Raw genomic sequence first — 72,089 nt, forward strand, 5'->3', positions numbered from 1 at the left:
AAAGAAGTGTTCATTCCTGTGTTTTCAGTGGCAACCCAGATCTTTGAAAGAAGTGCTAGGTGTCTGCTGGTAGATTCACATTAAGAAAAAGTCTCTATTAAAAGAAGAAGACGAAAACCGCCAAGGCTAGGTAACTGAATCGTTTCAATAGATCAGCCACGAAAACAAAAACTCAGACCACCAAGTCATTGATGGTTTTCTTCTAACATTAGAGCAGAGTTCTAATCACCACAGACACAGACACACACACACACACACACATACACTTTCATATGGATAATCTTGGACAATCATCAAAACACAAGCCACAGCACGCAGACTTAACAGCGCACTCCTTGTCCTGTTCGGAAATGCTGACTTCATTCTAAAGTGGCCCCTTTAGGGTTCTTCATTCAACAATTGCCTGGTCTGGCCTGTTTAACAGTTCCTTCTCTGAATTATCCTCTTTGATGAAGCCTTGTTCTGTGTTCAGTGACATGAAAGAGATACTGACACTGATTATCAAAGGCTTGTGCTCTATACCACCAAGCTGACAATGCCCAGGGGGAGTAATATTATCCCACTGAGGATGAATTGGCAGTTATCCACCATATCTCTTTTTGCTCCTAATTTCCTCTCAGATATTAGTACAAAAGAAGCTGGATTATATCTTAAAACAAGCAGGTCACGCTAAGGTAAACCATATTTCTGGCTGGAAAACTGTTCTAATGCAGTTAGACTCTGGTAGCAGTCCCTAAATCTACAGATGATCGACAATAAGATGTGTTGTCTGACTATGTTAGAAAAACCTTTATAGCCCTATCAGCCAATTAAACTGCTTTGTCTCCTCCTGATTACCCAGCTACCTCTCCCTTTTCCACTAACAGAATACCATACATGTGCAAAGCACAGACAAATGCATATCAATAACAAAGGCATGAAGACAAAACCCTAACTGAAACTCTCAAGAAATCAAACTCTGCTTGTATAGTAATACTAGAGAAACAGAGATGTGCATTTCCCACAGCTGACTTATTCCAATAAATAAATTCAAAATGAAATATATTTCTCTACCTTTGTTGTCAGAGCATTTTACTTTTCCATAAATACTTAATCCTTCTTTTCTTTCATCTCCAAAATGAAAAAGAAAGAAAGGACAGGATCTTTGATATCCTTGAAAATTCCCTCGTCCTGGACTCCGTGCCATCCAGTGTCTGCTGTCCAGTATGGCTTTAGGGTGATAGTCCATAGCAGGGACCATCAAGTCATCCAGACCCTTGCCAAATAGCATCTGCCCCTGAAAGGGAAGCCGACTCAGTGTGACTTTAGAGGCTGAATCTCCTGCCCACTGTTTGATCCAGATCATCTGCCTGATGGAGATAGCACAGGTAGACACCTTGCTCATGACTCTGATGATGCCATACAGAGCATCTGCTATATAAGTCACCCCAGATTTGATACAGTTGGGTGTGCCACAAAGGAAGCCGTGGGGTAGGAAGGCCTGATGGGTCCATCCCTACTGATTTTAAGTAAAATTGAGAGGTTTTGAGGAAGATGGAGGCTTTAGGAAAAAAAAGATCGGTTAAAATCCAAGATGGCCACCGCCAGCAAAATTATACCATAATCGGCCCATGGAGACTCCACAAAGTACAAAAAAATGCAGGGAAAGGGGGTTTTAGAGGTGGGGGAACCTTGGCTCTGGCTGCAGAAACTTTCAAATTTCACTTTTGGAGACCCTCACCACCACTAATTTTTCCCATAGGCTATACATGCCTTTCTCACTGTGCCATATGCCTGCCTTCTTCAGCTTAGGAGTGCTGCTGGGACAAATGGAGAAGAACTCTGCCTCGCAGGTTTGCAGGATGAATTTGATCTTCGGGCTGCCAGTTGCATCGATGTCAGAATGAGCCTCAACCCCCAGAAAACCTTGTGCTGTGAAGGGGGAGAGGCCACACAGCCAGCCCACTATTAAGTCTGGCCAAGCCAGAATGGTGCCAAACAGCCAGTGCTCAAGGTCCTGATAAATCATGGACTTTCAGCAGCTATGCACCTGGATCCCAAAAAATACAAAAGCAGGTTGGGCTAGCTAAGTGTCCCCAAGAGCTGATCCTTCTTGCAGCAGACTTCCACAGGGCAAAGTTTGGGTCTTCTCCCAGGCAGAGGTCCCAGCAAGTGGGAACCTCTGGGCACCGAGTCTCCAACCGAACACTATGAAAAAATACCCAAAAATAAAATTGCAGAGTAGAGCAGAAACACTTGTGAGCAACTTGCTTACACACACACACACAAAAAAAAAAAATAATAAATCTGAGATAGCAGGAACAGTTTCTTGGGAAGGAGGCAGAGTTCAAAGATGGCAACAAATAGATTTGATATCCTATATGGTTTTTATAGTTATTTTACAAAAAGTTCTGCATTCTGAATTGTTTGTAAAATACAAGCTCAACCTGGACATTTGAATTCCTATCTCTACATTCTGTATTAAATGCATCCTCCTCCCCCCCCCCCCCCCCCACACACACACACTTTTGGGATTATTTAATTACTTATTTACCACCTTTCAAATTAATGTATCAAAGCAGTTTACAAACAGGTTCAATTGACTAATGTGCTGACAAATATATCTATGAGATGCTTTATAAGTATTATGTCTTCCTTTTAGTATGTATTTTATCTCTCTTATTTGAATGTCAGTGCTGTTAATAAGTCTATTTTTGAAACAGTTTCATTGTGGTTTCAGTTTACTGATTTTGACTTTACTTTCATACATTGTATTTATGTTTATATCTGGTCTTTTCACTACTGCTATGCTGTTAGCAAAATTGTATTTTATGTTGAATTATACCCGCTGTACACTGCCTTGGGTTAATCTCTTCATAAAAGCGGTTAATAAATCCTAATAAATAAACAAAATCTAGCGATCTTACAGGAATAGATACAACACGAGGGAGATATGAATTGCACAGCAACTTATCTTCTGATAGACATTGAAAGAGTAACTGTAGACTTTAGGGACAGAATTAGAAACCTGGACATCCATCAACCAAATCCACCCCTATTTTGGGTCCTTTAGTTTCATATGAAAAGTGCTAATTATTTATAGTAAAGGTTTAATTAAACAGCCATGCCTTTAGGCTTATTTTGAATCTGAAATAGAAACTTTTGCAACTAGGGGAAGAGAGTTCCAAAGTTGAAGTGTGATACAGCTAAACACTGCAGAGTGAGAAGAGTCCAACCACTGGCTGTTATGAAGAGACAGTATTATCAAATAATTTGCTTGTGAGGATCTCAAACTTCACACATGTAAGATGGTACCCCCATATAAAAGACCCTGTGGACCAGTATAAGGATCTTAAATTTAATCCTTGAAAGTACAGTTATCCAATGCTGCTCAGTAGTATAATGGGTGCACCTCATGTCAAAATGATTGACAGCTGTCAAGATAAGGATCAACCAATCAGCGTTCACTTCCAGGTTAAACCCCGTCCACTCTCTGCCCATATCACATCCACTATCTGTTCAAACCCAACCCACTCTCCGCCCACACCATGCTCATATTCATCAAAGCCACGCCCATACCACACCCATATTCACACAAGCCCCGCACATGACCTGCCCAAACCACACCCACTCCTACCCAGACCCCACCCATTCCCCGCCTGTGCCCCACTCCTTCCCATAGGAATGAATGGTGGTAGTTCTGCCCATGTGTCGCCAGTAGTATAATGAGTACACTTCATGTCAAAATGATTGACAGCTGTCAAGATAAGGATCGACCAATCAGCATTCACTTCCAGGTTATACCCTGCCCACTCTCTGCCCACACCATGCCCCACTTTCACCCAAGCCATGCCTATGGCCCATCAATACCACACACACTCCCATCCAGGCCCCGCCTGTGCCCACCCACTCCCATAGGAATGAATGATGGTAGCTCTGCCCATGTCCCACCCCCTGCAGCAGGCAGCTATTGAGGCATTAACACTCTACTTCAAGATGCTAAAAAGCACAATAAAACAATCAGCAGAAAAGAAGTGGTCGATTGGATTGCCAGTCAAAATGCATACAATTTATACAGACCTGCTGGAATCCATTTTAAAAGAAATAAAACAATTGTGTCAGAAATTGACAGCCAGTGGCAAAGCGACTTAGTGGACATGTTAGCCTTGGCCCGTTATAACAGTGGTTACAAATACATCTTAACAGTAATAGATATCCTGTCAAAATATGCATGGGCCGTGAGTTTAAAAACAAAAACCAGTCATGAAGTTACCAAAGCCATTGAAATAATATTTAATTTAGGGTGTACACCTGAAAAACTACAAACAGGTAAGGATAAATAATTTTTAAATAAGTCTCTGAATAATTTATTACAACAAAAAGGTGTTCGCCATTTTGTGACCCATAACGCTGTTAAAGCAGCTGTAGTGGAAAGGTTTAACAGAACTTTAAAATCCAAAATGTGGTGCTATTTTACATCTCACACCACCTTTACTTATCAAGATGTGCTGCAGGCTAATGTGCACAGCTATAATTATAGTTTTCACAGAATGATACAGAGCAGTAACCTTTCCACAAACATTAACCAAGGTTTAGCCATGGCCCCTTCTGAAGTGCCTCTTAAAAAAAAAGTCTGTAACTGCTTGTCTTTTCTCTTTTGTGTACTGAAAAACCCAAAATCTTATCAATCCTTCACTGCTCTAACAATTAGGCTTTAAAACCTCTGTCTTTTAACTAAAAGGCTGTTAAAAATAAAAGGCACATTTTCTTTTTTTCTGGCTACATCATTTCCGGGGTTTGACTAAATCTGTTTCCGCTAACATCATCAGAAAATGCATTTCTGTCTCATCAGAAAAGTGCATTTCTGGCACTTCATTTACCCTGTTTATGCCGACGTCATCAGAATGTGCATTTCCAGTATGTCAGTCACACCCATTTCAGCTGACATCATCAGAAAGCACATTTCCGGGGTCAGACATGCCCATTTTTGGTGATGTCATCAGAAAGTGCATTTCCAGTGATGTAGGCAGGAGCTGTGGCATAGGCGGAGCTACCACCATTCATTCCTATGGGAAGGGGTGTGGCACTGGCAGGGGAGGGGGCAGGGCATGGGTGGGAGTGGGTGTGGTGTGGGCTGAGAATGGATGGGTTTTAACCCAGAAGTGAATGCTGATTGGTCAATCCTTATCTTGACAGCTGTCAATCATTTTGACATGAGGTGTGCACATTATACTACTCTGCTCAGAATAAAAGGATGTCACATGAGCTGTGTTTTGTATCCGTTGTAGGAGCTTTATTTGATATTAAGAACAACTTTCTAACAAGTGGGGAGTGGGATAGACCATGTCAACCTTGGGGTAGACAATCTTTCTTTGTAGAAATCAACTTACAAATATAATACATATAAAATCATATGGATCGCTGGCATCGCAATCTTGCTGCAGGCTGCTTCGCTACGGTAAATGGTGCAGGGAGGCCAGGGGGATGAGCAGTCCTTCGGGGTGGGGTGGGGGGTGAGCGGTCTCTCGGGGTGGGGGGGCGAGCGGTCCTTTGGGGGGGCATCAGGCCTTCAGGGGGGAGACAGGCCTCCAGGGGGGATGCAGGCCTTCAAGGGGGTGGACAAGCCTTTAAGGGGGGGATAGGCCTTCAAGGGGGGGACAGGCCTTCAAGGGGGGGACAAGCCTTCATGGGGGAGACAGGCTTTCGGGGGGACATGCCTTCAAGGGGACAGGCAGGCAGGCCTTCAAGGGAGGGACAGGCCTTCAAAGGGGGGACAAGCCTTCATGGGAGAGACAGGCTTTTGGGGGGACATGCCTTCAAGGGGGACAGGAAGGCAGGCCTTTAAGGGGAGGACAAACCTTCAAGAGGGGACAGGCAGGCAGGCCTTAAAGGGGGGGACAGGCCTTCAGGAGTGGGATGCAGACCTTTAAGGGGGGGACAGGCCTTCAGGGGAGGGGGGGCCCTGGTGTAGAAGTACACGGAGGGAAGGGGGGTTCAAAGAGACCTGCATATGCCGGACTTTGGGGGGGAAGAAATAATGGGTCTGAAAATAGAGGAGAGGGAGAGTGATGATGGACCATGGGATTTAGGGAGGGAAGGAACAGAAAGGGATAGAAGTTGGACACAAGGGATGGTGTGGAGTGGGGGATAGAGATACTGGATAGGAGGGTAGTTGGAAAAAGAAAGGGAGAGATGGTGGACCCTGGGGTGGTGGGGAAGGAGGGAGAGATGCCGGATGAAAAGGTAGTTAAAAAAAAGTGGATCTGTGGAGGGAGATGAAAAAAAGGAAAGATGCCAGACCTCCTGGGGAGGGAAGGGAAACGGAAGGGGAGGACAGAGATGGCAGATGGATGGTTAGCATGCAGAAAGAAGAAAGAAGGAGACCCTGGTAAGCAAGTTATCAGAAGACAACCAGAGCCTTGGACCAACAAGATTTGAAAAATAACCAGACAACAAAAGGTAGAAAAACTAATTTTATTTTCTGTTTTGAGATTACAATATGTCAGATTTGAAATGTGTATCCTGCCAGAGCTGGTGTTAGATTGCAAACGTGAGCTAGGATTTAATAGAGAGAGGAAAAGTTATTTTTATTTCTTTATTTTATTTACATCACAGCGTCAGTGTGGTTAGGAGAAGCCAAAGGAGGTGAAAAAGCTATAAAATAAACCCACCAGGATGTTTGAAAAAAACAAAACAAAACACCTAATTGGGCAGGAAAATCGAATCGAAAAACCAATTCAATAGGCTGAATCAAAATTTTTTTTCCTGAATCGGGCATCACTAGTTTGCACTACTGTCTTAGACTTTAGGACCTGGGATTGGGGAGAGATGGCATCCTCAGTACTTTATAATGCAAGTGAAACGAGGATTTGGTCAGACTTTTGAAAGATCTGCAGAAAAAAAATATTGTATAGGCCGGGGACATGAAACAGCAGGAAATTGGAACTTTTCTTCCTTCTATTTTTGTGAATGGCAAGACTGAGGATGTCAGAGAGTTCAGTTAAAATATGTGCTTTATAAGAAAATATAATAATAATATATAATAATAAAGGTTTCACTAACAAATTTTTTAAACAATTCCGAAACATTTTAGCTCCTTATCTCCTTACATACTATGATTTCCTCCATTCCACTCCAGATAAACAATTTAATTTCACTGAAGCCACCATTGTAGTAATTCCTAAGCCTGACAGAGACGCCACTTTGGTCAAAAACTTCCGTCCTATCTCTCTCCTTAATTTAGATTACAAAATAATGGCAAAATTACTTGCATTAAGACTTACCAAAGTGATTCCACATCTTATACATAAGGATCAAACAGGGTTTATCAAACAAAGATATATAGGAGATAACCTACGCCTCTTTCACCATATTAATGCTCACGCTAAAACTTTGACAGACCCAATAATAGGCCTAGCTATAGACGCTGAAAAAGCCTTTGATCGAGTGGAGTGGCCTTTTCTTTTCTGTGTCTTGAAATGGTATAACTTTGGCTCATTTTTCACGAAATGGATAGAAACATTATATCACTGTCCCACCGCTCGTATTCTAATTAACAATTCTCTATCCAATAAATTTCCCCTTCACAGAGGCACTAGACAGGGATGTCCTCTCTCACCACTACTGTTCAATTTAGTGTTGGAGCCTCATCTCTCTGCTATTCGACAAAATCCCTTAATTAATGGTATTCCCTCCTCTGATCGAAACTTTAAATTAGCAGCCTATGCTGATGATGTCTTAATTTTTCTTAGGAACCCTCAATCTTCTCTTCCTCATCTTATACATATCATCAAACAATACTCCCGACTTTCCGGATATTCTGTCATTTGGGAGAAATCAGAAATCTTTCCTCTGAATAATAACATTCTTCAATCAGATTTGGCTAACTTTCCATTCACATGGTCTAATGAAGCTGTGAAATACTTGGGGATTTTAATACACAAGGATCCGGTCCTCGCTCAAGATCTTAATATATCTAAAATCAAAAATTTAATTCTTAACACTACATCTCGGTGGTCTCCACTTTATTTGTCTTGGTGGGGTAGAATAGCATCCATCAAAATGACCCTAGCACCTCAAATTAATTACATTCTCTCTATGCTTCCTCTTTTATGCCAGAAATCATTTTTCCATTGGCTAAATAGGAAGCTATCTGAATTTATATGGAACAAGAAAAAACCTCGAATTGCTCTAGCCAAGCTGAAGGCCTCTAAAATTAACGGTGGTCTTAACTTCCCGGATTTCTATCATTATTATATTGCTTCATTAGCTAAATATGGAGCCTACTGGGTTAATGACTCCTTTTCTCAAGACCCTCCTACTTGGTTTGAAATGGAGTGTTTTCTATGCAAACCTCTACACATCTCCTGCTTACTAATGATATCAGACATTTGAGAAAGTATTCTCTGTTGAATTCAACGCAGCATGCTCTCCATCATTTAGATAATATAGCTGAGATCTCAATTAGTGTAAGCCCACTCATGTCTCTTTGGAATAATCCCAAAATCCAAAACCATGGCAAATCCCTTTCATGGAAACGGTGGCAGCGAGCAGGTATATGGTTTGCTCATCAATTGTCTACTCTCACTACGTCAATTCCTTTTGATATACTCTGCTCCACATACCTGTTGCCTTCCTCTGCCTATTCACAGTGGATCTCACTTATTGAAGTGCTGTCTTCTGTGCATATACGGTATGACTTCATGTCTTCCAAAAACACTATCTACCATTGGTCTTTATGGTCTCTATCAAAAGGAAAAGCTATATCTTTTTTCTATAATATTCTGAGAGATCATTTATTCACTTTTTCATATCAATCTATGAAACACTGGGATAATATACTCACCATTCCGCTATCTGACATTGATTGGGAACTCTTTTGGTCTTCAACAAACCGCCCACTTCTATCTTCTAGAGTTTCACAATCAATGTTCTTTATTATGTGGAATGCAATATGGACCCCATTTCGCATGTGGAAAGCCAACTTAAAACTTGACTCTATTTGCTGGAATTGCTTGAAAGAGGAGGGAACTCTTGATCATATGTTTTTTCATTGTACTTTAGTCCGCTCTTTTTGGACCCAAATTTGGAATACCATACAATCTATCACTAACTGCTCAGAAGAAATTTCTATGGACATTATAATCCTTCGATCTCAACATCCCTGCTTCGCGCACTCAAAATGTCCTCCTAAACTCATTGATACCATGATTGTGACTGCTCTCATGCACATTCTGAAAAATTGGAAATCATTTTCGTTATTAGATTATACATTTTGGTGGAACTCACTATGTATGTATCATAGACTTGAATCATATGCATATGAGAGTAAAATCACACTCCGAATCTCCATGAATTTAAAAAGCAAGAAATCACCCTGGTCATTTTTAGATTCATATGTACGCTCTGCTTTGTAGACACTCCTGTCTTCCCTTCCTTTTCTCCACCTTTCCTTTCTCTTTTTATTTTTACTCTGTCTTCTTTCATCTTTTTCTCATACAGTCTTTACAAACAACTCCATTACTCTGAGCTTTTCTTAATACTATGGTCCTTTATAATTAATTTTATATTTATAGATCATATATATACAAAACGTTATCTTATTCTTATGTATTTGAATTGCTCCTTGTATTTTTCAAAATACTCAATAAAAATTTATTGAACTTGAAAAAAAAAAAAAATGAAAATATAATAATGTGTTTTATAAAATTTATAAGCATTGCTGGCCTACCCAGTGAGGTGTTCCTAGTGGTGGTGGTGGTGGCAGCAGCGTGTCAATGTGTTGAGAGGAAGTGGTGGTCTGGGAAATTGGACCTCGGGTCTGACCCAGTGGAGGCATTGCTTATGTTCTTATGTTCTTATGTTCTGCTGAGCAAACTCCGGGCCCATTTCCACCCTCCAGTTAGTCCACTCCACTCAACTGGTTCACACACTGAGTGGGTCTTTGGGTGTTGTGCCTGGGTAGTTGTTTTGGGATCTCTTCCAGTGGTTTGTCAGTATCTCCTTGTGGTCCAAGGAAGGAAACTTTGTTAACCTTAGCATTGACCTTCAGAATATGTTTGTAACTTGTGTGGCATTAGGCTATGTAGTGATCGAAAGAAAAAAACCAGACCTTTGCACATTTTTGCACTATATGGTGGGTGTATGAGGAGATTCACATTTCCTGCACAGCTAAGTCCGTGTGAAGTTACCTTGTGCTGTATTTGGCATCTAGCAAGATCTCTGGAAGGAAAGATCTAAGCTTAAAAATGAAGTGGCCAGAAGTTATGGTAAAAGCAGATAGCATAGCTGGTTTTAAGAAAGATTTGGACAAATTCCTAGAGGAAAAGTCCATAGTCTGTTATTAAGACATGGGGGAAGTGTCTGCTTGCCCTGGATCGGTAGCATGGAATGTTGCTACTCTTTGGGTTTTGACAAGGTACTAGTGACCTGGATTGGCTAGCATGAGAATGGGCTACTGGGCATGATGGACCATTGGTCTGACCCAGTTAGGTTATTCTTATGTTATGTTCTCATCTGTAGGGCCTTTGTTTTCACTTATTTTAATGTATTTTTTTTCTGGGAACTTATCAGTGTTTTTTATAATGGGAACAAAAATGGAAGAGAATTAATGTGTGTGGAATGGGGGGCAACTAATTTATTCAGCTAAATAATTCAATCCACCTCAACCAGACATAGGAGAACTCACGCACCATTCACACACCCTCCAACCAAAAATGTCAAAAGAAAAAAACTGTTTGACAACCTCCTAGCCATTCGAGCTGCAACACTCGACCCCCAACTCTACAGCCTATTAACCTCGACCATAGACTACAAAACCTTCAAAAAAGAAATAAAACCTCTTCTATTCAAAAAACACATAAAACCAAACTAACACAATCAGAACTGTCCCAAGTATCACCTGCAACTACTCCATATGTACTTCTGATGTCATGACAATTCAGACATAATTTATGTTATGTTATGGTATGTTATGGTATGTTTGGAATAATGGTTACATATATGAGGTTCAATAAAAGAAAATTTTCACTGCCTGTTTCTATTCTGACCATTTATTCCGTTTCATGGTTATTACAAAAAAATATTTATTTACATGGGGGGGGGGTCAAAAAATGATGGGCCCCGGGTGCCACATACCCTAGGTACGCCACTGCTACCATAGATTCAGTTTCAGGAAATACACATTTCTTTCTGAGAAACAGCCATCCTCTGTTCGGCTCTAGCAGCAGGAGCTGGTTAATTTATAAAGCAGTCCTAGACTGTCCCCTCTCTCTGGGGGGTTTTTTGCACCAGGTGTGAAGCCCAGAAATTCATGCTGTAAATACTAAGGGGGAAAAAAATTCTCTTAACCATAAATGATCCAGGACAAGTTTTGTCTGTTCAGTTACAGTAGAGCATTCATGGCAAAATCTGTTAAGGATGATGCATTAAAAAAATGAGATGACAGTAATGAAAATCTAACAGGCATGCATAATCCCATTAGGATACCTAGACCCAGGGCTAACCACAGATCAAGTGCCATAAAAATCATTTACAGCTTCTGAAGTGGGAAAGGTACATTGTACTGCCACATGCTAGTATGTTTTTGTGGTCATTTAAGATATCCGCAACATACCATTTCAAAATTCATTATCCACCATGGATGCATTGCCTAGTGAGCTGGGTTTCTTTTTTATTTCTTTTTTCCTTTATTTTTATAATTATCGCAATTTATTCTCACAAGTTCTAACTTGCCACAAAAGTAGGTTCCCATCAGATGTAAAAAATTCAAAATAAACCAGAAGTCATCTGAAAACATGAAAACAAAATCTAGAGAGGCTCAAATAGGCCACAAAACATGGAGGGAACTATACAGCACATATTCAAAGGGAGGAAAGGGAGTTTAAAAAAATACGCTAAAGCAGGGGTGTCCAACTTTTGGCTTCCCTGGGCCGCATTGGCCGAAAAAAATGTTTCTGGGGTCGCACAAATGCGCAAACGCTGCAGCAAAACAGAGGAGGGAGCCAGCAAGACGGTAAACATCCGGGGGCAGCAGAAGAAAACACTGCATCGCCCTTGACCAGGGCTGCACAAAATACTTCATGGGGCCACAGGTTGAACACCCCTGTCCTAAAGGAAAGGGTGCCAGAACAGATATTCAGTCACGGGGTGGGAAGCCATATAGCTATAAAACTGCAATGATGAAAATTTACTATCAGGGAAAATATGTATGTAGAACCAGCAGATTTTGTCAAAGATTTAAGGAAACACTGCACAACAAAGTTTTTGCTTCCTGAACACTGCTGGGTGTTTCTTATAGAATTTTGGGTGCTGATCATGAATATTACATCAAAAATTACCCATCACGTACCATTTCAGAGAAATCTTCAATTTTGTCGTGATTTTTTCTTATATTTGGATGCAAACAATTTTTTCTCCCATAAGTGTCTTATCAACAACGGTTTGTGCCGCCTGGGTATGTCCATGCATAAAATCTAGCCAGGTTGGAAGCTGTTTTATGGAAGATGACATCCTGGGCATGTCTGGGCAGGTCTGAACGAGCTTGCGCTGTCTCACCATGCTATAATGGTGGCTTCCATACACCGATCCTGCTCATTTGGTTAATATAGATAGTCCGTGTGTGTATATAGTATCAGTATAGTAAAGTATAGTAGTATAGTAGCTGTAGCAATATAACAGTAAGTAAGCTTGATGCTATAGACGTTTTGGTGTCGGGCAATATGTCTCGTCGGTGTCGTAACAGCCGCGACACATTCTGCTATATCTGTGGGGAATATACACTTACGCCTCAGAGACGTTCGATGACTGCCCTTGTAAAGAAAGCCTATCATCTGTATTTTGGCTGCAAAATAGGTGATCAAGACAAGCAATGGGCGCCTCACATTTGCTGTGCGACATGTGCTGTTAGTCTGAGAGCCTGGCTCAGAGGTACTCGAAAGACGATGCCATTTGCTGTTCCGATGATATGGCGAGAACAGAAAGACCATGTGACGGACTGTTATTTCTGTTTGACTAATGTGTCTGGTTTCTCTGCCAAAAACAAGAAGTCAATTGAATATCCTAATCTGCCTTCAGCAATGAGACCCATGCCACATGATGACAGTCTTCCAGTTCCGAAACCACCAGAGGATTGGACCTTAGACGAACCAGATGAAGAAACTGCAGTGCAGGGTTCTAACAGTGACATTGACCCGGATTTTGAACCATCCTCATCAGGCAATCCACATCTGATAACACAGTCCGAATTGAACGATTTGGTCAGAGATTTGGGTCTGTCAAAAGCAAAAGCTGAGCTGCTAGGTTCGAGACTGCAGGAATGGTGTTTGCTATCACCAGGTACGAAAATTTCTGTGTTTCGAGACCGGCATCATGATATAACCAAATTTTTTGCACAAGTCGACAGTCTCTGTTTCTGTTGTGACATTGAAGGATTGTTCTCGGTCTTTGGTTGTGATCACAACCTGGAAGAGTGGCGTCTTTTCATTGATTCGTCAATGTTAAGCCTGAAAGCTGTTCTGTTGCACAATGGCAACGTTTATCCTTCAGTACCTGTTGGCTATGCAGCACATATGAAAGAAACATATGAGAATATGGAAATGTTACTAAAGTATGTCCAGTATACCAGGTATAACTGGAATATCTGTGGAGACCTCAAAGTCGTTGCTCTGTTACTAGGACTGCAGCTTGGCTATACAAAGTACTGCTGTTTCATCTGCGAATGGGACAGCCGAGACAGAGAGTCGCACTATTCTAGAAAGAACTGGCCACTCCGTAAAAAGTTAGTTCCAGGACAGAAAAATGTAGCACATGAATCGCTTGTTGACCCGACAAAGATATTTTTGCCTCCTCTTCACATTAAACTGGGACTCATGAAGAATTTTGTGAAAGCAATGAACAAGGAAGGGGAAGGTTTTCGTTATTTAAGACAGATGTTCCCAAGAATAACTGATGCCAAGATCAAAGAGGGTATTTTTGTTGGCCCCCAGATCAGACATGTTATGAGTGACAAGCGATTTGAAGATCTGTTAGTTGGGCCGGAAAAAATTGGCTGGAAAGCCTTGAAAGACGTTGTTGACAATTTTCTGGGCAATTACAGAGCCCCAAACTACATTCAGCTGGTAGACAAACTTCTCAAAGCATACAAGAGAATGAAGTGCAATATGTCACTCAAGATTCATTTCCTCCATTCACACTTGGACTTCTTCCCCGCAAATCTCGGTGCTGTGAGTGACGAGCACGGTGAAAGGTTTCATCAAGACATAGCTACGATGGAGAAACGATACCAGGGCAATTGGAATCCGTCAATGCTTGCCGACTATTGTTGGATGCTACAACGTGATGCACCAGACACTGAATATAAAAGAAACTCGGGAGCAAAACACTTTTAATTCTGTTTCATTTAGTCGCTTGTGCGAAACGTAAACTTGACTATATATTTTATTGTCAGTAAACATAAAAATGTCTATTTCTCATAGTTCTTACGTGATGCAGTAAAACCAAAACCATATTTGAGCATACCAAGTTGGTACCTGTCATAATCACCAAAAACTTTTCAGGAATCAAGACTTAACCAAAAAATTGTTGTGCAGTGAAATTTAAGAAAATATTTCACACACAAATTCATAACTTCCTGCTTCATCTGCAGAAATAGCTTTTGCCAATTTTGAGTTTGCTTACAGGACTCAGATAATATCTAAAGTCATGAACCATAAACAAAGTATTCCTAAATCTAAAGAAAAATCACATTATAGAGTGTTCATCCAATTCAAAGGCAAAGGAGACAAGGAAGGTGACCCACTGGGTTACTATATCTCCTAATTGCTCCAACATTGCAGGAAACTCAAGCTTATATATTTAGACATGATAAATACTGTGCAATGATGGAGACTCCACCTTCCTGGAAAGTATGCAGGAGCATTCAAAGCTGGCAACACACCCTATGTGACATGGTCTCTAGCACTCCCAGCCACCCATTGTGTCATAGCCAATCAGCAGAGGCAATAAACAGGTGCAAATTTGCCCCCCCCCTACCTCCCTTATGCTCTTTGTGACTATACCACCCATACATTGCTCACTATCCCCCTCCTTTACAAAGCCGCACTAGCGTTTTTAGCATCAGCCACTGCGGTAACAGCTCCAACGCTCTTAGAATTCCTATGAGCGTCTGAGCTGTTACTGCCATGACCGGCACTAAAAACGCTAGCACAGCTTTATAAAGGAGGGGGGTATGACTGGTAATATATAACTTAAAAAGCAGATAACACGGGGGGGGGGGGGGGGGAGAGGAAGTGTTTGTTATACTGACTGGGATAACATTATACAGTTCCTTAAGGTTCGATCTTGGAAATGCCATTCTACTGGCTGTACTCTTTGATACTGTTTTCAACTGTATATTAATGGAACTGAATAAAGATATGAAAAAAAGCAGATAACACATCTTGTGCAAGTTTGAGATAACCTCTAATACTTCCTTAAATGTTTGGATCAAATATTGCTTAAATATCTGTCTTAGAGATATTGCTGGCTGATAGTCATAGGGGAATTTACTTGTCTTCATATTCAACTGTCAGCCTATTTTCCACAAACTCCAGCTTCCTATGTATAAGTTCATTATCCTGTATCCAAACTACAATACAATTTCAACAATTTTATCAGTCTGGGACTAAATCTTCCCCTTCAGCTTATTCACTGATTTTGCACTGTTCCCACAATCCCCTATACTGACCATAATCTTTAACTAATAGTATTCTCCAGAGCATATTGATTCTGATCCATAGAGTTTCATAGTGAAGATTTTATGGGGTAGATCACCGGGTCTTTCCCCAACCCTTAGCCATTCATTCACCGCAGTTGGTATATCATGTGTTGCCACCCTACTGGCACTTTAAGCTGATTATGAGGAGAGACCTATTTTGGACATGTGATGAGGGTGAATTCACTAGAAAAGGAGGTGTTACTAGGAATGGTCAGTGGTAAAAGGCAGCAGGGGAGACCAAAGGCCCATTGACTGGATGCCATCAAGAATGACATGGGAATGAACATCAAGCATAAGAACATAAGAACATAAGCAGTGCCTCCGCTGGGTCAGACCATAGGTCCATCCCGCCCAGCAGTCCGCTCCCGCGGCGGCCCGAACAGGTCACGGCCTGTCTGAGTCACCAGAAGGGGCCCCCTTGCCACCTTGGTTTCCCATTGAGTCCTATCCTCCCATCGAAGTCCTAACCCTCCGGTCTTGCACATGCACAACCTGGTTGGATTTCTATACTTATTACCTGGTTAGCTTTCTATACCCGTGTTACATCCCAGAACCTCTCTCAGTATCCCACGATCCCCCTATCCCTCAGGAATCCATCCAATCCCTGTTTGAATCCTTGTACCGTACTCTGCCTGATCACTTCCTCCGGTAGCGCATTCCAAGTGTCCACGACCCTTTGGGTGAAAAAAAACTTCCTTGCATTTGTTCTGAACCTATCTCCCTTCAGTTTCTCCGAATGCCCCCTCGTGCCTGTTGACCCCTTCAGCCTGAAGAATCTGTCCCTATCCACCTTCTCTATGCCCCTCATGATCTTGAAGGTCTCTATCATATCTCCCCTGAGCCTCCTTTTTTCCAGAGAGAAGAGCCCCAGCCTATCCAACCTCTCGGCGTATGGGCAGTGTTCCAGCCCTCTTACCAGTTTCGTTGCTCTCCTTTGAACTCTCTCAAGTACCGCCATGTCCTTCTTGAGGTACGGCGACCAATATTGAACGCAGTATTCCAGATGTGGACGCACCATCGCTCGATACAATGGCATGATGACTTCCCGCGTCCTGGTTGTTATGCCCCTCTTTATGATGCCCAGCATCCTGTTGGCTTTTTTTGAGGCTGCTGCGCACTGTGCAGATGGCTTCAGTGATGCATCCACCAGCACACCCAAGTCTCTCTCAAGACTGCTGTCTCCCAACAATGCCCCCCCCCCAATTTGTAGTTGAACAATGGGTTCTTTTTCCCTATATGCATGACCTTGCATTTTTCCACGTTAAAGCGCATTTGCCATTTGTTTGCCCAGTCTTCCAGCTTGTCCAGGTCCCTTTGCAGGTCCTCACACTCCTCCCTGGACCTAACTCTGCCGCACAGTTTGGTATCGTCTGCAAATTTTATAACCTCGCACTTTGCCTCCTTTTCCAGGTCATTGATAAATATGTTGAAGAGTAACGGCCCCAGCACCGATCCCTGTGGCACACCGCTCGTGACTCCCCGCCAGTCAGAGTATTGTCCCTTTACTCCGACTCTCTGCAGTCTACCCGACAACCAGTGCTCGATCCATCTGTGCACATCCCCTCCCACCCCGTGGTTCCACAGCTTCCTAAGCAGCCTTTCATGTGGCACCTTGTCGAAAGCCTTTTGAAAATCAAGGTAAATGATGTCTATAGGTTCCCCATTGTCCACCCGACTGCTTATTCCCTCAAAGAAGTACAGAAGGTTCGTTAAGCATGACCTTCCCTTACAGAATCCATGCTGGCTTGTTCTCAGTAGGCCATATCTCTCGATGTGCTCGCAAATACCGTCCTTGATCATAGCTTCCACCATCTTCCCTATAATTGAAGTCAGGCTCACCGGCCTGTAGTTCCCGGGGTCACCCCTCGATCCCTTCTTGAAGATAGGTGTGACATTCGCCAATTTCCAGTCCTCTGGTACCTCTCCAGTTTTCAAGGATAGGTTGCAAACATGCTGGATTGTGCCCGCTATTTCTTGTCTTAGTTCTTTCAGAACCCTTGGGTAGATCCCGTCCGAGCCCGGCGATTTGCCGCATTTTAACCTGTCTATCTGTTTGAGGACATCCTCCTTACTTACCTCTATGTGTTCTAATTTTTCAGCCTGTTCCCCACTCATGAGCTCCTCTGAGTCCGGTATATTAGATGTGTCTTCTCTCGTGAAAACCGACGAGAAGAACGTGTTCAACCTCTCAGCTACCTCTTTATCCTCCTTAATCACTCCCTTCCTATCCCCATTGTCCAACAGCCCCACCTCCTCTCTCGCTGGTCGCTTCCCCTTTACGTAACTGAAGAATGCCTTGAAGTTTTTCGCCTCCCTGGCCAGCCCCTCTTCGTATTTCCCTTTTGCTTTTCTAACCTCTCGGTGGCATTCCTTTTGGCATTTCCTGTGCGCCTGGTGATTTTCCTCCGTTGGGTCCTTTTTCCATCTCCGGAAGGACACTTTCTTGTCGTTTATTGCCCTCTTTACTTCTGTTGAAATCCAAACCAGGTCCTTTGACCGATTGTTCTTGCCGCCTTTCCTGAAACTTGGGACGTACATTCTTTGTGCTTCCTGCAGGGTGTCCCTGAATAGGGTCCAGGCGCTTCCTACAGTCTCCATCCTAAGGATGTTTTTGAGCTTCCTCCCCACCATTTCCCTCATGGCAACATAGTTCCCTTTCCTGAAGTTGAGCGCAGTTGTTGCGGTCCTCCTTACTGTGGGTGTCCCCCTTTCTAATGTGAATCGGATCGCGTTGTGGTCACTGTTGCCTAGTGGTCCTCCCACTTCTACCCCTCTTGCAGGCCCCCCTAATCCGTTTAGGATGAGGTCAAGAGTAGCACTCCCTCACGTCGGTTCCCTGACTAGTTGCTCCATGAAGCAGTCCCTCACAGCTTCTACAAATCCTGTTTCCCTAGTGCAGTTGGAGTGACCCGTACTCCAGTCAATCCCCGGGTAGTTGAAGTCCCCCATCACTGTTACACTTCCAGTCCTGCATTCTTGTCTCAGTTCAGCTTCCAAGTCATGTCCGATTTCCTCTGGCGTACCAGGTGGGCGATAGTACAGCCCCAGTTTTATGCCTGCACCCTTGTTTCCCGGCAATTTGACCCATAGCGATTCTAGCCCCTCTGCCTTCTCTGCCATATCCATCCCGACCGAGTAGATAGAGTCCTTTATATATAGTGCTATGCCTCCCCCCTTCTTGTGGGTCCTGTCCCTCCTGTAGAGCTTGTACCCCGGCAGCACCACATCCCATTGATTCTCCTCTGTCCACCATGTTTCTGTAATTCCAATTATATCCAGGTCTTCCCCCTTGGCTACGACCTCTAGTTCACCCATCTTGGCCCAGAGGCTTCTTGCATTTGCGTATAAGCACCGCAGGTCCCGTCGTTTTTCCTCCACCTCCGTATTTACCTGGGCCGCCTCCCCTTGAATTTCGGGCAGTTCTCCTGTTCCCTGTGCTTCTGCTTTGCCCTCAGCCTTTACCCTCGTAGCTTTCGGTTTCCCCACATTTCCGCCACCCCACTCCCCCGCTTTTCCTCTGGGTTTTCTAGCCCTACTGGCCCCCTCCTGGGCTATCATCCCTTGAGCCTCTGTTTGATCCCCCTCGCCTTGTGGCACCCCTATATTGCCCTCAGTTTTCGCCCTCGTGCCAACCAGTCCCCCTGTGTCTCCATGCCCCTTAGTCTCCTCCCAGCAAGCTCCCTTTACCTGGTGTTTCCCTCGCTGTCTGATCATAAGATTCACCGGTCTCTCTACTTCCTCCTTGCAGTCAGCCCGTTCAGCATCTGTTCTGGATACTGTTGTCCGAAGCGTCAACATCAGATCAGCTGTCGGCTTTCCACCTCTCCTCAGTTTAAAGCCCTCTCGATCTCCTTCCTCACATTGGCTGCCAGTAGTCTAGTTCCCGCTGTGCTCAGGTGCAGGCCGTCTCGCCGGTAGAGCAATTGAAAGATGCCATGGAAAACAGGGAAGCATGGCGAGACTGGCCTAGAGTATCCAAGGACTGGACACAACTGACTGGACAGTAGTAGTAGTATTCTCCAGAGGCCTCACTTACACTGTGCGAGATAAGAAAGAGCAAATCAATCTTACATCATGCCAGAAAAATGCACCTGGAGGGGTCCCTCATTATGTGGTTACCAGTAGTCAGTATGACTTGTTGAGGGCACATCTGAATCTGGATTTGGATGCTCTGGAGAAGTCATGGCATGCAGGTAGATTCCAATCTGATCACTGTAGGATGGATCAGAGGAGAAAACTTATCTAGTATGACAACAGAAACTTGCACAATACAATCATTTGCTGAATAAACTCTTCTGATAAACAACCATCCGGTCGCCAAATCAACTTGAATTTCCATTTAGAGGCTCATCATAGAAGAAGGCAACAATTTGTTCAATATTAAGGAAATCTTCCTTAGACCCATCAGACCCAGCTAGTTATGTCAATGTCAAATGTCTCCTTTTTCACCACGCTTTTAGAGAAACAAGTTTTTAAGTAATTGATGGAGTGCCTGGAGCAGGTTTTTGCCTTACATCCCCATCAATCTAGTTTTCAAAGTGGACATACGTAGTGTCCACTTTGGCATTGTTGCTCAGCAAAATTCATGCAAAGTTAAAATGAGGACATTAATATATATCTTTTGACTTAACTGCTGCCTTTGATATAGTCAATCATACTTAGGAGTCCTTTTACAAAGGCGCGGTAGCGGTTTAACGCACAGAATACCGCGCGTTAAACCGCCTGCCGCGCTAGTACCTAATGCCTCCATTGACGAGGCATTAGGATTTTAGGCTACCGCGGGAATTAGCGCGTGATGAAATGTACAACGCACTAACCCCCGTAGCGTGCCTTAATAAAAGGAGCCCTTAATTACTACGTAAGTTATCAGACATTAGAAGTTCAAACACCATGTTTAATTGGTTTGTATCTTATTTTACAAGATCATTATTTCATCATAAAAACATTTTATACATCATATGACTTATCAAGCCATCTCCCTCAGGGTTCAATTCTGTTACCACTTCATTTCAAAGGGGAGGAAGTAAGGGAGGATGGGACTTGATATATTGCTTTTTCTGTGTGGTTTTACACAATCAAAGTGGTTTACATGTTTTAGACAGGTACTTATTTTGCACCTGGGGCAATGAAGTGTTAAGTGACTTGCCCAGGTGATAGACTCCGGAGTAATCAAAGGAAATACTTTTTTACAGAAAGGGTGGTAGATGTGTGGAACAGTCTCCCGGAAGAGGTGGTGGAAACAGAGACTGTCCCCCCCTCTTTTACTAAGCTGCGGTAGCATGTGCTGCCCCCTGCGTTATGCGCCAAGAACTAATGCCAGCTCAATAGTGGCGTTAGCGTCTAGCACGCGCTAAAACCACTAGCACAGCTTAGTAAAAGGAGCCCTGTGTCTGAATTCAAGAGGGCCCGGGATAGTCATGTGGGATCTCTCAGAGAGAGAAAGAAATAATGGTTACTGCAGATGGGCACACTGGATGGGCCATTTGGAATTATCTGCCATCATGTTTCTATGCCCAGAGTCACAAGGAGCTGCAATGGGAATTAAGCTTATAACCTCATAGAGCTGAGACAGCTGCTCTAACCACTAATCTACTCCTCTACTCCTCTACCTACACAGAAATAGAGTTTTAGTATCAGCACATACTATTATCTGATGATATTCTTCTAGTTTACTGAATAGTTTTGGACCCTGACTGTTTCAGGTATGTCTTGATGCCATCACAACTGGGCTTTAAACTAACTACTTGGGGGCCAATTCTATAAAGGAAGCCTAAATTAACTGGCTGAATGGTTGAGTTCAGTGGTGGGCTTTCCATTCCATGAACTTAACAAAATAATGCTGAAATTCTACAAAAAAAAAAAAAAGGTCTAATAAAGAAGGCCTTTGGCATATTGTGACAGTTTTAGTCAGCTTTGAACCACCATTGGTTTTCTCCCTCTGCACAAAGCAGGAATCTAAACTTCACTTTCTGCATGTTGCACTGCTTTCAGCTATGTATAGCTGAAATTATCAGAAGCAATTAATGTAATGTAATGTAATTTATTTCTTATATACCGCTATATCCTTTAGGTTCTAAGCGGTTTGAAGAAAATATACATTAAGATTATAAATGAGAAGTAAGAAGGTACTTAAAAAATTCCCTTACTGTCCCGAAGGCTCACAATCTAACTAAAGTACCTGGAAATTAATAAAGAAGAGAAAATAAAGATGGTTTAAAAAAGAAAAATTCTATGTGAACTTATAGGATGGAAATTAAACTGACAGTGAAGAACTGTATGAAAAATACATATGGAATGCAGTTAGAGAGGGTAGGTTACAATCTATTTATGGTATTTGTTTAATTGGAAGGTGTTAAGGTGGGTAATTTGGGGGAAGGTTATCTGAAGGTAGGTGAATCTTCTGGAGGTAAAAGAGGAGGGGTTAAGATATTAAGGAAAGATTTAGAAACTATAACAAGTTTTACCTCATGCAAAGTTGTCATTTCTTTAAAAACACATTCATTATTTTTCTGTGGCCCTTCAAGTACCTACAAATCCAAAATGTGGCCCTGCAAAGGGTTTGAGTTTAAGACCGATGTTCTAACACTACCCTGGGGGTCTGCCCATGTTCTTCACCCTGCAATTCTACTATGGTATATTCTACTATGTATCTGCTGATTGTACCCATTCGCTGATTGTCCAGCCCTTCTTTATTGTACACCGCCGCAAACTACTACGGCAGTATATAAGAAATAAAATTATTATTATTATTATTATTTAATGCACTAAACTGGTATACTGTTTCAAATCAATGACATTCAATCTACCAGTTTTATCAGTTCATCAATGGATCCTCAGACAGCTAATTGAGTGATCACTTTCTCACTTTCTCTCAACAAATAGCCAAACACTTCATCAATCCAGATGCATTTTTAATCCAAATTTTAAATTCACAATTATATTTTTTTTTTTTACAGTAGATTTTATTGCAGTGTGTTCTTCCTTATAGATCAATTTAGATTATAACTTAAGAACATAAGAATAGCCTTACTGGGTCAGACCAATAGTCCATCAAGCCCAGTAGCCCGTTCTCACGGTGGCCAGTCCAGGTCACTAGTACCTGGCCAAAACCCAAGGAGTAGCAATATTCCATGCAACCGATCCAGGGCAAGCAGTGGCTTCCCACATGTCTTTCTCAATAACACACTATGGACTTTTCCTTCAGGAAATTTCCAAAGCTTTCTTAAAACCAGCTATGCTATCTGCTCTCTTGGTCAATCCTCCTGACGTGAATTCACATTTCAAAACATCTTCTTTAGGATCATGGTACCAATATCTTCAAAAATATTTCTACATATTAAAATCATCACTCAGAATAGTGGCCTATATACAGTATATAGCAGCTGCTATATGCTACTATGCTGAGTGATGATTTCATGCACTGCAGCTAAATAGCATAGAAATCCATCTACAAAACAGTAGGGTTGTCCAGAAAAAAAACTAAAGTTGGACAAACTGTGCAAATTGAAATTTTTCCCATGAATTTGACTGTGCTTGATCAGAAAATAATTTTTAAAAAATTGTTAAAGCCCATTTACTTCATTAAGCAAAAATAATAGCATGGGTATTACATTTTTTAAAAAATTATTTTCTGATCAAGCACCATCAAATTCATCGGAAAAACTTCAATTTACATAGTTTTTACAACTTTAGGTTTTTCTGGAAAACCCTAACAAAATAGGTTTAAAAAATAGCAAATTGGAAGGTTTCGGTAAGAAAAATGTCCATCTTTCTCTTTTTAGATTAAAAAAAAAAAAAAAAATCAAAAGCTCCCCATACTGCTGAGGAGCATTCACATGGGTGGAGCATGGAAGGGTTGTGCTCCCTCTTACTCATGCCCCTTAAAGAAAACTGTAAGATAACATGTGTCCTTACTGCATTTAAACACCCACAGTTACAGTATATCTATTGGCTGATTTGTCAGGCACCCAGATATCGAGTGGCACTTTCTATAATATAATCTGGGCACTCACATGCCATTATAGTTTTGAATATCACATTAGAAATATCAATCTGACGCTTTGTGGTGTTTCTGAGATGTTTTTCTCTTTTAAAAGTGAGCGCCTTAGGCTTTTATGTTCAACTGGAATTAGGGCACATATATAGGAACATAAGTTGGGAGCATAAATTTAGGAACTCAACATTTTTTTTGAATACTGAGCCCAGTACATTTGACAGATTAATATTCCTTTACAGAACAATACATTTAAACTGGAATGAATATTGCTAAGCTACAGAAAAATAAATTACTGATTCAAAACAAGAATTAAGGAGCTCAATTTATAAGGCTTACCTCCCTCTTTTACAAAGGTGCGCTAAGCTTTTTAGCGCACACTAAACGCTAACGTGTGATTGCTAGCCTATAGACGCATTAGCGGTTAGCGTACGCTAAATCCATGATAAAACGCTTAGCGCGCCTTCGTAAAAGAGAGCCTTAAAGTATTATAAAAGATGACTCTGGTATCCATTTCTGAGGCAGAGAAAGAGAGACTGCATGTAAAAGACATTCTATCTCCTTCTGTAAGAACATCAAGGAGGACAAATCTACTATGGTAGCAAAATGCAAAGTAAAGAAAGTAATCAAAAGTAAGATTTTTAAGAAAGGAAAAAAAAAAGACTCCAAGTTACTGTGTGTCAAAAGACAGCTATTCAAAGTGAACCTCCCGGTTTCTGTGTTATGATTACGGATAGAGCGGCACTCCCACAGAATTCACCATCTCTGGCATAGCATTAGTAAGATAGCTCCCCTTCAGTACTTTCTCATGGCTTGCATTCTTGTTCCCAGCAGCTGCACACTTATTTACAGATAAAAGAGTAATCTTTGAAAACCATTTGCTTTTATTCAACTGTTCCTAAAGGAAGCAACTAACAGAAAAAAAAAAAAATCAGAATTCTGTCACATATAAAGAGCTGGTATTTGTAGAACCCCTCAGAATTTAAGACTAACCCCCATCTTTTACTAAGGCCTCTTTTATCAAGGTGCGCTAGCGGGGTTAGCGTGTTAGCGCTAACCCCCGCGGCAAGCCAAAAAACTAACGCCTCGTCAATGGAGGCGTTAGCGATTAGCACGGCAGGTGGTTTAACGCGCGGTATTCCGCACATTAAACCCCTACTGCGCCTTGATAAAAGGACCCCTAAGGTGCATTAACTGATTAGCGCATGCTAACCGATTTAGCGCGTGCATGTTAGTCTATGGACACGTTAGCGATTAGAGCATGCTAAATGCTTAGCGCACCTTAGTAAAAGAGGGTGTACGTGAATCAATAAGAAGTATATTAAACCACCCCTTGTGTGTGTGTATATATATATATATATCTGTCTACCTATATCTATATCTATCTATCTATATATATAAAGATATATACATACATACATGCATACAAACACACACTATCGCCATATCTTGTCCTCTTCTAATATCTGCATTTGACCCTTCTGCTATACAAGGGGCCACTGAAAAGTTCTCAGCCCAACCAAGAGAATGATGTGAAGCCATGAAATTTACAAGTTATTCCACACCTTTTTTTGACACTTTTTGTTTCAATGATATGAAATTAAATGAAAAGTGTCAAGAAAAGTGTGGAATTACATTACATTACATTACATTACATTACATTAGTGATTTCTATTCCGCTTGTGCCTTGCGGTTCTAAGCGGATTACAAGTTAGAAGACTGGACATTTCCAGTAGCATTGCAGTACATGTAATCAAGAATGCGTTAAGTTACAATTGTTATTCTGGACTTTTCCAGGATAAATTGGTAGCAGATAGTAGATAGTGATAGGTTGTTTAGACGAATAGAGATAATATTGTCCGGATTCTGTTGTTTAGACGTATAGATATAATACTGTCCGGATTTGAGGTGTTGCTGGTGGTGGTGTTAGGGTAGTCATGAGAGCATTTTCTAATACTTTTGTGAGGTTATGATGATGGGAAGTGTTTTTTGAAGAGATGAGTTTTGATTTCTTTTCGGAATACTTTAATGTCTATTGATTTGGTCAGTAGATTGGTGATGGTAGTATCGATCTTTGCTGCCTGTGTCGCTAAAAGGCTGTCATATAGTTTCTTTCGTCGTGTTCCTTTGAGAGGGGGGTGAGTGAATAGGCTCTGAGTTCTCCTTAATCTGTGTGAGAGGTTACGGTGTAGTCTGTTGTTTAGGTAGCTGGGTGCTGTTCCATGTATTACTTTGTATAGTAGACAGTAGAATTTGAACTGGGATCTTGCTTTTATTGGTAGCCAGTGTGAGTCTAGGTATGCTTTGGTGATGTGGTCATATTTTCCGAGTGAGTAGATGATTCTGAGGGCTGTGTTCTGAACTGTCTGTAATTGTTTTATCAGGTAGTTTGGGCATGATAGGTATAGGCTGTTACAGTAATCTACAATACTCAGTACTAGGGATTGTACTAATATCTTATATTGATCTTTGTTAAAGAATTTTCTTATTTTTCTTAGGTTACGTATTGTGAAGAATGCTCTTTGGATGATTTTGTGGATTTGAGACTGCATTGTGCAGTTTCTGTCTAGTAGAATTCCCAGGATCTTGAGTGTGCTTTGCATTGGGTACTTGATTGTATTTACTTCTAGTTCTGTGAGAGATGGGTTTTTTTCCCTTTCCAGTAGTAGGAATTTAGTTAAGTTTCATGGCTCCACATCATTCTCTTCTTAGTTGTGCTGAGAACTTTTCAGTGGCCCCTCATAGGATAAGCAGTATTATAGAAAAACATTAGCAATGTATCTATGTTATTTGAATGTTCTGATATGTGCTTATTATATGCTTCATAAGTATTTTATCTCCCTTTTAGTATGTATTATATCTCTCATATTTGAATTTCAGTGTCATTAATAAGTATATTTTTTAAACTGTTTAATGGTAGTCCTATTATTAAGTTTAATTTACTGATTTTGACTTTACCTCATTCATTGTATTTATATTTGATCTTTTTACTACTGTTATGCTGTTAACAAAATTGTAAGTTTTATGTTGAATTATACCTGCTTCATGCCTTGGGTGAATCTCTTCATAAAGGTGGTTAATACATCCCAATAAATAAATATTAAATATGTAAGGTCCTTCTGGCCACGGCCACCACTTTTTCACATTGTTTCACAGCCTTGAGGTCTTTAGACACTATCACGCCAAGGGACACTATCACGCCTAGGTCTCTCCTAGTCCATGCAAATCAGCTTCTAACCCCCTAGCATAAACATATTCTTTGGATTTTTACTCTCCAATTGCATCACTCTGCACTTCTTCACATTAAATTTTAACTGCAAACCTTATACCAAACTTCTAACATTCACAGATCTCTTCTCATGTTTTCTATTCCCTCCAGGGTGTCCACTCTGTAGCAAACCTTTGTGTCATTTGTAAAGAGACACATGTTTCCTTTTAATCCTACAGAGATATCACTCACAAATATACTGAACAGAATGGGCCCCTGTACCAATCCCTGAGGCACACCACTACTCACTTTTCTTTTCTCCAAGCAAATTCCATTCACCACCATTCTCTGTTGTCTTGTCAGTCAACCAACCGATTTTTAATCCAGGTCACCACCCTGGGCCCTAAATTCAGCCCACTAAGTTTGTCGATGAGCCTTCTATGAGGAAATCTGTCAAAGACTTTGCTGAAATCCAGGTATCTAGCACACGTCCTCTATCCAAATCAAATACTGTAATGCATATTGTGGTGAATACCACAATCTAAGCCTGGAAAAATACTACCAGCAAAATGCTGTTGGTGTTTTTCTATTCCAGGTGTATTTCTGCCCTTTCTCCCTTCCCTCTATACCCCACTGAAATACAGCCTCCTCCTAAAGACCCCCCAATCATATCCCTCCTGCTCTGAAGACCCCCCCTCCCAAAGCCATCCAAATACAAGCCCCTGCCCCAATCTCTCCTCAATATAAGGCCCCCTCCTGATAGTATGTTCACACCAACAATCCAGCTAATCACTAAAAGGACCTTCACCCTCCCATAAACCCCTCAAGGGCCTAGACTTAGGACTCCTTTTATCAAGGCGCACTACAGGGGTTAGCGTGTCGGACATTTCATCAAGCGCTAATCCCCGCGGCAAGCCTAAAAACTAACGTCTCATCAATGGAGGCATTAGCGACTAGCGCGGCAGGCGGTTGAATGCGCGGTATTCCGCGCGTTAACCACCTACTGCACCTTGATAAAAGGAGCCCTTAATAATCCTTTGTCTTATGGCACTAGTTGCTCGTCCCTCTTGCCAGTGCTGGTTCAAAATAACCCCTAGTGTTAGTCTCATAGTACTAATTCAAGTGGCCGGGGTAAAAAGGGTTGCTGGCACCATTTTGATCCTCATGATGGCAAGGGGCAGGACTAACTTAGGGTTTTTCCTGCCCCATAGATTTTAGGAATTAGTAAATATAGGCTTTGGAGGCACCTAAGGGAAGGCTGGAGGTGCTTTCAGTGATTGAGGTGAATCATTGGGCCAAAGAGACCATTGGAAAGGGGGAGAATTAAGAGGGTTTTTCAGGCAAGGCATGTCTGAAACTTCTTTACCTCTGATGTAGCTTCAGTTAAACAAGTGGTCCCTTGTTGGGTTTTTCATCTGGTGCCAGTTCATGCATACATTGAAGAATTTTCAACTACATTATACTTGCTTACGTATTTCATATGAAATGTTTATTGTGTTTCAGACCATTCATTCCAGTACTGTTGTTTTCTGTGTCTTGCATTCACACTGTTCACATTGTTGCAGTGAAGTTGTTTTTCATGGTGTTTGGCTTTTTTCTCCACCTGTATTATGTGCTGTGATAGTACCTGCTGTATTCATTGCTGTTGAAATTTTGATGTGGAGGAGACATTTAGCTCTGAGGCTATAATCCCAGTCTTTTTCTTTCTTCTTTGTCATTCTTTTTGTCCAGTTGCTTTGTACTATATCTGTTTTTGTGTAGTGGTCACATCTATGCCAACAAGTTTGCCCTGTTCTCTCTGTGGATATTGCATTTATGCCTAACTTTGAATCCAGCTTCAAATGTCTTTAAAGGAATAATGAGACTTATGAATAGTGTAATAGGGCTGATAATATATTATGTGCAGAGAGCAGCAGCAATACTAAAACATTAGAGGGAGATATCTGACTTTTTTAAAATCCACAATAAGGCTCATTTTCAAAAAAGAAAGACATAATAAAGAATGGCATAAATTGGCACTTGGATGTCTTAACGAACAAGATGTCAAAGTGCCAATTTTCAAAGCAGCCTTTCTGGATTACTTATTAGGCTTCTATTGTTATAATAATTTTTATTAATATTTTAATAAAGAATACAGACCAGAGTGGGCCACACATGTGTGTTCATCACAGTGGCCCCAGAAACAGCACAAGTCCCAACTGTCCCTCCCTCCCCCCTCCCACACAGCATCACATATTCAGCAAACTGCTATAAAGTTTTAGGGGGCATGTTGGAGGCATGTTATGGGTATGCTTTGCACATACTTAGCATTTGAATGTATTGTGGTGATAATTAACATTTCCCATGACATCCAGGATGGAAGTTTCAAGTTTGTTTAAAATTTCTTATACCGCCTAATCAGACTTCTAGGCAGTGTACAGAAATACTATATAATAAACAGAGAAGATACCATAAAAACAAATGACATGACATACAGACTTACTTCAAACAAATGGGAAAGGACCAAGAACTACAATCTTTGGAGAAAAGAACACAGAGAAGGGAAAAACAATAGGAAGGGAACAAGAACAGAAGAGCATTGTTTTAGTCCTTGGAAGGACAATTATTGTCCAAATGCATCCTGGAACAAGAAGGTTTTTAGCTTGGATTTAAATTGGCTTACTGCGGACTCTGCGCATAAGTAATTGGGCAGCGAGTTACAGAGGGAGGGTGCGGTGACAGCAAAATTATTAGATCTCAAGGTGTTGATTAACTTTAAAGAAGGTATGGTGAGGAGATTTTGTGACATGGAACAAAGTGATTTTGAAGGGCTATGAGAGATTAAAAGTCTATCAATGAATTCTGGCTGGTTACTCAAATAGACCTATTTTTAAAGTATCTAAGTGCCAAAAAAGGTACCCAAACTGACCAGGGGATCACTGGAGGGATTGAGTAATGACCCCACCCCCCACTCCCCCAGTGGCCGTTGATCCCCTCCAACCTCACAAAGGTCTGAATGAAATAGTACATACCTCTATCTTGAACAGCAGCCCATGGTATTGGAAAGTCTACTGGAGCAGCACACAGGTATCTTAAGTAGCCTGGTGGGTGAGCTAGTGAACCATAGAGAGGAGGACCCAGGCCCATAACCCACTCTAACCACTACATTTATGGTGGAAAGTGTAAGGCCACCAAAACTCTGCTATATTGCCATATAGGTGCCACCTGCATCCATAAGAGCTATTAGGGTGGTAGGCTGGTGGTAAAGTAGGTTTTGGGGGAGTTTTGGAGGGCTCACCAAAAATTATGAGGGTTATGGTGAGATGTACATCTGACACCCTTTATGTAATGTTCACAGCAGTGCCCTCTAAAGCGCCTAACTGCTCTGTTGGCATGTCTGTGTGGCCAGTCCATTACAATGTTGGCTCCTCCCATGTACAAATAGGCTGAACTTGGGACGTTTTTGTGATAGAAAATGGCAAACAAATTTAGACATCCTAAGTTTGGATGTCCTGATGGCCAAGATGTCCAAATAGGTCATTTAAAAAATAATATTTGGACGTCTACTGGTTTAAAAAGAATGGACATTTCCCACCCCAACTTTTGGATATCTTGCAGGAAAAGTTCAAAATCAGACTTAGGCATCCTATTGAAAATCCTCCTCCACATCTCTTAAAAGCCTTTAAAGAATATAACATATGATTACATTCATTCTGCTGAAGCAGTAATAGCCTTTGGCCATCAATATTTCTATATCAGAAATATGACTGAATGACGACACCGATAAATTTTTTTAGATACTACTTTGTCCAGTTTAGTAATTTGTTGAACAGGGAAAATCAAGAACAGTCCCTGTGCCTTTTCAATGTAAACCTGAGCCCTTACCTCTTTTGCATATAAAAGCAATGACTGGAAAATAACCCCTATGGTGCTAACAAAGATACCCAAAATAGAATTTAAGTATGCTGGGAACAGATGCAGACTGCAGTGAGCAGAGCAGGTGGAGGCGTATTAAATTGAAGAAATGGGGATAGGGTTGGCCAAGGATTTAAATTAGTTACTGAGCCCTACATGCTTATACAAAAAGAACAAGATAGAAACAGAGTAGACAAGATAAGAAGAATGGGCCTGATCTATTGACATTTTGTCCATAGCAACATAGTAAATTAATCAAATGATTCGCTGCTCATGGCAACTCCTGGGAATTAAATATTATCATAGAATATATCAAGTCACATATACAATTCAAGCAGTTGAATTTAGCCTATGATCACAACTGCAGCAATATCAGAAGAAAGAAGTGCTGGATATATGTATACTGTATATATGCTAGAAGAACTTTACAAGAGATGGTACAACCCAAGAGAGGCAGTCATGGAGCATGTGGCAGATGTGTTTTTTGTGGAATGACAAGCCAAATTACAGAGACAAGCCAAATTATATCCTGATACTAAGGGGGTCCTTTTACTAAGATATGTTAACTGATTTAGCATGGGCTATATGCTAATGCACCCATTATATTCTATGGATGCGTTAACATTTAGCGCACACTAATAGTTTGCGTGCGCTAAATCAGTTAATGCGCCTTAGTAAAAGGACCCCTAAAATATCTACAGTATGATAGATAGATAATTTTAAATCTGTAACTACGTGTGATTTTTCATTTGTCACATGTATAATTTTCTGCCCTTGTCAAAAGTTCTATGTAAAATGTAGCAGCACCATTAGGAAAGTTAAAACACAGTTAAGAGAGCACAGGAGCCAGATTCATACACAAATGTTAATGGCTCCTTTGGTCCAGAAATTCCTTATTACAATCATGAATTCGCTCACATCATTTGTTGGGTTATTGAACACAGATAGCAACAGAAAGGGCTAATAATCAAAACCATTGTTCTATATATCAACATTATCCTTCTGCTCCCCTCTGATTCTTCCATCATCATAAGATACATACAGGAACATAAAAGTGAAAAAGCAACACTGCTCAGATCAAACCATTCCCCAGAAGCTAAAGGAAAGAGAAATCCTCTTCACCCTAAAATAGATCCAACTCCACACTAAGGGGCTCTGCACACAAGTATGACTGAAGGCATGAAGAAGCAGCCCATCTGGATTGAGGACTGTTGAGGTAATTGAGATCCCCAGCTGACCCGGAAGGCTTCCCTCCAATGTCAGCTCTGACAGTGGAGGGAAGCCTTCCGAGTCGGCTTTGGCAGAGGGGGGGCCTGCTTATAAATGGAATCCTCAGCGGCGGTGAATGCATTGGGTACAAGGGTGGGGGACGGTTTGACCCACAATAGGGAGGGAGGGTGGCAGCTAGACTCACGATGGGGGGGAGGATTGCTGCTGCACTCACGATCACAAGGGGGGCTGCTAACCTGGAGGGGTGGGGAGGGAGGCAACTCGCAGCAGATCCTTTACTGCGGGGACAAGACCATTCATCACTCCACAGGGTAGTGAATGGCCTTGTCCCCATACCTGAGGCAACCAGTTGATTTTTTTTCCCCTGTTCCAGCGGGTTACCCATGGCTAGCAGTCACTATGTCATTCCCTAGACATACCGCTAAAAAAGGATAACGTTATAGACGTCATCAGGATGTCTATGCACCGCCTAGAAGGTGATTCTATAAAGGATGTTGAACTATATAGATGTGCTTAAATTTGCTAGATGCCACTGAGCGCAATTCTCTATTGTGCATCTATGCATAAATGACGCCTAAATTTTAGGTGTCTTTTATAGAATTTGTCCCTATGTGCCCTATTCTTTACTTATTGGCCATGTGGCACTTAATGCATGCTGCCTGTTAGCATGTGCTAGGCCAGCGTCTCTCAAGCTGTGTGCCATGGCACAGTGGTGTGCCCCAGAGATTCCAGGTGTTCCATGAGAGATTCCAGGATTGTACTTTATCTTACAAAATTTCCTCCTTTTGGTTTTAAAAATATTTCCCCATAACTTCATCGAGTGTCCCCCTAGTCTTTGTAATTTTTGACGGAGCGAAAAATCGATCCACTTGTACCCGTTCTAGTCCACTCAGGATCTTGTAGACTTCAATCATGTTTCCCCTCAGCCGTCTCTTTTCCAAGCTGAAGAGCCCTAACTATTTTAGTCTTTCCCCATATGAGAGGAGTTCCATCCCCTTTATCATTCACTGATAATGAGTGCACTTGTTGGTTAAATTTCATTTTTGAAATCTGATCACAGTCTATACAGAACATGGTCAAAATGATATCCGTAACTTCCTATGGATTACAGAGATATAGATTTTTAGTTTTAAGTTTGCTATTTTTCAAATGCATTTTTCTGAAAAATGCACTTTATTGATAAACATTTCTCATGTTTTAAAGACTTAATTGATCCATAGCTGAGTTTGAAATTTGCAGAATTATGCAGTTAATATCCCTCTATCTTATGGTACAAATGAGTCACATACACCAATTTTGGTGCCTTTTTACTCAATGGATCATACGTATATGTTTAAAATGGAAAAATATACGGTACTGCATTGGGATGAAAGGGTATAACCTTACTCATAATCAATCTTGATGTATTTTGTTCAAGTCCAGATTCATTTGGCTTTCTCCACAATTAATTCAATTAAGTTACATTCTGTGAACTGGTATTCTGTAGCTATAATAGAGCTATTTCTGCAGGATGACACAGTTGAGCTCTGTCCATTGAAACTCATCTTTTTCGGGTGATGTGGAGCTCCGGCAGTCTTATGCAAGTTTGAATGATTTATTGGATGTTTGGTTTCCTTCTTTAGTTCAAAGTTATAACTGATGACATTTGCTCACCCCATGGCACATAGGGCTAACGTGTTTGAACAATCCTTCAATACCTGGCTCTGCAGCTCTAATTTTTAAATCAAACTGAACATTAAGTAGGCTGGATGTTGTCGAAGCGTGGCTTAGCTCAAGAGGAAACAGGTCATTAACTTTAATGACCTTCATTGAATGCTCATGGTTACAGATGGTGTGCCAGACTAAATAGACATGCAAAGATAAAAATGTCCTAAACTGTATTAAGTTGTCTTAATAGTGTTGTAGACATAGATGTACATAAATTAAAAGAAATATTGCTAAGGTGAAAATATGTGTTTTTTCCATTTTGAGATTAAAATATTGCATGGGCATTAAGCTAAGGGCTCCTTTTATGTACACTAGCATTTTTAGCGCACGCACAAGATTAGCGCACGCTATAGCACGCGCTAGCTGAAAAATTACTGCCTGCTTAAAAGGAGGTGGTAGCAGCTAGCGCGCACGCTATTCCACGCGTTAAGGCCCTAACTCACCTTCGTAAAAGGAGCCCTAAGTATTTTAGGGGGAAAATTATCAGTGTGGGCTACCATTAAGAAGGGATATTTTACCACAAGTTGTGCTATTTTAGCACAGGGTCCCATTTTATGCAATGAGACCCTGGGTTGAATTAATATGACTTTTGGAAAAATAACCCATAGCCCATGTTGATAACTTCCCCACTTCCCCTCTCTTTCACTAAGGTGCGCTAACTGATTAGCGCACGTTAAACGCTAACGTGTCCATAGACCAATATGCATGAGCTAGCCTTTAGCACATGCTAAATCAATTAGCGCTTGCTAATCGGTTAGCGCACCTTAGTAAGAGAGGGCCTTAGTGCTCCTTTTACGAGGGGCCACTGAAAAGTTCTCAGCCCAACTAAGAAGTGAATGATGTGAAAACAAGTTATTCCACACTTTTCTTGACACTTTTCGTTTAATGTCATATCATTGAAATGAAAAGTGTTCAAGAAAAATGTGGATTAACTTCTAAATTTCATGTTTTCCACATCGTTCACTTCTTGGTTGGGCTGAGAATTTTCCAGTGGCCCCTTGTACAAAGCCGCAGCAGCAATTCCCCCACAGCAAATGCACTGAAGCCCATTCAGTTCCCATGGGTTTCAGGAGAATCACTACTGTGGCTTTGCAAAAGGGCCCCATAGTCTTTTGGGGGTTAAGCTCTGGCTTTCTAGTTTAACGCTTATATGAGATTTGGATGTTCCTTAATGAATCAGAATGGAGTTCTCCATCTTCCAAGTAGAATATTGCTCAGTGGCGTACCTAGCATATGTGACACCCGGGGCCCATCATTTTTTGACCCCCCTAGGAATAGGCAGCATCTTAAACACTGCAGTGAGCACAAGAACACCAACACATACATTGTAAAACTAAACAAACCAGATCCTGCACAGTCAATTGATCCTGTACAGTCGATGCTATCAGAAAGCCATGTCCCTTTCATACACACAGACAGATATACCCTCGCCCAATATAGAATAATCACAAACTAAAAATAGAAATATGTAGACAAAAGTTAAACTGAACTGCCAAGAAACCAGACTCTGCATACAATGCAACACCACACCACCACAAAACCAGTAATACATGTCCTCTAATACTGTGCAAAATATAAAGACAGTAGATGTAAATTTGAAAAAACTGATACATAACAATCACCACTTTACAAATTAACAAATAAAAATAAAACAAATAATGAGAAATAATAAAATACCATTTTATTGGACTAATCCCCGTAAGCTCGGTCCTCATCCCCACAAACCACCTGATTCCATCCACACAAGCCTTGAATTGTTTTATATTGAACTTATTATATTAACTAGTCATTAAGCCCGTTACATTAACGGGTGCTAGAATACTGTTCACCCTCTATGTTGCCCCTTCCATTCACTGCCCTCTCTTCTCTTTCCATCCAGTGTGCGCCCCCTCTCTCTCTGTCCCATATGGCCTCTCTCCATCTCCTGTTTCCTTTTCCCTTGGTCTGGCATACCTTCCTCCTTCCCTCCATGCCCTGCCATCTGTTCTTCCCTCCAAGCCACTCTCCCCTGTGCTCACTTTCCTCCTTCAACTACTTCATCGGGCAACAGCAGCATTCACAATTCATTGCTGTTGCTGGCTTCAGGTATTCCTCTCTGCTCGGTCCTATGTTCATGAAGTAGGCAGGACCGGCCAGAGAGGAAGGCCTGAAGCCGCAACAGCAGCGAATTGTAAACGCTGCTGCTGCCTGAAGCGCCCGAGGCAGACGGTTCTCTCCCCTCCCAGCCCAACCCCCGCTGACTTTGCGACCCTTCCGGCGAGATGACTTTAATAGCAAACCTCCTTCCAGCGTTGGCAGCCGCAGCACACTAAACAGGCTGGGTCGCGGCTTTCTTCTGCCGTTGAGTCTATCTGTCGCGTCATTGATGACATCATTAGTGATGCGGCAGAGGGACTCAACTGCAGGAGAAAGTCGCAAACCAGCCTGTTTAACGTGCTGCGACTGCCAACGCTGGAGGGAGGTTTGTGTTGAAGCGATATGTGTCTTCTATGTGTCTCTTCCCCTGCAGTACCTTTGCAGCACTTTGCTGCGGCGCATCCTCCCATCCTGAGTCTGTTTCTCCCGCTTTGTGTAGCCGCCGCATACGCACTCTGGCCACGGACCTACGGATCAGGGAAGACAGATCACGCAGGTCTGAGTGCGCATGCGCGGCTAGCTTTTTATTATATAGGATTATAAAAAGAAACAATATTCTGTACAATTGTCAATTTATAAATCAGCGTCTTCTCCCTACTCTCTCTTCCCCATTTCCCTTCAACGTCCTCAGCCCACTCTCTCTCCACTTTCCTTCAGCGCACGCACATAAAAACAAGCAAGTAATTTTATATCATTTTCATTCTATTCATACATAGAAATTAAAGTCTACATAAAGCCAGTCACATAACAAAACATGATTTTACAAAAATCATTACCTGCACAGTCAAGCCTGCAAGGATTACTAGATATCTTTCAGCAGCTCCCCTCCCTCCCTCCCCCTTACCAAGTCAAAATGATCTACCAACAATAAAATTTTTAAAACACAAAACACACTGTACGTAGAGAAAATGTTAATTATCATTTATATTCCGCGGGTTATCAAAGAGGTCAAGGCAGATGACTTTATGCAATGTCACCTCTGTAACAACTATACATAACTAGACAAATATATCCCCTCCCTTTTTACTAAACCGCAATAGCGTTTTTTAGCGCAGGGAGCTGCGCTGAATGCCCCATGCTGCTCTCGACGCTCATAGGCTCCCTGCGCTAAAAACTGCTATTGCAGTTTAGTAAAAGGGGGTCATAGTGCAAAATATAGACAGCATATATAAATTCTCAAAATGGACACATTTTGATCACTAAATTGAAAATAAAATCATTTTTCCTACCTTTGTTTGGTAATTTCATCAGTCTCTGGTTGCACTTTATTCTTCTGACTGTGCATCCAATATTTCTTCCCTTCTTTCAGCCTCCTGTATGCTTCCTCTCCTCCAGACCTCATTCCCTCCAACTTTTTCTTTGTTTCATCCTGTCCCCTTCTTTCTTTCTCTCTCCATGCCCCCTTTCTTTCTGTATGTCTGTCTTTCTCTCTCTCTCTCCGTGTCCCATTTCTTTCTTTCACCCTGCCCCCTTCTTTCTCTCTCCATGCTCCCTTTCTTTCTCTGTCTGTCTTTCTCTCTCTCTCCGTTCCCCATTTCTTTTTCTTTCACCCTCCCCCTTCTTTCTCTATGTCTATGTCTGTCTCTATCTCTCCGTGCCCCATTTCTTTCTTTCTTTCACCCTGCCCCCTTCTTTCTCTCTCCATGCCCCCTTTCTTTCTCTGTCTGTCTGTCTTTCTCTCTCTCTCTCCGTGCCCCATTTCTTTCTTTCTTTCTCTCTCCCCATGCCCCCTTTCTTTTGTCTTTTTCTCTCTCTTTCTCTCAGTGCCCCATTTCTTTCTTTCTTTCACCCTGCCCCCTTCTTTCTTTCTCTCTCCATGCCCCCTTTCTTTCTCTATGTCTGACTTTCTCTCTCTCTCCCCATGCCCCATTTTTTTCTTTCTTTCACCCTGCCCCCTTCTTTCTTTCTGGATCCCTGTCCCCCCCTTTCTTTCTTTCTCCCTGCCCTCTCCTATGCCACCGCCATTGGGAAACATGCTGCTGCCACCGCCGCTGGGGAAAGGCTGCCACTGGCCATCGGAAACAGGCCAGCGCTGAGTTCACTCTGCTTCTCTTCCCCGCGGGCTGCCCAACTCTCGCTGCCTGACGTCAATTCTAATGTCAGAGAGGACATTCCGGGCCAGCCAAGCAGTGATTGGCTGGCCCAGAACGTCCTCTCCGACCTCAGAATTGACGGACGGCTAGAGTTGGTTGGCTCGCGGAAAAAAGAAGCAGGGAGGGAGAACTCTGCGCCGGCTTGTTCCTGATGACGGCAATGGCAGCCTTTCCCCGGCGGCAGCCTATTCCCTGGTGAGTGACCAGCTGTGCACCCCCTTGGGCCATGCACCCAGGTCGGACCGCCCCCCCGCCCCCCCTTGGTACACCATTGATATTGCTCATTAATGACATGGGGGGAGCCCTCAAAATATTGTTAAAATGGGTTAAAAGCAAATGATTTTGCTCTAAGACGGTCAATCATGTCATAAACGTATAATCTTTTTGGAGCATTCTGTCTCCATCGCAAAACCAGCTTGATTTATGGGAACCTCTGTTTAGTCTCATGATGTAAGTCATGTTTCCTCACTCATACTAATGCACTTTGGCCATAGGTGTTGGAACAGGAGGGGCCACAGGGGTCATGGCCTCCCCAAAAATTTGATCCCTGGTGGTCCAGGGGAGCAGCGGGCAAGAGCATCCCGGGAGGTCAGCGCTCGTCGGCATGTATTAGCTCTAGAATTATCACAGTTATCCAAGTAACGGATGGAGCGATCAAAGGAACCATAACTGATTTAATGAGCCATTCGCAGTTTCACTGTCCCGGCCGTGTATACTTACACGTGCATGGCTTAATCTTTGAGATTGGCAGGATCAACCAGGTCATGCCGACGAGCGCTGACCTCCCGAGATGCGTGCATTTATCAGACCAAAACCAATCCGGGCTCACCTGGCCGCTTTGGTGACTCTAGATAACCTCGGGCCGATCGCACTTCCCCCATGACGGCGACGATACATTCGGATGTCTGCCCTATCAACTTTAAAATAAGGAAGCTATGTAGCTGCACTGACACTTTCCCCCATCCTGAAGAAGATCCGAAACGCATTGGTGTGGTGCAGTGTATCAGCGACATGGGCTATATTAACTAAGCTAAGTAGCTATCTTGATATAATTACGGATTGCTAACTAAAATGAAATAATACTATGAAAGTCAAGAAATTAGGAAAAATATGAAAATAATGTGTAGGAAAAGAATTTTCACTTTATTTATTTAAATTTTGGTAGTTATAAAAGACACACAGAAAAAAGATCAAAAAAACTAACAGTAATAATTCTAATAATACACAGTGGGTGAGCCAGTGAAGAGTGATTCCACACGGCACTGTATCAGGCTGGTGGTGGTAATTTGAAACTCCCCATTTATGTTGTATAAAGTAACTGTTTGGTGGCCTGATATAGTAAATTAAGACACAGAAACAGTGACACATGTCCCCTAATAATGTGCAAAATTTTAAGACAGTAGATTTAAATAGTAGTAGTAAATTTAAAAAAACTGATACAAAACAATCACCAGTTTACAAATTAACAAATAGAAATAAAACAAATAATGAAAATAAGAAAATACTATTTTATTGGACTAATCCATTTTTCGATTAGCTTTCAGAGGCCAAAGCTTTCTTCAGGACAGTACAGTATACTGCTGTTATGATATCCTGTCCTGACCTGAGGAAAGGGATTTAGTCCCCCCCAAATTAGCTTATTTCCATTTACTATTTATACATTTTTATCAATACAGTTACAATACTACTTGATTCTACAAAAGGCAACAAAAAAATTGCTTTTTACCTTTTGTCATTTCTGCTTTAATCATCTTTTCTTCACTCTCACATTATGCAGCGTTTGCCCTCTTTCCCTTCCATGGAACATCTGCCCTCTCTCTTTGCCCCTTCCACCCAGCCTCTGCACTCTCTCTCTCTCTACCCCATCTACTGTCCACCCTCTCTCTGCTCCTTCCATCCACTGTCCACCCTCTCTGCCCTTTCCATCCAGGGTCCGTCCTCTCTCTCTCTTCCATTCGTCATCTTCCCTCTTTCTATGTCCCTTCAATAAACTGTATATCTCCTTCTCTCCTTTGTACATGATTCATTTCAGCTTTAACCCTCTCCATTTTTCTGTCTCCACCCCATCCCCTATGCTCTGGCATCTCTCTCTTCTCCTTTCCTTCCTTCCCTCCCACTCCACCCCATGGTCTGGCATCTCTATCTGCCCTGGTACCTCCTCTCCTTCCCTTCCCTCTGGTCTGGAATTTGGCTCCTTAGTTTCCCTTCCCTCCACCCATGCCCTGGCATCTCTCTCCTCTCCTTCCTTTCCCCTAGTCTGGCATCTGAATCCTTCCTTTCCCCCATGCCCTGGCATTCCTCCCTCCCCCTCCATGGTCTGGTATCTCCTTTCCTTTCCCTCCCTACCATGAACTTGGCATCTCTCGTCCCTCTCCTCCCCCTTCCCTGGTCTTCCTTCTCCCTCTTTCCCTCTCTCTCTCCCCCCCTTCCCTGGTCTTCCTTCTCCCTCTCTCTCCCCAATTGGGTGCAGCAGCAGTATTTCTCTCCTCCCCCCCAATGGACTCAGCATCTCTCGTTACCCTCCTCTCCCTTTCCTGGTCTTCCTTTTCCCCAATTGGGTGCAGCAGCATTTCTCTTCCCTCTTCCCTCCATCCTCCTTCCCTATCGCAGTGCAGAATTCACAACTCATTGCTCCTGCTTGCTTAGGGCCTTCCTCGCTGCCGGGTCCCACCTACTTTTTGTTTCCATGAAGGCAGGATTTGGCAGCGAGGAAGGCCTGAAGCAAGCAGGAGCAAGTAAGTTGAATGCCTCCCTCCCTGTCCTATTTCCTGCTGATGCCGCCCTAGCCCAAACAAGCAGGAGCAGCGAGTTGAACACCTCCCTCCCTGCCCTATCTCCCACTGACGATGCCCTAGCCTCCCCCCCTCCCCCCTCATGACGTAACTTCCAGTTTTATCGGAGAAGGGTCGGAAATCCGGCAAGCACAGTGTTAGAGCCCCAGGAGCATGGGTGAAATCACTTGCAGGCTACAGCGGGAAATATAGCAGCTGCCCTGTTTGCTCCCCACTAATGCCAGGCAATTTTTGGGGAGGCCACAATCCCTTTGGCCCCCCATTCTGACGCCTTTGGGTAGGAGAATGGGCTGGGTGCACTGCAGAGCCTGAGAAGGAGGGCCGAGTGCAGAGTCTGACAGGGGAGGGAGGGAGGGAAGGAAGGTAGGTAGGGGGATGGGTGAAGATCCTGACTGAAGTTCGGAGGGAAGAGAGCTGGGTGCAGAGTCTGACAGGGGAGGGAGGGAAGGAAGGAAGGGGGTGAAAAGTCTGACAGGGTTTGGGTTGGGAAGGGGGCTGGGTGCAGTGTCTGACAGAGGAGGGAAGGAAGTAAGTGGGCTGGGTGAAGAGCCTGACAGGGAAAGGCTGGGTGCAGGGGGTAGGGAGTTGGAAAGGCAGGGAGGACAGATGCTCATGGGGTTGGGAAAGACAGATACTGCACATACTGAGAGAGGGTTGGGAAGGACAAATGCACGGGCTGGGGGAGGGTTAGGAAAGGATGAAAAGAGAGATGCTGCACAGGTAGAGTAGTGGGAAGGGAGAGAAATAAATGCTGCTGGTGGGGGAGGGAAAAGAAACGGAAATTGTTGGACATAGGTGTGTGGCGTGAGAAGGAAAGAGATGATGTATATGGGGAAAGGAAGAAAGAGGGAGAATTGTTTGACATGATAGTGGTGGAGAGGAGGGAGGGAGAAACGTTACACTGGGAGGGAGGAGAGATGACCCAAAGAATGGAGAGATGTCAGCTCACTGGAATGGGAAGGAGAGAGAGAGAGATGCCAGACCACAGAATGGAATGGAAGAAGGGGGGAGAGCGATGCCAGACCGCATAAAGGAGAAGAGAGAGATGTTAGACCTTGGGAAGAAGGAGGGAAGGAGAGAGAGATGCCAGACCGTGGGAGAGGAGAGAGATTCCAGGCTATGGAAAGGAGAGGAGAAAGATGCCAGACCATATGAGGAGGGGGGGAGGGGAAGACAGAGATGTCTGACCTTGGGAGAGGGATGAGATGGTGCATAGGGATGGAGGGGAAGTGGAGACAAAAGGCGGAGATGGTACACAGTGATGGGTGCAACAAGGAAGAGATAAGAAAAAATGCTTCTTATGGATAGATGGGAGTAGGGAAGAAGAAAGAGGGAGGAGATGGTACACATGGATAGATGGGAAGGGAAATAATCGAAAAGTAGATTATCAGAAGAAAGCAGAAAAATGGAAGAAAGCTGAATGTTAAAAGTTAATGTTAAATACAGATGTATCACTCCGTGTCTAACAAAAAACAGGGATAATATGCTTTTATAGAACGTCAGTAAAGTCTAATTATGATAGAAACAAACTGACTATAATGAACACCAATTTTAAGTTCAAAAAACGTTTCTTTTCTTGTTTTGCACCTTTGTTTGAAACATGTGTCACTGGAGCATTGTTACAATCTCACTTATCTTATGAGGAAAAAGTCCTATAGGGTCCCAACGCAGCCCCATTTCTTTATCTGCTTCAGGAGACCCAGCTGTAAAGTTGAAAAGTTTCTCACTCAAAAGATAGAACTGAAATGCTGTTTAAGATGTCCGTGATGGTAAACTCTTGTCCCAAGAGGGGGTTGTCTCTCTCTTCAAAGTTTCACTTCTCTGAGCGTACTTCAAAGTAATTTCACTCTCTTGGAATTGGTGTTCATTATAGTCAGTTTGTTTCTATCACAAATACAGATGTATGGCAGAAAGTGAAGGAGAGAAAAACAGCAAATGGATAAGGTAGCCCTGGATACACAGTTAAGAGCACAGACAGAAGAAAGAAAAGCAGCCAGAGACTGGGAAAGATGGTTTAAAAACCAAAATCACCAGGCAACAAAGGTAGGGGAAATGATTTTATTTTCAATTTACTGATTGAATTGTGTCAGTTTTGAGAAATTACATCTGCTGTCTATATCAAAGCAGGTGCAATGAGGCGGTAAGAGAGGCCAAAAGGGACTACAAGGAAAAAATTGCCATGGAGGCAAAAAACTTCAAGCCGTTCTTTCGATACATTAAGAGGAAACAACCCGCGAAGGAAGCGGTGGGGCTGTTGGACAACCATGGACTAAAGGGAGTGCTGAAAGAGGACAAAGCCATCGCCTACAAACTGAACACATTTTTTGCGTCTGTGTTTACAGAAGAGGATATACGCAACATACCAGAAACTGACAGACTATACCTAGGAAATGAAGATGGGAAACTGACTGGGTTGACGGGCAGATTAACAGGCTTAAAAATTATAAATCCTCTGGACCGGATTGCATCCATCCAAGGGTAATCACGGAACTGAAAGGGGTTATAGCTGAACTGCTTCAACTAATAACCAATCTGTTGACCAAATCGTGAAGGATTCTGGAAGATTACACCGATCTTCAAGAAAGGTTCGAAGGGAGATCCAGGAAACTACAGACCGGTGAGTCTGACCTCGGTACTGGGAAAGATGGTAGAGGCGCTGATAAAGGACCGCATCATTGACCACCTTGACGGACACAATCTGAGGAGGACTAGTCAGCACGGCTTCAGCAAAGGAAGATCTAGCTTGACGAACTTGCTGCACTTCTTCGAGGAAGTTAATAGGCAGATAGACAAAGGTGACCTGGTCGACATTGTATATCTTGATTTTCAGAAGACGTTTGACAAGGTCCTGCATGAACGACTACTTTCAAAAATTTGAGAGACATTGGATTAAGGGTGAAATACTCACGTGGATCAAAAACTAGTTGGCGGATAGAAAACAGAGAGTGGGGGTAAATGGACAATACAGTGGAGAACCGCAGGGTTCTGTGCTTGGGCCCGTGCTCTTCAACATATTTATAAACAACCTGGAAATTGGAATGATGAGCGAGGTGATTAAATTTGCAGACTATACAAAGTTATTCAGAGTACTGAAGATGCAGGAGGATTGCGATGACCTGCAACAGGACATAAACATGCTCGAGAAATGGGCCACAACATGGCAAATGAAGTTTAACGTGGATAAGTGTAAGGTGATGCATGTTGGTAACAAAAATCTTGTACCCGAATACAGGATGTCTGGTGCAGTACTCGGAAAGACCTCCCAGGAAAGAGACTGGGGAGTTCTGGTCGACAAGTCGATGAAGTCGTCTGCGCAATGTGTGGTGGCTGCAGCGAAAAGTGTGAACAGAATGCTTGGAATGATTAAGAAGGGGATCACGAACAGATCGAAGAAGGTTATCATGCCGCTGTACCAGGCCATGGTGCGACCCCACCTGGAATACTGCGTCCAGCACTGGTCGCCATACTTGAAGAAGGACACGGTACTACTCAAAAGGGTCCAGAGAAGAATGACTAAAATGGTTAAGGGGCTGGAGGAGTTGTCGTACAGTGAGATATTAGAGAAACTAGGCCTCTTGAAAAGAGGAGACTGAGAGGGGACATGATTGAAACGTTCAAGATAATGAAGGGAATAGACTTAGTAGATAGACAGGTTGTTCACCCTCTCCAAGGTAGGGAGAATGAGAGGGCACTCTCTAAAGTTAAAAGGGGATAGATTCCTTACAAACATAAGGAAGTTCTTTTTCACCCAGAGAGTGGTGGAAAACTGGAATGCTCTTCTGGAGGCTGTCATAAGGGAAAATACCCTCCAGGGATTCAAGACAAAGTTAGTCAAGTTCCTGCTAGACCAGAACATACACAGGTAAGGCTAGACTCAGTTAGGGCTCTGGTCCTTTACCTAATGGCCGCCGTGGAAGCGGACTGCTAGGCACGATGAACCACTGGTCTGACCCAGCAGTGGCAATTCTTATGTTCTTATTTTGCATTGTTCAAGAAGAAATGCATTTGTTTCTATTTCTCTGGGGGTTGTGCTGCATGCAGAGTCTTGCATCTTAGGGTTTTGTTTGTATATATTAATACTTTTAGTTTGTGGTCCTGTTTTTCCGTAGGGGTTGTCTGTGTTCTGCATGTGTGACCAAGGCCTGGTAGGAATGAATGTTGAGAAACATACAGTACAGTGTGCTTTGTGTAGTTTAATTTTGTGGTTAACCATTATGTATTGTTAATAAGATTATATTGTGTGAATATATGAAAAATGAATGGAAAAAATGGTATTGCAATTAGTACTATTATGGGGGCGGGGTCTGGGGCAGAGATTGCACCCCCCCCCAAGAAAAAAGTATTCCGCTGCCTATGGTGGGAGCAGCCCATACTGTAAGAGCATATGTGATTATATAAGATTAGGGGGTCATTTTTGAGACTTTCCAGATAGCTTGAAAATCCCCGTTGAATTTCTGCAAGGGTGGGGCCAGCAGGGAGCTTTAGAGATCATACGAAGCCCTCTCCCTCACCCCAACCCCAGACCCTTCTTTTTTTTGTCCTGCAGTTTAAATTGCATGCCCTTACTATTAGTGACTGATGGGAGGACAAGTTTCAACCCATAGAATTTACTTGAGTAACTGTTTAGATGCTCTGATTAAATCTATTTGCTAATTGTCCTCCTCATGGTTATAGCACATAAGTATAAATTAAGAGACTGATTTGTTTCCACTTCCAACCAGTCTCTTATACCATAAAAATTCTTTGCATAAGCCCTTTTGAGCAAGTCAGACAACCTCCATACACAGAGATCATATAGCAAATCTTTTGAAGTGAGATTGTAATGTTGTGAATTATCTCAGACAGAACCATAAGTCTATACTCGATAAAATAATAAATCTTATTATTGTGTAGGAGATTTCATTTTTCATTAATTAGCTGTATCCTCTTCTTTTTTGCACCAGGACAGAGAAAATCCCCATGAGAGGAAACAGATGTTGTTGTTTTAGGCAGCTATGAAGGAAACTAAAACATAAAACATTTTTTCAGATCAAAGCTTTGGTGCCATGGAGATGTTCTGATATTGTTTCCTTTCACCAGTTTTGCAAAGAGAAATGTGTGGCTGTTTGTGAACATTAGCAAGAAAAACATGGAGGGAAAAAGACACAACAAGGGATTACTTTATTCATGAGTCAGGCCATGAACAATCCTATTTTCAGCAGTCCAAATTCCTGCCAGATATGTTAACATAATATTAATTTTAACTGCAATTTTTATTGTGTTTTTTTAATGGGTCTTTCATGATATTTAAAGCATGAACAGTATATTACTAATTGCCTATATGAAACACTTTGTTCATGTTTTATCTATTTAATATTGTTAGGAAATATTTTGTATTCTCATGTGAATGTATCATGATAACACAAATAAGAATAGTCCTGCTGCACATGTGTCAAACACAAGGTCCGCGGGCTGAATCCAGCCCGCCTGGCCATTTTATGTGGCCTGCAGTGACTGTGCACCTAACACTACACTCTCCAGGAACCTCCTTGTGTCCCGACTCCCCCACCTATCACCTCCCCACCGCTGAATTTTTTTTTTAAATTAATCTTTATTAATTTTCAAATCAGTAGAAAGTATAGAACACTATACATCCATTAACCATTACATTAAGCACTTATTTTCAATCAATAAAATTACATAAAGAATACCCCCTACTAATATATATATATTTATATTTATATTTATATATATATATATATGAACAAAAAGTACAAAGCTTTATAAAATTCCAAAAACTGATTTAAAATATTTCCAATTTTAGTATAACTTATTCCTTTCTCATCCTTAATGGCTACAATCTTTTCTTTTCTTTTTTTTGCTTAGCTTTGAGATAGTTAGCCAGTAGTCTTCCCACTTTATTCGAGTTTCCATAATACAAAGCTTGTTGAGATAACAAATCTTTCCTAGCCAATTGACAGGAAATCTCATTATATTTGTATTTAACTTTCAATAGGGCCTGTAAAGTAGAGTATTCCCATTTTGAGGTCAATTGCGACTCTAAAATCCGAATACTTTGTTCCAAATTAGAAAATTCCAATTTTAACACTTTCTGAACATGTACCAAAAAAGAAATTATTTGCCCTCTCATCATGGCCTTAAAAACATCCCAAATGGTTTCTAATGAGATTTCCTCTTAGGAATTAAGTTGAAAATATTCAACTATTTTATTTTGAATTTCCTCAATAAAACTTGTTTCCACAAGTAATGTATTATTAAATCTCCATATAAGTCTAGTACTATCTGTTTCATTTAACTGATAATTGATCCAAATACCTGCATTATCCGTCAAAAGGATCGGATCTATGCTAACTTTTATAACCTGGTGTGTTAAGTTATCTGAAACAAAAATATAATCGATTCTTGAAAATGAATGGTGAACTTGGGAACAAAAAGAAAATTCCTGAGCATTAAATGAAACAACCTCCAGATATCTTTTAATCCACACGACCTTACCAAATAATCTAACCCTAGAGACTTAAGTTTACTAGGTTGCTTGTCTAACAATGAGTACATGACAGCACTGAAGTCACCAGCCACAATTAAATTAGATGAAGCCAATGACAGAATCATATGCTTGAGTTTCTTAAAAAATTAGCCTGATTATTATTAGGGGTATATACGTTAATAAGATTCAGGGCATCTTTTCCTGAGATCATATCAATATGAATCCATCTTCCCAGTGGGTCAGCATTAGCATTACCAAATAAAGTAGAGAATTTTCTATTGACCAGGATAGCCATACCAGCTTTCTTTCCCACCACAGATGCAAAAAAGCAGTGCTTCACCCATCCTCCCTCCAACTTACTGGCTTCGGATGAGGAAAGATGTGTCTCCTGCAAGAAATCTAATCTAATTTTCTATTTCTGCGTCACTCATACCTAGGTAGGCTCAAGGCGACTTAAAGAGGTGGCGAGGAAGGAGAAGGGGGAGGAGGGGTGGGAGAAGAGAAGAGGTGGGTAGGAGGGGGGAGGGAGAGGGGTGGTGGGGGAGGAGAGGATACAAGTGATTAAGTGTCAAATAGATGAATTTTCAGTTTCTTCTGGAATATGGTGTGGTTAGGTTCCATCCTGGTCATTTCAGTAAGGTCATTCCAAGTTTTTACGCCTAGAAAGGTGAGCATGGAGTGGAAAACACATTTGTATTGCTGATTTTTTGTGGAAGGGAGATTTAGAAGTAGTCTGTTGAGGGTTCTGCAGGAAGTAGACCATGCCTTGGAGAAGAGCTGGATGAGAGGAGCCACGGAGTTTCCGTAAAGTATACGGTGAATGATGCAAGAAGTTTTGAAGGTTATTCGTGATGGGATGGGTAGCCAGTGCAGTTGTCTGATGAAGGCTGTAATCGAGTCATATTTTCTCAGGTTGAAGATTAGTCTGACAGCAGTGTTTTGGATGAGTTGCATTTTGTGAATCAGAGTGTTGTTGATTCCCATGTAGATGGAGTTGCAGTAGTCCAGTTGTGGTAGTATCAACATTTGTACAACTAAGGCAAAGTGGTGTTGGTGAAAGTATGTTCTGATTAGTCTTAGTTGCCTCAAGGTATAGAGCAGGGGTGCCCACACTTTTTTGGGCTCGCGAGCTACTTTTAAAATGACCAAGTTAAAATGATCTACCAACAATAAAATAAAAAAAACACAAAGCACACTGTAGGCAGAGAAAATGTTAATTATCATTTATATTCCATGGGTTTTCAAAGAGGTCAAGGCAGATGAATTTATGCAATGTCACCTCAGGAACAACTATACAAAAATAGACAAATATACCCCCTCCCTTTTTACTAAATCGTGATAGCGGTTTTTAGCGCAGGGAGCTGCACTGAATGCCCTGCGCTGCTCTTGATGCTCATAGGCTCCCTGCGCTAAAAACCGCTATTGTGGTTTAGTAAAAGGGGGCCATAGTACAAAATATAGACAGCAGATATAAATTCTCAAAATGGACATATTTTGATCTCTAAATTGAAAATAAAATCATTTTTCCTACCTTTGTTGTCTGGTGATTTCATGAGTCTCTGGTTGTACTTTATTCTTCTGACTATGCATCCAATATTTCTTCCCTTCTTTCAGACTGCTGTATGCTTCCAGACTTCATTCCCTCCGCCAACTTTTTCTTCCTCTCTCCCTGTCCCTCCCCTTTCTTTCTTTCTTTCTTTCTTTCTCTCTTTCTGTCTCCCTACCCCCCTTTCTTTCTGTCTTTCTTTCTTTCAGTCTCCCTGCCCCTCTTTCTTTCTGTATGTCTTTCTCTCTCCATGCCCCCTTTTTTTCTGTCTCCCTGCCTGCTCCCAAGCCACTGCCGCTGCCATTGGAGAACAGGCCTCCAAACTACCACTGCCGCCATCGGGGAACAGGCCTCCATACCACCGCCGTCCCAAGCTCACCCTGCTTCCCCACACAGAAGCATCGGACTGACCAGATTTCCTCTCCCCGACGCCATTTCTGAACTCAGAGAGGAAGTTCCGGAACAGCCAGGCAGCGATTGGCTGGCCCGGATCTTCCTCTCCGAAGTCTGAATTGATGTCGGATGGGGGAAGTTGGTCAGCTCAGCACTTCTGAGTCGAGAAGCAAGTAGAATACGAAGGCAATGCAATCGACTCGCGTTGCCTTCACGATCTACTGGTTGATCGCAATTGACCTTTTGGGCACCCCTGGTATAGAGGGATTTCTTTCGGAGACTGGAGATTTGTGGTTCCATGGTAAGTGTGGAGTACAGGATGCAACCTAGGATTTTGGAGGATTCATCTATAGCAGGGATCTCAAAGTCCCTCCTTGAGGGCCGCAATCCAGTCGGGTTTTCAGGATTTCCCCAATGAATATGCATTGAAAGCAGTGCATGCATATAGATCTCATGCATATTCATTGGGGAAATCCTGAAATCCCGACTGGATTGTGGCCCTCAAGGAGGGACTTTGAGATCCCTGATCTACAGGGAGGGTCTTGCCCGATCGAAGAGTGATGCTTGTTGGTGCCGTCTGTTGGGGTGTGTGTAAGTAAAGAAATTTGGGCTTCTTTTATCAAGCCGCACTAGCGGTTTAACGTGCGTAATACCACACGCTAAACCGCCGGCCATGCTAGCCGCTAACGCCTCCCTTGAGCAGGCGGTAGTTTTTAGGCCAGCACGGGGGTTAACGCGTGATGAAACGTCGCACGGCTAGCGCGGCTTGATAAAAGGAGCCCTTTTGTTTTAGTTCTGTTTAATTTTAGTTTGTTGGTAGTCGCCCAGATTTGGATTCTTTCAATATTATGTAACATCAGCCTCCTGGTGTTTCAAAAAATTCATTATTTTTTTTCCTTTTTATGGGGTGATTAAGCCCATTTACATTTAACGAATAGAATTTCATAGCCATTTTCTTTGACAAATATATAACAAAATCCAATAATTCAAAAATAACCACCACACACATCTATGACCCTTTCCCTTTCCCTCCCCTCCCCCCCCTTCCATCAACTAATAGGAATGACAATTAACCTTATTATATATATCAAATCAATTAAAAAGTAAATAAGCATGTCACAGTAAAATAAATAAATCCATATCCATTACTATAATATTAATTACCTGCTTAAACCACCCATAAAATTAATGAATTGATAATAAGCTTGAATAAGCAATTAATTGGAAAAGGATCATAATAGGAGCACAATATTCAATAAGTAATAAACTAAAAATCCTATATCTAACATATATCATGCCCATATCCTCCCACTACCTTAACCCACACTCACTTCATTCAGTATTCACCATTCACTCAATCCCAGACCGTATCTTATTCACAACACCCTCCAAATCTGAGTAAAACTATCATACAACCTTACATTTTAACACTCAAAATAAAATAAAATAAATAAAAGTACCCATATGGAATTATAAACCTGAACTTATCAAACTATAACTATGAACCCACTTTTCCTTGTGAGCAGAGCCAGATTTTACTGCAGCTCGAGTATTATGCTTCCCTATATTAGCCCTCATGAAGATTTCCAAGCACATGTCTAAAAGAGGAGAAGAAAACAAAACCTTGATCACCAGAACTGAACACTTCCCGAAAGGTTCACGATGCCACTAATCAAGGCCTCATCCAGGAAACCCCAGTCTGTCTTGATATTCTCCCTGATGCAGATAGCACCTCTACAGAATCCAAACTGCCGCAACTTGTTGTCTTGTAACACTAGCCGTCTTCCACCATAACCAACTCCTTATTCACACCCACCCACATTGCTAAGGTGCAGCCTTAGGTCATCTGTTAGGCACAGTGGTAACAAGATCATCTTCCAGGGTGCTCATGTTGTAAGCCCCGTATGTTTGTTTGTTTGTTTGTCAATTCGTTGTCCATAAAGTTTTCCATTCTGTGACGCACCGCTCAGCTGTGTTTTTTTTTTTAAATTCTTTATTCATTTTTTTATGTTACAAGTGTAGCAATTAAACTCATATGAACTTAAAGATACACACTTGATTAACTCTCATATAAGCATAAAGTTTAACATTTCATTACAAATTAATATTCTATAATATTTTAAATATTATGTAAGAAATCTAAAATTTATATCATTCTAATTGAATATAATAATCCCCCACCCCTCCCTCCCTATTCAATAATACATAAAATCATCCTTACTGTGAAAACTATTCAAATACTCAGCTGTTTTAAAGTGCCTTGCGTCTTTCTTCCATTCCAGTGGCGGTTTACAACTTGGCGGCGTGTCGTATATCTCTTCTAAAACTATGTCCTTCACAGCTCCTGAAGAAGGGTTCCACCTGAAACTGGACCAGCTGAGCTAAGCTATACTTGGCGTCCGTGTTATGCCTTGTTTTGAAATTGAGAAACACTTTTGAGAATATCGGACAAGAATGTATTGGGCAGCCATCTCAGATAAGTCCACCTCTCCGCTGGTTTTGATATTTAAACCTGAAATGTTGATAGCTCTGCAACCTTTTGCCTTTCTACTAAATTAAATTATTTTTGCACTTGCACTTTAAAATATTATAAATTATTATTTATGTGCACAAGTGAGGTCCATGATGGTGCACAGCCTGACTGGAGAAAGAGTCCCTATTTGGAGGGGAGAACGGAGGCCGCTTTAGGGAGTTCGAAATCTTTAAGTTTTAGCGCTCGGATTTTGAGCGAGCGCTTGTTTAATTTAGCGCAGTGAGCGCAGGAAGAAGTCCGGTGGAGGGGACCCAGGCATCGGATACACGAGGCATGCGGGTCAGTCGCCGACATCTTCAAGGTGCACGTGGAGCAGCATTTGAAACCAGGTTTGGCTTTTTCAGACATGCTGAACCAGAGCGCTGCCAAGTCGAAATCGTGTAGGGAAATGTTGTAGAATTAAAAGTTGAAGCGATATATAGAAAACGGCTGACACCGTTCAGACTACCGAGTCGAATAGATCACGGAAACTTTTAAAACTGTGTTGGTCGGTTGGGGGTTTGTTTATATAGGGTCCAGCGCACCATAGCTTTGACTGTCGCACCGAGCCCTCACTATTATATATTCTATATATTTTCTGAAATACCTTATTTCCCTTGGTTGTGGGAGTGTGGGTATTTGGGGTTATATTTGGGGATTGTATTAGGAGTGATTGATTTATAGTCCCCTTTGGGTGTTTGTGAGTTTTGAACCAATACAGGGCAAGCATCTAACTTGAATTAGACGTTGCTAGGCGGCCTAACTTTGAATGACATGTGGTAGGTGCTGTTTCCCTAGGAGCCAACTGTTTAGGCACTGTTTTTAAAATCAGGTCCCTAGTGTCTACTATAGTGCTTCACTTTTTGAGCTACAAAAGTATGGGTAAGAAACTTTAAAATGGGCATGGATCACATCCCCGCAAGTACTGAAGGTGGCGATCAATGCTTAAATCTTCAAAGGAGAAAACAGTACTGGATCTACACTTTCAATGCAGTACATCCACAAGGTATGAATGCTGCAACAGAATAGTTCTATTTTTACTAAGGTCTGCTGAATACAACCTGGATTTGCTAGATTTTTGATTCGTTTCCCTACTGAGCAATCATGAACAAAGTACTTTGATTGGTTGGGGTGGAGATAAAACATCGAGGTGCCATGTTGGTTTATTAGCAATGAGGTGTGGCTACCAATTGAGGACATTATGGAAACTTTGGTTATGTTCCAGATTTTGTGAAGTTGGTCAAATATAAGAACATAAGCAATGCCTCCACTGGGTCAGACCTGAGGTCCATCGTGCCCAGCAGTCCGCTCAAGCGGCGGCCCAACAGGTCCAGGACCTGTGCAGTAATCCTCTATCTATACCCCTGTATCCCTTTTTCCAGCAGGAAATTGTCCAATCCTTTCTTGAACCCCAGTACCGTACTCTGCCCTATTACGCCTTCTGGAAGCGCATTCCAGGTGTCCACCACACGTTGGGTATAGAAAAACTTCCTAGCATTCGTTTTGAATCTATCCCCTTTCAACTTTTCCAAATGCCCTCTTGTTCTCTTATTTTTCAAAAGTTTGAAGAATCTGTCCCTCTCTATTCTGTCTATGCCCCTCATGATCTTATAAGTCTCTATCATATCCCCTCTAAGTCTCCTCTTCTCCAGAGAAAAGAGTCTCAGTTTCTCCAATCTCTCAGCATATGAAAGGTTTTCCATACCTTTTATCAGACATGTCGCTCTCCTCTGAACCCTCTCGAGTAACGCCATATCCTTCTTAAGGTACGGCGACCAATATTGGACGCAGTACTCCAGATGCGGACGCACCATTGCCCTTCTTGATTATACCTAAAATTCTATTTGCTCTCTTTGTGGCCGCTGCGCACTGTGCCGTCGGCTTCATTGTCATGTCCATTACCCCCAAGTCCCTTTCTTAGGTACTCTCCTTCAATAACATTCCTCCCATCGTATAGCTGTACCTCGGGTTTCTGCTTCCCACATGTAGTATTTTACATTTCTCAACATTGAACTTCATCTGCCATCTCGTTGCCCATTCCCCTAGTTTGTTCATGTCCCTTTGCAAGTCTTCGCAGTCTGGGCTCCACTAAATAGTTTTGTGTCGTCCGCAAATTTTATTATCTCACACTTCGTCCCTGTTTCTAGATCATTTATAAATATATTAAATAGCAGCAGCCCAAGCACTGAGCTCTGCGGGACACCACTCGTGACCCTCCTCCAGTCCGCAAGTGTATTGTGAATCTAAGGCTTTTTTTTTACTGCCCCAACAAAGCAGGTTAAGTGGAGTGTTTGGTTATGGATATATATCTATCATGAAAGAAAGAATGTATTTTGGTCTGATAGGATTTTAGTGACAATCTTTTATGAGCAACACCTTATGCTTTGATGTATTAAAACATGCAGTTTCAGAACTGGCCTCAAATCACCATCTGCTTAGTCACAAGCCTTAACTATTATAGTTATCTATAGAGAGCAGTCATATTTAGAAGGATTTCAGATGATTCCTGAGAGAAACCTATTTATTTTCCTTCGGTTCTAAAAGAATTACCACATCAAGTATTATTTTTAAACATTTTGGTCTGCTTTTCTTACCCTTGTTTTATCTTCATGAAAATTCTATTCATATGGGTCAGTTGATATGGGTAGTCCAAGACTTCAGTACAATTAAACAGTGTATGCAGGCTGTTTCCCATTGTTTTCTATCCTGCGGGGTATAGTGGAAGATATCTAAATGAAGCTACAAGGCGACTACAGCATTTGGAAAGCTTTTTGAGAAACATTATTCCCTCTAAGCCAGTGGTCGCAAACTCACAGCCCGGGGGCCATATGCGGCCTGCCAGGTACTATTTTGAGGCTCTCGATATTATAAAGAATGATTTTTTTATGGAAAACTGGTGCCTTAAGTGTCTGGTTGATGTGTCTGGCAGTTGCGTTCTGGAACATTGCCAGTCGCACTGTTGCAACCTCCTGCAAGTGCTTTCCTGAGTCTGTACGCGATTGTTCTCTCCACTCCACCTCACAATCGCCTACAGACGCAGGAAAGTGCTTGCATGAGGTTACAGCAGTGAGGCGGGCAACATTTAAGAATGTAAGGTAACTGCTGGAGACAGTACAGCTTGTGCGTGTGTCCGGTGCTGGAGGAGGTGAGAGCTGGAGGCGGCTGCAGACGCAACCACTTAGGCACAAGTTTTCCATAAAGAATCATTCTTTATAATACCAAGAGCCTCAAAATAGTTGGTCCAAAATCTTGTCTCTTGCAGTTGATACTTTGATAGTTTTTCACTTTCTGAATGTTGCACTGCTTTCAGCTGTGCATAGCCAAAATTATCAGAAGCAATTAAGGAAAGATTTAATAAACTATAGTTTATAAATCTTTCCTTAATTGCTTCTGATAATTTCAGATAATTCACATTTTGGGTTTGTAGGTACTTACCTCATGCAAAGTTGTCATTTCTTTAATAAGACATTAACTATTTTTTCTGTGGCCCTCCAAGTACCTACAAATCCAAAATGTGGCCCTGCAAAGGGTTTGAGTTTGAGATCGCTGCTCTAAGCTGAACAGGTGTCCTACTGCATTTCTACCAGCAGAGGGTGATGCTTCAATATTTATCTGTCCAGGCAGGCTTACAATCTAACATGTTCCTGGTAGCTCTGTGGCTTGCCCTGGTCACTGATAGGTGTAGGGGTTTGTTGGCAGCGTGGGTCCTTACTTTGCCCAGGCCTTCTGATTGTCCTTGCTGATGTCTGAAGTATACTATGCCTGCCCTCCCTGAAGAGACAGTGCTTGATTTTGGGTCTTGAGGAGTGCCAGGAGGTTGCACTCTTTTGTGAAAAGTATGGAAGGGGCTTAGATAGATCAGGGGCGTTCCTGGAATTTGTGTGTAGTCTACTGAATAAGGGAGATCCATGCCTAATTTAGACACAAGAATTTACACCAGGTTTAAATCGGTGTAAATTTTCTTGCCCAAAACTGGGCACAAATTCCGGCAACAAATGCTATTCTATAAACAACTCTCCACTCTCAGCACTGTTTATAGCACTTAGCACTAATTTTTATCAGTGCCCAAATTTGGGCATTATTTATAGAACTGAGTACTATATGTATTGTGCATCTATATATTTTGGAGCTCATTTTCGAAGCAGAAAAACATCCAAAAAACAGCATAAACTAGCAGATGGAAAGTTTTAGAAAGAGAAAAGTGAAGGCAGATAAAGACCATATGGCCTATCTAGTCTGCTTAAACATGCCATCTACTGCCCCTTCCTCTCCCTTGGAAATCTATTGTACTTGTTTCAAGCTTTCTTGGATTCAGATACACTTTTTGTCTCCACCACCTCCACCGGGAGGCTGTTCCAAACCATTCACCACACTTTCCATGAAAAAGTATTTTCTGCGGTTACTTCTGAATCTATCCCCTTTCACCTTCATCTTATGCCCCTCATTCCAGAGCTTCCTTTCAATTGAGACTCACCTCTTGTGCATGTATGGCAGGTAGGTATTTACATATCTCTAACATATCTCCCCTCTCCCGCATTTCCTCCAAAGTATGCATATTGAGATCTTTAAGTCTGTCCACAAACACTTTATGATGAAGACCACCAACCATTTTAATAGCCTTCCTCTGGACTGACACCATTCTGTTGATATCTTTTTGAAGATATGGCCTAAAAAATTGTACACAATATTCTTTTCTTTAAAATATCTTTATTCATTTAAAGCCAAAAATAAGTGCAACATATTCTACAGACATTTTACACATTAACATCACTTAAATTCTATCAAATAATATTTATGATAAATACATATATCATCCCCCCTTTATACATACCCAACAATTGCACTCTAATTAAAAGTATCTCCCCACCCATCCTGAACGTGTATGATCAAAGGGCAAAATCAACAATCACTCCTTACATAATTCTGTCAATGGCTCCCAAACATCCATAAATTTCTTATAATGTCCCTGTTGTATGGCCATCATACGCTCCATTTTTAAAATGTGGCATAGAGATTCCCACCACAATATTCTAAATGTATATTTTTTTCAAAACATCAAAGTGAAATCTTAACGTAAGAAAATACGCCCCCTTTTTTTTATAACCTCATATTACGGTGGTCCATTCTATTTCAGCGTTCAAACCCATAGGAGTTACTGAATTCAAAAGATAAATCCATTTTTGCTCCTTGTAGTTTAATTTACTTTTAGAGTCGCTGTCCTCCCACCCTAATGAACCTGATCGATACCCTCCATTTAAGATCTGTAATCTTGTGTTTATAGTCCCTCCAGTGTTGTACTAGAGGCGCTTCAATATTACCAGTGTTAATACGAGACTTGTGTTCAGTCAAACGAACACTAATCTTGCGACTTGTCCTCCCAATATAAAGGAGTTGGCACGGGCATTGGATCATATAAACTACCATCGAGCTCTGACAGGAAGTATTAGAGATAGCAGGATATATCTTATTGGTCTGCGGGTGTCTCCAGATCGGACCAATAATAGCATGCTCACACCATTGGAAGTTATTACAGGCTAAATGCTCAAAAGTAATAGAGTTATCTCTTATTTTCTTTTCAAACCTATGATAGAATAATATCTCCCCTAGGGTTCTCCCTCTCCTATAGGAAACTATAGGGTAGTTTTGAAATTGAGCATCTAGTTGGACTATCGGCCAGTGGCGTTTAACAATCTCAAAAAAAGAAGCGCTTAAAGTTGTAAAAGGAAGCACCATAATCATACGTTAAGATTGAGGTCATCACGTTCTGGAAGGGAATTAGGGTATTTAAAAGTGTGAACGCCGCGGCCATGTTTCCTGTCTTTAAATTCTAACGCGGGGAGCATGAGCTGGTTAACCTGAGGTAATTAAGCAAGTAATAAGACTGTTTTTAATGGTGTCAAAGTTACTGTGGAAAGCTGATAATACTATTTTTATACTACTTTGCAGGGGGATTTCCTTGATACAGCCCTTCGGGGCGAAACGTAGTCTACGACGGAGTGCTTACCCCCACCCGCGTAGCTAAAGATAAGTACCGATATATTAGAAAATATAAATTATAAACAAACTATCTATGAAAAATGATAAAAAGTATAAGGGACCAATGACGATTAGGGGTGCCATTATTCTGCATGTTCTAAAAAGTTTAGTGGCTTGCAGACGGTACCACTGAGGTCCGTGAGAAAATAAGATATAATATATTCTGAAAACGTTTTGGGACCTCCCATTGTATGTTTTGAATAGAGTGTATTTGGGGAAGGTCTGAAGAGTTTTTATAGCCACTGTTGATTTCTTGCCTCCACACTTCTAGTCACAAAACTGTATTGGCTGTTAGTAGTATAATGGGTACACCTCATGTCAAACTGATTGACAGGTGAGATAAGATAAGGATCGACCAATCAGCGTTCACTTCCGGGTTAAGCCCCGCCCATTGTCCCGCCTTAGTCTCCGCCCATAGCCCCGCCCCCACCCATGGCCCCGCCCTAGTCTCCGCCCATGGCCCCGCCCCTCCCATAGGAATGAATGGTGGTAGCCCCACCCATGGCCACACCCCCCACCCATGGCCCCACCCCACCCTTCACCTAAGCCCCGCCCCTCCCATAGGAATGAATGGTGGTAGCCCCGCCCATGGCCACACCCCCCGCCCATGGCCCCACCCCTCAAGCCCCACCCCCGCCCCTGTCCCCACCCCTCAAGCCACGCCCCCACCCATGACCCCGCCCCTCAAGCCCCGCCCCCGGAAATGCACTTTTGATGACATCACCGGAAATGGGGGCGTGTTTAACCCCGAAAATACGCTTTCTGATGACATCACCGGAAATGGGAGTGCCTGCCCCCTACCGGAAATGCGCTTTTCTGATGACATAGGCGGAAATTGGGTAAATGACGCGGCGGAAATGCGCTTTTCTGAACACGTAGGCGGAAGTAGGGAAACAGACTCGGTCAAAACACCCACCCAGAAAAGAAGCGTCTTTATTTTAACAGTTTTTAGTTAAAAGACAGGGTTTAAGAGCTCACAGATAGAGCAGAGCACAAAACAAAAGGCATTCACAAAATCTTTCCTGCTTTTTAAAACAGAGTAGGGGCAGAAACAAACGAGAAAAAAAAAAAAAAAAGTTGCATTTGCTTTTAACACCCTTTTCAGTAGGAATTCTGAGCTAATGGTTAATGGGTCAGCTCCCCTATTGTCATGGTAACAGCTGATAAGACCCTTGCAACACCCCTCCCCCTGATAAAACCAAGGGGAGAGATGCGGAAGTGTGTTTAAACATGTCTGAACTTGTCCCGGCCCCTACTGTTGTCTTAACAATCTGAAAAAAAAAAAACACAAGGCAAAAGTCTTTATTGAAGCAAATTTATTATGATCCACACGCGGCAGGAAGCTATGGAGGCATTAACCCTCTACTTCAAGCGGCTAAAAAGAGTGATATAACAGCCCGGAGAAAAGATGTGGTGGATTGGGTCACCGGTCAAAACGCATACAATTTACACAGACCGGGTAGTATCCATTTAAAAAGAAATAAAACAACAGACAGTGGCAAAGTTGTAGGGTCATGAAATAGTTAACTGTTGTTTAAAATATTGCTCTGGCCTACATAGCTAAAAACAGTGTATAATCTATTGACTGCATCTGCCTAAAATGTATGTCCCTACCTTACCACATTGTAAGCTGAATAGATAAGAGTTTGAGCCATGATGTACCCTGCCCTTCTGTACATGTAGCCTTTAGACCTGTAAGATTTAGATAAGCAGAGAAATGAGCTAGTTTCCTATAGGACTATAAGTTGTATCCCTGAGCCTATCATAAGTGCTGGCTTAGGACCAATAATAATTGTAGAAAGTTATAGAAGTAACAAATGAAAATTGTAGTTTTTGCATATATTAGTTTGCGAAAAGGGCATAAAAGTCCGTGTATTTCCTGTTTCTGACACTCTAGTAGGCAGGCTATTAACTGCACTAGAGTCCCGGCATGCTGTGAATAAAACTTGTACTTTCTTCACGCCTCTGACATTGTGTGTCCAAGTGACCTTTCATTTGGCGCCCGAACAGGGACTTGAAGGTCTCTTGACCACTGGTTACTCGATTGGTCACTTGTTTCTGGTCCTACGGCTGATATGTCTGCTTAGCCGGCTGCCTTCCTTTTGGGGGGTTGGCAGACCTCAGGACGTTGGACCGCTTCAACTGACTTATCTAGTCTCAGTTTAAAGTACAAGAATCTGTATCTGTATCTGTACCTGGAGTGGCCACTATCTGGTAAGTGGGGATTGATCATCCCTATCCTGTCTCTCGTCTCCTGCCTAGTAAGCCACGTGATCTGTCGCTGAAAAGTTGTGGGAAAGGGATTCTAGGAACTGTTATTTTCTGGTTGAGTAACTGAACTGAAATCTGTTGTGTTTTGTGTGTTTGAGAGTGTCTGAGACGTCCTTGAGGACGAAGCGAGTGTGGACCTGTTAGTACTGCGTTTCCCTAGCCCGGAGACGGGCGGGGCCAGGAATACAGGGAAGTGTTTTTGTCCTCCATTGCACAATGGGGGGATGTCTGTCTACCTGTGGGGATCCCTTGATATGTTAGCTAATTTAAAAAAGGAATTTGTCTTTGATTATACTTAACAAATCAACCCTTATTTGTCTGTGCCAGTTAGAATGGCCGATATTTGGTGTGGGCTGGCCCCCTCTGGCTCCCTGGAAGAGGACATAACTCGTCAGGTTTTTATGCATTCGTTTGCTGTCAGTTCCTCTTCCAGTCAGCCAATTTTTGCATTCCAATGGGAAAACCCTTCCACTGGACAAACCTCCTAAGTAACCTGGACCCGTCTACCCCAGGGCTTTAAAATTAGCCCCTCTCTATTCAGCACTGCCCTTGCTTCAGACCTTGCCAAATTCTTCCCTTCATCTGATTCCCAAGTCCTGCAATATCCCGGGTTCTTTATGACTTCTGTCTGTTCAAATGTTTCAGTGAAGTTTAAACTGTCAGTTGTTCACAGCATGAGAGGAGAGTACTTTTCCTTTTGTGCTGATAAGGGCCATGAAGTGTGTAGCACTTCCAATGTGGTTTCTCCTGAAACAGATAAGTGGTTTTGCATTTGAAGTTTTTGGCTATGTTATAAAATGTATATGCATATTCAGAAATGCATATAAACGAAAAATATGATTTCTGGAAATTATATTCCATGCTAAAAAGAAGTTCTTTGTCCAAATTTAGTAGTTATTTGTCTAAATTTAAAAAAATTCTGAAAAGGACTACATCTGTAATTTGATCTCTTTGATCTTTAAGCAACTCTCTCTCCTTTGTGAAATTCTGTAGGAAGGGGGAGTAAGTCTCTACTGAGACCCATGTTGATTGTAAAAAAAAAAATAAAAATGAACAATGTTTAAACTTGTGAGTACAGTAAAACTTTGGTTTGGGACATAATTTGTTCCAAAAGTATGCTTGTATTCCAGGGCACTAGTGTACAAAAATATACATACTTGTATTGCAAGCCCTTGCTCGTTTGGAACAGTTACTGCATTCCTGCAGCGTCATATAGAGAGGAACCATTGGCTCAGTTGTGAAAATGTGATGCTTCTATACTGTATGTACGTGTATTGCAAGACGTTGCTGGTATAGCAAGTTAAAATTTAATCATTGCTTGTCTTATAGAACACTTGCAAACCAAGTTATTTGCAATCCAAAGTTTTACTGTATATTCCAATCTTTGTTTTGTATTTCTGTATATAAAAAATGTAAGTTTAGGTATAACAATGTAATTTTTAGGAATGCTTTTGTATTGAAGTAAATATTTTTGCCAGTCAGCTGATAGTGAAGGGACTGCTGCTTTAGAGAGCGCTTGTGTCAGACTACCCTGCTTAGTGGGTGGATCCAGAACTGCATTTAGCTTAATTTTATAAGTCAGCTCTTTGGGGTAGGAACCTGATATAGAATAGGGATTGAGAACAATTCTTATGTGTTAGTACACATCTTAAGTTCAATTATTTTGTACCTTCTCTAATCTTTTGTAAACCACATAGCTCTTCACGGTATTGCGGTATATAAACTGTTATTATTATTATTTATCTGAGTCTTTCAGATAGTGGGTCTGCCTTTTAAATTTTCCTGTGGCCATATTTACATTGATTTCAAGTATGCCTTCCTCGTGTCACCTACCTTGGCTTTCAAATCTCCAAGGGTACCAGGTCCCTTCCTACACCGAGGTCTAGGCTGTCTGTAGTCTCCCTGTCCCTGATAACTGCAAGGCTCTGAGCACCTTTCTCAGTATTGCAGGATACTGTCCCATCTGGATCCCTGATTTCTCTACTATTGCTCGTCCTCTGTATGATTCCACCAAAGGCGCTGACTCAGCCCCTTTTGTCTGGACCCAGCTTCAGGAGCGGTCTTTTCGCTGCCTCCAATAACTTCTGACTCAGGCCCCTGCCTTCTGGCCCTTCTGCCCAAGAAGCTGAGCTTTATGCCCTCACTTTTGCCCTGCGCCACTCTGCCTCTCAGTCTTGCAATATATATATACTGACTCCAAATATGCTTTCCTTAACTTGCATTCCCATAGGGCCATCTGGAAATATCGAGGTTTCATTATAGCCTCCGGCCGCCTGATCCATTATGCTCCCCTCATTCTTGACCTTCTTGAGGCCGTACAACTACCCTCACGTGTTTCTGTTATGCACTGCCATGCTTACAGACGCGTGATGGACCTTGTCTCTCGTGGCAATGCCCTTGCCGACCGCACAGCCCGAGCTGCCAGTCTCTGCCCCCTCTTTCGGCTCCTCTGTATACAATCATTCCTTTTCTGGATTCCCTTACACCCCAGTACGCTTCTCAGGAACAGACTTGGGCATGCATTATTTTGGGCCAGTCTGTCCTGAAAGGGGGGTGGATACAAAATGCGCCAATTCAAGTGCCAATCCAGACCCACACACTGATACTTCAAACGTAAGCACAGCGGGTACCCTCATATTCATTCCTCAACACCTGGCCCTCACGATTGTCAAAAGATGCCATGATCTGGCACACTCTGGAGATGAAAATTGACTCTCAAGAGACATTTCTTTATCAATCACCTTGATCAGCTAGTCCGGAATATGGTCCGACAGTGTGTTGTCGGTTCTAGAATAACATTCCCAATCAGATGACTGCCACCTCTTGGATACCAACCTATTGGAACATATCCGATGCAGGTTCTGTCTGTAGATTTTACCCACATGCCCATTTCCCGTTCCCTCAGTCACTTCCTAGTCTTCACAGACACCCTGACTAGATGGGTCAAAGCCTTCCTTACTTGCACTGAACGCGCCAGAGACGTAACCAAACACCTCCTGAATAATTCCGTGCTTTGGTCTCCCTGTTTTTATAGGCAGTGACAATGGCCCTGCTTTCATTGCCGATGTTGTCCAACAAATTGCTCAGGCCCTCCAAATTGAATAGAAATTATATGCTGCTTACTATCCTGAGAGCTCTGGTCAGGTCGAAAGAATGAACAGAACTCTTAAGACCCTTCTCACAAAATGAATTGAAGAAACTAATCTGTCCTGACCTGTCCTGCTGCCTTCTGTTCTTTTTCAGATTAGATGCATCCCATCTAAGCCCCATTTGAGCTCATGTCTGGCCAGCCACCACCCATTGTGAACCCAGATCCTGGTTCCTTTGCTACTCTGGGATCAGATATCCTCCAGAGTCAGGTCCAGTCTTTAGCTAAAGCCCTTTAAGAGCTCCACAAATGGGTCCTGGAAAGGGCCCCACTACCGATAGCTACACAAGTCCATGGGTAATTCCCTGGAAATACAGTATGGCTAAAACTTGGAAGTCAGACCCCCTGAAACTTAGGTGGATAGGTCCTTTTACTGTCCTAATTTCTTCTCTTACAGTTGTCAAGGTGTCCGGACATGAAACTTGGTTCCACTACAACACGGATCTTCAGCTGAAGCTTTCTAAGACCTCAAAAGTTCTGAATATTTACCACTGTACTTAGCAGGTGTTCTGAATATAATTCTTTATAAGTGTTTGAGTTTAATTGACTGCCTGTGGTTCACACTGCCTTTAGCAAGTGTCTTGAGTATAACTGTTTGAAGTTTTCTAAGTTGTGCCTGAAAGAAAAATGAGCTTCCTATGTTAGTATATATAGATATGATATTTGTGTTGCCCTCACTTATGCTTCTTTCTTCTGTATTTCTTTCCTATTGTACTTAACAAGTGCAGCCCCTTTGCCTGATGTTTGTTTGCATGAAGGAGTTAAGTACAGAAAGTGTCAAACATTTGAGGGTATTTTCTGTTTCCAACCTACTGGTGATGAAGTTTAAAAGTGGGCGGAAATCTGCATTGATGATGTTGAGGGTCCACTTATCAACTAGACTCTTATTGTAGACCCCACTCGCCCGGTGTCTTTGTATTGTGATACATGTGTGCTATTTGATGTTTCTCAAGGTCATGGTACTACCCCTAATTCAGTTTTGTGTGGCTCCCTAGATTGACAGCGTTATTATACCAAATGTGCTAAGTATATAGGTCTGTATAACCTGATGCCTTTAAGAACTGCCCCTATGAGGAAACCTTCACTAATGGTGGAGCCTGTCCTTTATGAGAAAGAATACCCCGTCTGCCTCCCTTACTATAGGTCCTAGCTCCGGCCCCTTGTGTACTACAGGCTACTGTAATCCCATGGTTTTCACTATCACTGACCCATATAACTGGAATGCCAATGTCCAAGTCCAGAAGGCCAGAGACTGCATGGCATTGTATATTGATGGTAAAAGGTGAGACTCAGGTACTGATGTATATGTCCGAATTGTATCCCGCTCATGTGCTCCTGTCCATCACTCTTTGGTGTTTCCCCAGTTTTATGAAATTATGAAAGTAGATACTAATATCCTGTAATCACTAGAAATCTGTTTATATAGTTTGCTGAAACTATAGGTCAGACTCTTAATGTTAGCAATTATTTTGTATGAGGAGGGACTGGTATGGGAGAACAGTGGCTATGGGAGGCAATGCAGCTGGACATGTTAAACCTGACTTCACAGACCCTCACTTTTACGTCAGGTCCACGACCTTCACGATGGGCCTTGTGAACCTCCATTGTTGCTTCCCACTGTCTTCAGCGCCCTTCAGACACTGCTTAATGGAACTTCCTATGAATGATGGTCAGCTCCTGATAGTTGATACTGGCTCTGTGATCTGTCTGCCTACTCTTGATTGCCTGCTAACTAGACTGGTACATGTGTGCTTTGCATGATCCGTCCCAGCTTCTTCCTGTTACCGCTGGCCGATGGTGAACGCCTGGGAGCCCCTGTATTCAACACCAGAGGTCGCCAAAAGCAGTCTACTTCCACCAATTCCCTTAAAATAGGTGAATGGGGTGATGACTGGCCTGCAGAACGGATCATTGCTGCTTATGAACCTGCCACATGGGCCGAAGATGGCACCTGGGGCTATCGGACCCCAATCTATATGCTGAACTGCATTATTTGTCTACAAGCTATATTCAAACTGATAACTAATGAGACCACCTGAGCTTCGAATGCTAAAATGCACACTGCTATCTATCAGAACTGCCTAGCTCTAGACAGAAGGTAATGTCTGTGGTAAATTCAACCTCTCCAACTGCTGCCTTGAACTTGAGTAAAATGATCGAGGACGTTGTGGATCGTATCACCAAACTGGCTCATGTTCCTGACCAGACCTGGCGTGATCTTACTGCAGACTGGATCTCTGGTACCTTCAGCTCCTGGTTGCCCTCTGGTTCAGCACTGAATATCATCTTGCTGGTTGCCGCCCTGTCTTCTCTGCTCCTTTGCTGCCTGCCCTGTGTGGTCCCCATAGCCATAAAGCTGCTCCACTGAACTATGGACTCTGCTGTCAAACGTTCCACTGCTGCATTGGCCCTCTCCCAGTATCGTCCCTTACCCACTGGGGACCCCGACTTTCCTGACCCCTAACTTTATTTTGTCAGGCTTGGCTCCTTAGGTACGCCAGCCTGAAAGGGGGGAATGTAGGGTCATGAAATAGTTAACTGTTGTTTAAAATATTGCTCTGGCCTACATAGCTAAAAACAGTGTATAATCTATTGACTGCATCTGCCTAAAATGTATGTCCCTACCTTACCACATTGTAAGCTGAATAGATAAGAGTTTGAGCCATGATGTACCCTGCCCTTCTGTACATGTAGCCTTTAGACCTGTAAGATTTAGATAAGCAGAGAAATGAGCTAGTTTCCTATAGGACTATAAGTTGTATCCCTGAGCCTATCATAAGTGCTGGCTTAGGACCAATAATAATTGTAGAAAGTTATAGAAGTAACAAATGAAAATTGTAGTTTTTGCATATATTAGTTTGCGAAAAGGGCATAAAAGTCCGTGTATTTCCTGTTTCTGACACTCTAGTAGGCAGGCTATTAACTGCACTAGAGTCCCGGCATGCTGTGAATAAAACTTGTACTTTCTTCACGCCTCTGACATTGTGTGTCCAAGTGACCTTTCAAAGTGACTTAGTCAACATGTCAGCCTTTGCCCCCCTTATAACAACGGTTACAAATACATCTTAACGGTAATAGATAACCTGTCAAAATATGCACGGGTCGTTTCTTTAAAAACAAAAACCGGTCGTGAAGTTACCGAAGCCTTTGAAACAATATTTAATTTAGGGCGTACATCTGAAAAACTTCAAGCAGACAAGGGTAAAGATTTTTGTGACCCATAATGATGTTAAAGCAGCTGTAGTGGAAAGATTTAACAGGACTTTAAAATCCATAATACCTTTACTTACCAAGACGTCCTACAGGCTATGGTGTACATCCGTATGGGCACGCGTTTCCGGTTGCCGCGCGGCGGCACACGTACGGCACAAAGGAAACATAAGTTTAACCCCCACCCTGACAGGTAACACCCCCGGAAATACGCTTTCTGGTGACATCACAGGAAAAGGGAGTGCCTGCCCCCGACAGGAAATGCGCTTTTCTGATGACATAGGCGGAAATTGGGTAAATGAAGCGACGGATATGCGCTTTTCTGAACACGTAGGCGGAAACAGACTTAGTCAAAAAACCCCCCCCCCCACCCCAGAAAAGAAGCGTCTTTATTTTAACAGTTTTTAGTTAAAAGACAGGGTTTAAGAGCTCACAGATAGAGCAGATCACAAAACAAAAGCAGATGTCACCTAACAGAGCTCTGTTAAAAAGGCAAAAGTCTTTATTGAAGCAAATTTATTATGATCCACACGCGGCAGGAAGCTATGGAGGCATTAACCCTCTACTTCAAGCGGCTAAAAAGAGTGATATAACAGTCCGGAGAAAAGATGTGGTGGATTGGGTCACCGGTCAAAACGCATACAATTTACACAGACCGGCTAGAATCCATTTTAAAAGAAATAAAACAATTGTGTCAGAAGTTGACAGACAGTGGCAAAGTGACTTAGTCGACATGTCAGCCTTTGCCCCTTATAACAACGGTTACAAATACATCTTAACGGTAATAGATATCCTGTCAAAATATGCATGGGTCGTTTCTTTAAAAACAAAAACCGGTCGTGAAGTTACCGAAGCCTTTGAAACAATATTTAATTTAGGGCGTACACCTGAAAAACTTCAAACAGACAAGGGTAAAGAATTTTTAAATAAGTCTCTGAAGAATTTATTAAAACAAAAAGGTGTTAGCCATTTTGTGACCCATAATGATGTTAAAGCAGCTGTGGTGGAAAGATTTAACAGGACTTTAAAATCCAAAATGTGGAGATATTTTACAGCCCATAATACCTTTACTTACCAAGACGTCCTACAGGCTATAGTGCACAGCTATAATTATAGTTTTCACAGAACGATACAGGCGAGGCCTGTAGATGTGACACCCTCAAACTCTTTGCAGATTTGGAAAACAGTCTACGGCAGTAACATCAAATGCGATCCCACCGAGGATCTCTTAATGAAAGGAGACCATGTAAGGCTATCAAAACTTAAAGGAAGATTTCAGAAAGGTTACGAACAAACATGGACGGATGAAATATTTATAATAAAAGATGTTTTAAACAGGGGTCAGAGAACAATATACAAGATACAGGATTACGATAGCGAAGCTATACAAGGTTCTTTTTATCCTGAAGAATTACTAAAAGTCAAACCTCTAGAGGACAGAATATACCATATCGAAAAGGTTCTAAAGGTAAAAGGAGGGGGTAAGAACAAAATTTGTCTCGTGAAATGGAAGGGGTGGCCTGATAAATTTAACAGTTGGGTGAAGGCCTCAGAGATTCAAGACATCTGATTTTGTCTTTTGAAACAGCACAGAGAGAGAAAAAAACAAAATGAATGACGGTGGCTTTTATATCACATTGCCTAGCAATGCTTCGGCAGCTATGTTTCCCCGTAATACCAGCTCTAATTTCACCATACAAATAGCTAGGCCTTTGGACTTACAGGGGCCGTGGGAAGCGGGGCTGGTGGAAATACAATACCCACATACTTGGGAAAATATTAAGGAAGACATAAAGTACGTTGTCACCTCTGCAGAAGGAAATGTACGCCAATTTATAATCAAGAGTGGATATTATGCGACCATGGGGAAGTTATTGGAAACCATGAATCATGATATTAGAAGCGCCTATGAGTCTGAGAAACCGCCGAGAATCATATAACAGAGTATGTATCAGATGGTCCTAAAACATACGGTTACAAACTGACAAGTGGAAAGACCTGTATGAATGTGAAAGGGATAACGTTAAATGTAGAAAACAGCCTGAAAATCAAATTTACTAGTTTAAAAGATCTAGTTTTTGACTACAAACCGGGTGCAGAGGGTTTACCCCAGAAAAAGATAGGGGTGCAACAAACCGGTATTATAAGAAACAAAAAGAGGTGGGCTATAGAGACCGGCGTGATTAAAAAAACACAGCAAGTTGTGTATGACAAAAGAGTGAAGGAGGAGGATGGGTTCAACACACTACCCTACGGATACTAGAACGGTGGATGTCCGCTGGTCGCACCCTTTCTCTTGTATATTAGCAGGACCGTCCAATTCAGGCAAGAGCTTCTTTGTTAAAAAACTGTTAGAACACGCTGGCCGTGTATTGTCTGTCATGCCTGACAATATTGTTTGGTGTTATAGTTGTTGGCAGCCTTTGTATAAAGAAATGTTAAATAAATATCCTTTTATTACTTTTACGGACATTTTGCCTGATACTTTTAACGATGACCGAATGTTTCCAACCCATAAAGTAAACTTGGTTATTATAGATGATCTAATGGATTCTGCCTGTAAAAGCGGCGAAATAGAGAATGCCTTTACTAAGTACGTACATCACAGAAACCTGAGCATCATATATATAGTTCAGAATGTTTTCTGCCAGGGTAAAACAAGCCGGACTATAACTTTAAACACTAAATACATGGTTCTCTTTAAGAATCCTAGAGATAAGTTACAGGTAGCCATTCTAGCTAGGCAGATGTACCCTGGAAAATCACAATTCTTTTTAGAAGCCTTCGAGGATGCCACCAGAAAACCGTACGGCTATCTCTGTGTGGACTTAAATACCACAACGCCTGAGGCTTACAGATTGAGAACGGATATTTTCCCGCCAGACTGGACAACGGTATATTGTGTAAAACCACAATCAACCCGTAAAAGGCTGTGAATACATAACCAGACCCCTTCATATACGCTGGGGCGTGTCTCAGGTAACATGTCTAGCCGTGTAAAGAGAAACCTGCCCCTTTTAAAACTTTTAGTCCAAGCCTCGTCGCAGCACAGAAAAGCCATCCTGAATACAGCCTCTGATGATTTGGTGGCTGCTATAGCTGAAATAGCTCTCAACACCCTAAAAGGTAACATCCCGCTTTCACAAAACCAGATAAAGGTTTTAAAAGGGAAGCGTCACGCCATAAAAAGACTGTGTGATAAAAGATTAACCCTTAAGAAAAAAAAGAAGCAATTGGTGAAACAATCGGGCGGATTTATAGGGCCCTTGTTAAGTTTTGCTATACCGTTGATAACGGGTCTTCTGACAAACCGCTGATGCATCACGCTGAAAAAATGTACCTGGTCCCTAGTCAACAACTCGAGCGCTTGAGAAACCCCGTAGACCGGGAAGAAAATATTAGAACCTCAACCATACTTAGGTTAGACGAGGAAATGAAAAACATACTGCAGAGCCCTGGTATGTCCGACCATGAAAAAGTTAAACGTTATTCAGAAGTGTTACAACGTTATCTCGTGTTGAACAGACAAAGGGATATGGAAAAAGAAAAGCTAAATGTGTATCTACAGGGACCGGTTGATACTTCAACAACCCCCGCTCCAGAAAATAGTATACCACCCGACTCTGTGGTTCAAGAAGTGTTAAACAGCATCAATACGCGCTATAGGAAAAATGCCGAAGTCCTGCTTAACAAACTGTCAAAAAACAAAAGTGTTGCATCCTGGGTGGGAGATGGTACATTTGTATACCAAGGAACACCTATCAGTGGTTCTAACCTGCTCGACCTCGTTCGCAGTGTTACGCAGACCCATGCTCTTTCAGGGCAAAGAAAGCCCCTAGGCTGGGGGGAATTCATGCAAACCTTAGCTCAATTAAATATGCCTTCCTCGGTTGTAGGTAACGCAGCCAACAGAGAGGTACTGTTACGTCTCAAGGAGAGCCCAGCTATGAAGGTTCCTGAACTATATACAAAACCTGCCAAGACCAAAGAACTCCTTCCTCATAAAAGACGTAAATTATTACCCAGTTACCGGTGGCTGAGTGTATAAAAACATGTCTTCAATAAAATAATGTTTTTTAAAAATGAAAATAAAAGACTGCAGACATTTTGATTTTAAGGTTTACTTTTTTTTATTTAGAAACAGCATGACATTCATGGTAGGAAACACAACCCTGGGGTGTATGAAATGGGTTTTGAAAAGGTCTACACATGACTTGTTTTTTATTTTTTACAAATTTCAGTACCATTTCATCATTTTGCATTAAATCTTCAGAATACATTTCTAAAATATTTTCAAAAGGTTGCCCTTTACAGCGATGATGTAAAAAAAACACACAGTGATAGCCACAGGCCTCAGACAGCGGGTGCTGTAACTGTCTATTATGATATAATACAGCTTTACAGTGTTTATTGAAAAAGTTCATAATGCTGTTAGGAAAGAATAAACTATCCGGTGGTTGTCCGTAAGAATCAAAAAATTCTCCTGTCCCGTCCCCGGTCACATAGAGGGCCAACCAGTGTTCACCTGGTAGGTTGTGTGGGTGTGTGTTCACGACAATTCCCACAGGCCTCCTTGGTATTTCTAATCCTGTTAACCAGTCACTGGGCAGTACATCTAAAAAAGATTCTGCAACACAGGGGTCCTTCTTTAAAACACGGAAGATCTGCACGGTGTTCATGTTCAAGAATGGTCAAAAAGAACATTCCTTCTATGATTAACTTCTATCACGTTGTCGAAAACCCCATACACAATCATGTTCACAGTGTGTGGTAAAGCTCTGGCAAAACGTATTTCAGCCCGCAGGTTACCGGTTTTGATCAGCGAGTAGTGGTCAGCGCACTCCTGGTCCGGCGATAGGTCAAAGGCTAGCAGCATATAACCTTTGTAAAACTCCTGACGGTCAACCAGGAGGGCGTTGTCTTTCAGGTGTTTACCTGTCGCTTGAATAAGCTGCAAAAATTCTCTCACACAATTTCCATTTTCAAAGTCAGGTTGTAGAGGTTTTCCGGGTACTTGTTCACCATCTACATACAGAGCTGCAAAATTAATATCGTAATGTTTAAAATTGAAAGGGTTTTTAGCGTAATTACCACTGAAAGCGTCGTTATCCACAAAACCCAACACGATGAGCTTTGGTAACTGCCCCAAAAAGAGATTTTCCTGATTAGTCACTCGGGAGCCGGCCGGTATGCTAAACACCTTCAACCCCACACGGTCTATCGCATACTTGGCGTTAGCTTTCAGTAGAGCTTCAGCATGTCCTAAGCGTACTCCAGGGGCCACTTTAACTCTCTTTACAAAGAGGGCAGCGTTTAAGATAAGGAGTTTATAATTTTGGTCAGCATCACCGCTCATTAAACAGAAAGAGTTTTTGTTACGTGACAGTTTTATTTTAAGATCTACGCCGTTGATGAGTAGCTTTTCTTGAAAAAATAGATCGCTGTGTAAATGTCCCAACAGTTCCACCTTGTGGCTAGATGCTGTAAAGTGAGCCCTTTCGGTAAAACCCACATTACGTGCACCTATATCTCTAACATCGTGATGTCCGGCTGTATCCTTATAAAACAGGCCGCTTGTGAACTGTGATTTGAGGGCTCCTTCACCGTAATTGAGGATCAGCTCTATGAGGGCTCTGTAGGGGTAACAGTTATTACTCTGACTAATCAGCTGGTCTCCCAGGGTAACATCCAACTGGCTAA

Source organism: Geotrypetes seraphini, chromosome 2 (assembly GCF_902459505.1).
Source record: "Geotrypetes seraphini chromosome 2, aGeoSer1.1, whole genome shotgun sequence".
NCBI classification, from domain to species: Eukaryota; Metazoa; Chordata; class Amphibia; order Gymnophiona; family Dermophiidae; genus Geotrypetes; species Geotrypetes seraphini.